Below are 69381 nucleotides of genomic sequence, written 5' to 3'. Positions count from 1 at the left end.
AAGAAGGTGGCCGGAGTAGTGGCTGGCTGTGGTCACACCCCGGGGAAAAGTGATAGTGATTTCAGTGTTCCCTTGCGCGGGGATTGGATGTGTAGATGTATGGAGGCTATGTATGTATAGATGTGAGCGGCAGTGTGCGGATGTATGAGAGCGGCAGTGTGCGGATGTATGAGAGCGGCAATGTACGGCTGTATAACTGCGTCGGTGTGCGGCTGTATGAGTGCGATGGTGTGCGGCTGTATGCGTGCGGCGGTGTGCGGCTGTAAGAGTGCGGTAGTGTGCGGCTGTAAGAGTACGGCTGTAAGAGTACGGCTGTAAGAGTACGGCTGTAAGAGTGCGGGGTTGTACGGATGTATGAGAGCGGGGTTGTACGGATGTATGAGAGCGGGGTTGTACGGATGTATGAGAGCGGCAGTGTATGGATGTATGAGAGCAACAGTGTACAGTTGTGTGAGAGCGGCAGTGTGCGGATGTATGAGAGTGGCGGTGTACGGATGTATGAGAGCGGCAGTGTATGGATGGCAGCGTCATAGGGAGGGATGTCGGAATGCTGTTATAGGGTTCCTAATACAAAATGCCACGTTGGGCTTGATGGGCAGGTAGTGCGGCAAGCACACCCAAATTGGCATCTGACGTCGCCTGCAGTCCACACTGTTGTGAGGAGTCAGAGTTAATTTTGACTGTGTAGTGTACTCACAGAGGACCTACCGCCCGTCCCCTCCTCGCATCTGAGCAGCAGGTCAGGCTCTTATTTTCTTTTTAATCAGGAGAGGCCGAGTGAACTGTGAGCAGGGGGGCAGAGCTACATGGGACCCAGAGGGGCTGCTGTGCTGTCAGAGAGGGAGAGGAAGAGAGAGATGAAGCTACTGCAGATCCCCAGCTGATTGTGAGGTGCCGGGTTGAAGGGTGATGTGATCACCCTTCTCCCTCGCTGCCGCTGGGGACCGCATCTAGGCTTCCTCCATCGAGGGCATGCGGCGCAGCAGTGGGCAGCGTGTAATGAGTTTGTCTGACTCATTATACTGCTGCCTGTTGTGGACACCTCCGTCCGTACGGACTGGTGTACATGCCCAGCACAGAGGTGACAGTGTTGGTGGAAGTGCTGCCCAGTTCTGACCCTGCAGGCCTCCCTGATCTGACTGCGGCCGCTGCTACTGCTGCGGCCCGAAACCCCTGCCGGTCCCCTCCATAGACTTCTGCCTGTCCAGCGCTGAGGTACTAGGGGTATCCCAGCTGCGGGAAGGGTATGTCTCTGGCTTTCTCTCCGGCAGGGGAAGGTGACAGCGGCGGAGGAAGTGTTGCCCACCTCAGACACTGCAGGCCTCCCCGATCCAGCTGCGGCCACAGCTGATGCTGCCAGAACCCCCTGCTGGTCTCCTTTGTTGACTGCCGCATGGCCAGTGCTGAAGTACTGGGGGTAGGCCAGCTACAGGAAGAGTGTCTCTGCCTCGGGCTCTCTCTCTCTGTCAGGGGAAGGAAGGGCTGATTCTCTGGCACAACAGGGAGGGCTAGGCTGCAGGAACACAGCACTGGAAGAAACAGGAGGCCGAACTCATGACCAAAAAGTGAGCAGTGCAGTGATCAGCCCCCTAGTCTTTCCCTCTCTCTGGGTGCAGAGCTGTATTCTACAGAGAGAGCTGGGATGGGAAGAAGGGGAACGGCACCTGACACACACATACACGCGCGGCACCTGACACACACATACACGCGCAACACCTGACACACACACATACACGTGCGGCACCTGACACACACACATGTAGCATCAGACACAATAAAATAAACATGCAGCACCTGACCCACACATACACGCGCAACACCTGACACACACACATACACGTGCGGCACCTGACACACACACACACACGTAGCATCAGACACAATAAAATAAACATGCAGCACCTGACCCACACATACACGCGCAACACCTGACACACACACATATACACGTGCGGCACCTGACACACACACGTACCATCAGACACAATAAAATAAACATGCAGCACCTGACACATGCATATACACGCAGCACCTGACACATGCATATACACGCAGCACCTGACACATGCATATACACGCAGCACCTGACACATGCATATACACGCAGCACCTGACACATGCATATACACGCAGCACCTGACACATGCATATACACGCAGCACCTGACACATACATATACACGCACACCATCAGACACACACATACACACGCAGTGCCTTACTCACACACACATAGACACGTGCAGCACCTGAGGCACACACATGTACACGCGCAGCACCTGACGCACACACATGTACACGCGCAGCACCTGACGCACACTCATGTACACACGCAGCACCTGACGCACACTCATGTACACGCGCAGCACTTAATGCACACTCATGTACACGCGCAGCACCTGACGCACACTCATGTACACGCGCATCACCTGACACAGACATACGTATTCATGCACAGCACCAGACATACACTTGTACACACGCGGAGCACCTGATACTCACACACATATACACCCGCCACACCTGACACACACACACACACGTGCGGCAGCTGACGCATACACACGCACCATCAGACACACTCATATATACACGCAGCACCTGACACACACATACACACAGGAGCTGACACACACATACACAGGCAGCACCTGACACACACACACATATACACGCGCAGCACCTGACACCACGCACTCACACGTACAAGCAATGCATTTCACGCCTACCTCCAGCCTCAGTTACAGGCTGCTGCCGCCTACCCCCCTCCCTGCATCAGCTGCAAAGGCAGCAAAATATTTTGACCAAAGTCTAAAGGCCCGTACACATTAAACGATGTCGCTCTGTGAGCTACATCGTCTAATGTTTCCCCTCCCGGGCCGGCCGGCGGCCGACTGTACACACTGAGCGATATGACCGCTCATATCGCTCAGTGACGTCACGCCCCCGCCAGCCCTGCATGAAGGTCGTGGACGACAGTCCACATCCTTCCTGCATGCCCTACCGACAGCGAAGATTGTTGCCGACCCGCGGGGCCGCGCATCGTTTGTCGCTGGCTGCATACACACTTAACGATAAAATGAGCGACGTCGCTCATTAAATCGTTAAGTGTGTACGGACCTTAAACAATTTGGTTTGGTTAATAAAATAATTTTGCACAGAACAGTGATGTTATACGAACATTTTCATTAAACATTTAAAAAATCAAATGTTTATTCTTACAGTGAAATTTTACATTTCTGAATAAAAAAAATAAATGTAAAAAAAGCGATGAAATTCCATAGACAAAAAACCTTACGGTTTCACATGTCCCATTAAGGCTTCTTAGACATGATCGAAATTTCAGAAGCCTGTTGTAACTCTTCCACTCAAACTCCAAAAAGCAATGAAATTCCGATCATTAAGGCTGACGCCTTAATGGACGTGTTCCTTGCGCAATACAGATATGGTATGCCATCACAGCCTGTGGGTAAGTGCAGATTCAGCACTCTCACAGAGTGAGATTGCTGTCACTCACACAATGGTGGAGCTGCTAATTCACAGATTTGTGTGCTCATTGGAATACACACATGCAGTCTATGCAACTGAAGGTCTGAGCGGAAGACAAAGCTGCTCAGATGAGGTAAGAGTGTTGTTGATTGGAGGGAGGAGAGCGGTGTGGATGGGGGAACAGAAGTGTGTGGATAGAGGGAACACTAAGCAGCACTAATGGGGGGGACAGAGAAACACGGGGTAATTCAGACCGCAGCAGCAGCAGCGATTGCAGTCTGAATTAGTTTGTGAGGTGCGCACGTGCAATGGCCGCACTGCGCGTGCGTACCCCAGGAGCCCAGTGAGATGCTATCACCCTGCCTGATTGATAGGCAGAGGTGGTTTGGGGAAGGAGGGGGGCGTGCAAACAGCGTTAGAATGCCATTGGCAGGGCATGGTCTGCACAACGGAGGCGTTTCCAGACCACTGGGGGGTGGGCTGTGGCGGTTATCCCCCTGCCAAGAGCGCAGGATCCACTAAATTTACCTTCAGGATGTCAGCTACATTAATAGGGTAAGAGTGGTGTGGATAAGGGGTAGATTAAGCAGCAAGTATGGGAAGGGAGACAGAGCGGTGCAGATGGGGGAAATGGTGCAGATGGGTTGAAAACACTGGCATGGATGGGTAGAAAACTGGTGCAGATGGGAGAGAAGACAGTGTGCCATGTACTGGAGGAGGCAGAGTGACGTTGAAGAAGGAAACACTGAGCAGCACAGAGAGAAGGAAACGGTGGTACAGACAATGCACAGGTGGGGAAAGACAGATGGTACAGATAAGTTAGTACAGACTAGCACAGATGGGAGAACACAGCAGTAGGGATTGGGGAAGACCGGGCAGCATGGGGGTGTATAGGGGAAGTAAGTGTAGATGCATAGACCGTAGATGGGGTATTATAGTTTAGCAATTAACCAAGATGTTTGAGGGAGCTAAATGTGTATACTAAGTGAGATGGATGTATGGAGTTAGAAGGATGTTGTAACAAGGTGGCTTTGTTGTGTTGACTGAATGGGATGGTTGTGGGCACTGTGTGGGATGGGAGCACCACAAAACTGCTCAGACCTTCAGTTGCATAGACTGCATGTGTGTATTCCAATGAGCACACAAATCTGTGAATTAGCAGCTCCACCATTGTGTGAGTGACAGCAATCTCACTCTGTGAGAGTGCTGAATCTGCACTTACCCACAGGCTGTGATGGCATACCATATCTGTATTGCGCAAGGAACACGTCCATTAAGGCGTCAGCCTTAATGATCGGAATTTCATTGCTTTTTGGAGTTTGAGTGGAAGAGTTACAACAGGTTTCTGAAATTTCGATCATGTCTAAGAAGCCTTAATGGGACATGTGAAACCGTAAGGTTTTTTGTCTATGGAATATATATATATATATATATCACAAACATATATGATTCATACATATATCACACACACATACATGATACATACATGAGAAAGACCTGGGATGGTGATGAGGCCAGGGCCCCCTGCTGATGTTGCGTTGAGGAAGGCAGTGTTCCAGGGCGGATGCCAGTCGGGGAGAGCGCCGCGCAGCCCGGGAAAAATACTGCTGAGGAGCTACATCTGGAAGAGCCCCTGGGAGGGAGAGTGCCACATGCCCCATCCTGCGCGGCAGACTCTGCAGGCCTGCACATGGGAAGGGAGGTCTCTGGCCACACATACTCACCCTTCTGCTGAAGCCCCGCTGCTGTCCCCATCAGCGATCTCCAGCAGGGAGCGGGGCCAGGATGAACCTCAACCTGTGAGAACTATCTTCATGATCAAGAGATCTCATATGCAAGATAAGTATGTGTTGGGATAGGGCTGGGGAGGGCGGCTGCTCGGGCACCCCCCCGTCAAGTTAAGAAGATTTAACTGAGGAAGCACAAGGGAACTCTCGTCTGGGGACAACAACTGCAGGGAGACCACATCTTTTCATATGAACATGGGAGGGCAGAAGGCTGCCTAATACTGAAGCACCCTCAGACATTAAACCATATGCAACAACTATTGCAAGCATTCCTGGGGGAAGTTCTGCAGCAGACAGATTTGCATACGGTGATGTCATCCAAGCAGTGGGCCAAAGTTGGCTGGAACCCTCATCTGGATATGAAAAGAGAAAAGGGGCATGCAGGGCATGGCGGCCTTTTGCGGCGCTTGGATAACCCCAAGTTTGCATTAAACACCCCCACCCTCCTTCGGTGTGGGGCTCATGTTGGCCATGCCCAAGCCCCTGAAGCATTCAAGCTGATTTCTTGCAGCAGCTGGGCACTGTAACAGCTTCAGAGCTGCTCTACAAGACAAGTAAAAGGGTGTGGGCCCTGCAGCACCACCTGTAGTTTGCATACACACATATATAGGACAGCATCTCTTATATGCCCCAGGGTCAATAAAATAGTATCCTTGTCTAGGCTATCCATCCCCTCAGATAAGGTATTTGTCCATGCCGCTACAGCACTACACACCCAGGCCGACGCAATTGCCAGTCTGAGTAAGGTACCTGAATGTGTATAAATGGACTTCAGGGTAATCTCCTGTTTGCGGTCAGCACACTCTTTGAGGGTAGCCGTATCCTGGGACGGGAGGGCTACCTTCTTGGATAAGCGTGTTAATGCTTTGTCCACCCTAGGGGAGGATTCCCATCGTAACCTATCCGTTGATGGGAAAGGATACGCCATAAGAATCCTTTTGGAAATCTGCAGTCTTTTATCTGGAGATTCCCAAGCTTTTTCACATAACTCGTTCAGCTCGTGTGAGGGGGGAAAGGTTACCTCAGGCTTCTTTCCCTTGTACATATGTACCCTCTTGTCAGCGACAGGGGGTTCCTCTGTGATGTGCAAAACATCTTTTATTGCCATAATCATAAATCGAATGGATTTTGCCAATTTTGGCTGTAACTTTGCATCATCGTAATCGACACTGGAGTCAGAATCCGTGTCGGTATCTGTGTCAACAATCTGGGATAGTGGGCGCTTATGAGACCCTGACAGTCCCTGCAACATAGGATCAGGCATGGGTTTAAATCCTGACTGTCCCAAAGCTTCTGCCTTGTCTAATCTTTTGTGCAATGAGTTTACACTAGCATTTAAAACATTCCACATATCCATCCAATCAGCTGTCGGCGGAGACACCACATTCATTTGCTCCCGCTCCTCTCTTTTATAGCCTTCTTCCTCAGACATGTCGACACACGTGTACCGACAGACTACACACACAGGGAATGCTTTTTCTGAAGACAGTTTCCCCACAAGGCCCTTTGGAGAGACAGAGAGAGAGTATGTCAGCACACCCCCCAGCGCTATATAACCCAGGAATAAAACAGTAACTTAATGTTTGCCCAGTAGTGCTGCTGTATGTAATTTGCGAATTATGTGCCCCCCCCCCCCTCTTTTCAACCCTCTTGTCTAACGTGGTATAAGCAGGGTAGAGTCCGGGGAGCTTCCTCTCAGCGGTGCTGTGGAGAAAAAATGGCGCTGGTGAGTGCTGAGGGAGAAGCCCCGCCCCCTCGGAGGCGGGCTTCTGTCCCGCTTAAACTGTAAAATTGGTGGGGGCTTATACATATATAAAGTGCCCAGCTGTATATATGTTATATTTTTGCGAAAGAGGTTTATATTGCTGCCCAGGGCGCCCCCCCTGCGCCCTGCACCCTTACAGTGACCGGAGTATGTGAGGTGTATGGGAGCAAAGGCGCACAGCTGCAGTGCTGTGCGTTACCTCAGTGAAGATCATGAAGTCTTCTGCCGCCTCTGAAGTCTTCTTTTCTTCTCATACTCACCCGGCTTCTATCTTCCGGCTCTGCGAGGGGGACGGCGGCGCGGCTCTGGGACGGACGGCGAGGGTGAGATCCTACGTACCAATCCCACTGGAGCTAATGGTGTCCAGTAGCCTAAGAAGCAGGACCTTGCAACTCAGATAGTAGGACTGCTTCTCTCCCCTCAGTCCCTCGATGAGGGAGTCTGTTGCCAGCAGTGCTCCCTGAAAATTAAAAACCTAACAAAATACTTTCTGTCAGAAAGCTCAGGAGAGCTCCTGAAAAGCACCCAGTCTCCACTGGGTACAGTATCAAACTGAGGTCTGGAGGAGGGGCATAGAGGGAGGAGCCAGTGCACACCCAGAACTAAAGTCTTTCTTAAAGTGCCCATGTCTCCTGCGGAGCCCGTCTATCCCCATGGTCCTTACGGAGTCCACAGCATCCTCTAGGACGTTAGAGAAAATAGGATTTTAATACCTACCGGTAAATCCTTTTCTCTTAGTCCGTAGAGGATGCTGGGCACCCGTCCCAGTGCGTACTGTGTCTGCAGTTATTAAATGGCCCTTAACTCCAGAACATTTATGTGGAGATGAAAACATCCAAGGAAGACTTGATCATCTTCCTTGGATGTTTTCCCCCTGTGTGACTGCTCTCCAGCCTCGGAGGGTTGCATCCGTGGTCCCTAGGATCCCGTCCTGGATCCCGAACCATCGCCCCTCTAGGTGGTGAGAACTGTGCAGCCACCAATGGAGTGAGATTCTTGTCTTGGAAGACAGGATTATCCTCCGGTGCATGTGTAGGTGGGATCCGGACCACTTGTCCAACAGGTCCCACTGGAACACTCTGGCATGGAACCTGCCAAACTGAATGGCCTCGTAGGCCGCAACCATCTTCCCCAGCAACTGAATGCATTGATGGATTAACACTCTTGCTGGTTTCAGAATTTGTTTGACCAGACTCTGGATCTCCAGAGCCTTTCCACTAGAAGAAAACCTCTTCTGTGTCCAGTATCACTCCCAAAAACAACAACCGCGTCATTGGGACCTACTGCGATTTTGGCAAGTTTAGGAGCCAACCATGTTGTTGAAGAACTGTCAGGGAGAGTAAATGTTTTGCACCAACTGGTCCCTGGATCTCGCCTTTATCAGGAGATCATCCAAGTACGGGATAATTGTGACTCCTTGCTTGCGAAGGAGGACCATCATTTCCGCCATCACCCTGGTGAAAATCCTCGGAGCCGTGGACAGACCAAACAGCAACGTCTGAAATTGGTAATGACAATCCTGAATTGCAAACCTCAGGTAGCTTGATGCAGTGGCTAAATGGGAACATATAAGTAGGCATCCTTTATGTCTACCAAAACCATGAAATCTCCTTTATCCCCCGGACTGGAGGTCACTACCCTGAGAGATTCCATCTTGAAATTGAATTTCTTTAGGTAGAAATTAAGGGATTTCAGATTTAAGATTGGTCTGACTGAGCCGTCCGGCTTCTGGACCACGAAGAGGCTTGAATAAAAACCTTCTCCCTGCTGACTAAGGCTGATTTGAACAATCGGTGAGGGGGAACGTCTTGAAACCCCAGTTTGTACCCTTGGGACACTATTTGTAAAACCCACGAGTCCAGGTCCGAATGAATCTAGAACTGACTGAAGAGTTTTAGACGTGCCCCCCACTGGTGCGGGCTCCTGCAAGAGAGCCCCAGCGTCATGCAGTGGATTTGGCAGAAGCAGAGGACGATCTCTGCTCCTGCGATCTTGAAGAGGCTACAGACCTCTTCCCTCTTTTCCTTCCTCTACCTGCAAAGAAAGGGGAATCTTAACTTCTTGCATATCTATTGGGCCGAAATGACTGCGTCAGATAATGATGCGTCTTCATCCGTTGAGAGGGAACATAGGGCAAGAAGGATGACTTACCTGCGGGAGCTGCCGAGATCAAATTAACTAGGCCGTCGCCAAACAAGGCTTCACCTTCATAGGGAAGAGACTCCCTTTCTTCGGGAGTCAGCATCAGCATTCCCTTGGTGAATCCACAATGCCCTCCTATCCGAGACTGCCATGAAATTGGCCCGTGAGCACTTGTGCCCGGTGTAGGATTTTTAAATATGTGTAGTTTACTGTATGCAAGGGTTTAAAACCTTTTAGGAACTGAGATCTAAGGTGTATTACATGTAGTTTAAAAAAAACAAAAAAGGTTTATTTTATGGCAGTAGTTTCCAAACTGGGGTTCTTGCACTGGTAGCATAGTTTGGTGGTCCAGGACCAATTAAAATTATTTATACTTTATTAAATTGGCAAAACCATTCCCTCACAACATAACTGAACCTGAGGATGACATGCTATAAACACAATTTACTTAATTTTATATTTTTTTCTGAATTTCTCAATAAAAAAAACTTTGGCCTAGGGGTGCCGTGAAACAAATTTTGATACTCTAGGGCAGGGGTGTCAAACCCATGGGCCGCATGCCGCACCCAATGCATCCTTTTGTGGCCCACAGGCCGGGGTCCGGCAGGGGTCCTTTTGTGGCCCGATCACCTTGCTTAGAGCGAGGGCAGGAGAGTGCAGCCAGAGTCTTTGCTTTCTATGTGCGGCACCATCTTCCCGAAGAGATTACCGGGAAGATAGTGCCTCTTCCACTGGCTACAGCACAGGTATACTGGGGTGGGGCAGCAAACTGGGGGCCCCAATGGGCCCCTCCAGCAGTCCCTCTACCAAAACACGTCTTTTGGTGGTTTTGCGGTGTTGTTATAACTACATGGTGACGATACTGTAGCACAGAGATTTTCAACCATTTACAACTCACGTCACACAGAACAAGATTTAAATATTGACAAGGCACACTGAAATATAATGGTGATGCATGGTGCAGTATCGTGTCCTAGGATGTCATGTCGCAGCTTCTCCATAGGTAACGCCTGAACAGGCCCGGTGACAGGGGGGACAAAGGGGACACTTGTTCAGGGCTCCAAGTATTAAGAACAGAAATAATGGGGCCACAGTGCCAATATTGCTTTTTAAAGTGTATCCACCAACTGCTCAATTTAAGCAGGAAAACAATTAACAGGCCAACTAAACCCTCCCCCCTCCTTTTACCCCATCACTTTGTCCAGTCCCTGTGGTCCATACTGTATTGCCATTATTATGCATGTTGCTGTGCTGGCCCTTTTCTGAATGTCCCTGCCACCGCCACCGAAGAGCTGGATAGCCCAGTATGAAAACCACCTGCCGGCCTCACTGACGGTCCGAGTCAAAGGCTCCATTTTTTTTAAAGATCCCTCTGCCAAGTTAAGGGGGGTTGAGGGGGCCCCAGAGATATCAGTGCACTGGGCCCCGAGATTTCTGTTGCTGGCCCTGACCCTCAGGGGCGTATCTACCCCTTGGCCAGGATGGCACTTGCCAGGGGCACCATCCAGCTGTGCCAACCGTGGCTAAGGGATAGAGTTCTGCAGTCTCGAAAGGGCGCTATGGCAATCAGCGTGGGACTGACCAATTAGACGGTGAGGGAAGGATACTGACATTGTCCCAACCCTGTTACAGTTTGAAACGCCCCTCAACTGCTGTCCACTGCTTCACTCCTAGCTCTGCCCCTTTGAAATTATTAATCCCTACCCCCCGGTAGGCGGAGTTCTCCAGGCCCATACTCAGGAGTCACCACTGCTGTACATTATGTGCCGGTTGTAGAGGCAGAGCGGGGAACATCAGAGAACGCCACAAATTACACAGTGGGCAAGGAGATGGCTGGAGACAGCTGCACAGCCATGCCTTGCAAGTTCGAGAGAGCTGTTGAATTTCAGCACTTCAAGTCAGAGCCTGCCCCCTGCTGCCCAAGCAGTCCGTGACAGTTAGTGTCGAGGAGGGGGGGATTTGTGCATGTGTGCTATCAGTGTGTGTGTGTGGGGGGGGGTGGAGGATGTGTGTGACTGTGAGGGAGCTGTCAGTGTCAGTGGGGAGAGGAGCAGGAGGGAGTTGTCAGTGTGTGGAAGTGATGAGAGTTGTCAGTACTGGGGAAATGTGTGTGTGTGTGTGTACTAGATTTAGGAGTGTGTGTTTGTGAGAGGTTTCAGTTGGGGAATTAGAGTTCATACAGTAATTAAATGTTTTCATATTGAGAACTACATCTCCCAGCATATACAGTGTGCTGGGGATGCTAACAAGCTTTATTTAAAAGTTTAAAAAACATTGCTTTTATGACTGCAATGGTTAAAAAGGGAGAGCTATAAATCAATTTATCAGTGAATGATCGCAGTTTGAGCTGTTACATTTTACTGAACCACCTATCCCTCCACACTCACTACCTGTCCTCAGGATACATTTACCATCCCGGCAGACGGTATACCGGCGGTCATTTGACCGATGTTGGAATCCTGACACCACTTGGGAGACTGGTGCCGGCACACAGACAGCCAACATCCCGAAGGCGAGTATTGGAGGGAGGGTTAGGACCGGGGGAGCGGGTGTTAGGGAAGGCACTAGGAGGGGGGGGGTTAGTCCTAGCTGCCACCCCCTGAGGGTTAGCCCTATCCGCCACCCCCCCAGAGGGTTAGGATTAGGTATCATGTGACTGCTGGAATCCCGAGCGCCGGATGCCATACCCAACCCCCTTTACTTTTTCAGGCATTTCTATCTCTCCTCTCTCTATGGTGTTCCGATTGCCCACTTTCCCTTGTGCTTTTCTCTCTCTCTCCTTTGTTTAGAGCATCAGTTTCTGTAATCCACTTTATCCTTATTTTTTCCAGTGTTTCACTATCTCTCTGATGTAATGAGGATGTATGGTCTAGAGGGATCAGTAATGCATTGTACTGTATAGAGGCGTCAGGGATGTAGCGTAGGGTATAGAGGCGTCAGGGATGTAGCGTAGGTTATAGAGGCATCAGGAATGTAGCGTAGGGAATAGAGGCATCAGGGATGTAGCGTAGGGTATAGAGGCGTCAGGGATGTAGCATAGGGAATAGAGGCGTCAGGGATGTAGCGTAGGGAATAGAGGCATCAGGGATTTAGCTTAGGGAATATAGGCATCAGGGATGTACTAGCAGGTATATAGAGGTCAGTGTACTGTATAGAGGGGTCAGTAATGCAGTGATGGTTATAGAAAGGTCAGTGATGTAGTGTAGGGTATAGAGGGGTCAGTTATGTAGTGTGGGGTAAAGAGGGGTCAGTAAAGATACTAAGCTGAAGTACTTAGAACACTTCTTGAATTAAGACACAACCTGCAAGAAAAAGTATGCAATATGGGTGAAAAGGCAAATGTCAGAGGTCTGATACAAGTAACCAGCTCCACACCTTGCACCACATAGCGTTATGTTAAACTGGGATATGTTCTTTTTTGGTGTGTGTGTATGTGTGTGGGGGGGGGGGGGGTGCCAAAGGAAATTTTTGCCATTGGCTCCTTTGGTCTAGAACCAGCCCTGATCACAAAATATTTTTGTCTAAGCAGACTGGACATTGATCAGCGTTGGCTCATTCTCAGCCCCCCGCCCAGCCTCTGCTGCCAACAGACTGCTATTAGCTAGTTAACCTTCTGCCTTCCCTATCTATGACACAGACTGCTGCTAATGCTACCAGACTGTTCCCAGTGGCTTCACACCAACAGTGAATCCCAGCCGATGATGTAGGGCAGCGTGTGGGGGAGGGGGTCAGTTGCTGTGGCTCCAACATGGTAACCGCCAATGGACTGCAATGCTTTATCGAAAGGGGGGGCGCCAGTCCCTTACTTTGCCAGGGGCGCTTGGACCCCTAGCTACACCTCTGTTGACCCTAACCGATACCCCTAAACTAACCATAATTCCTGCAGTAAAAATCCATGTTTCTATGTATATAGGGGGTCATTCCGAGTTGATCGCATGCTGCCGTTGTTCGCTGCGTAGCAATCAGTTGAAAAAAAATGGCTAATCTGTGCATGCGCATGCTCCGTAATGTGCATGCGCATCGTACGGGTACAAAGTCCATTGTGGTTTTGCACTAGTTCTAGCGATTATTCCAATCACAGAACAGGCCACAAGGAGATTGACAGAAAGAGGGCGTTTCTGGGTGGCAACTGACCGTTTTCAGGGAGTGCTTGGAAAAATGCAGGCGTGGCAGAAGAAATGCAGACGTGGCTGGGCATTCACTGGATGGGTGTGTGACATCAAAAGCCGTCCCTCGGTTGTTAGAATCAACGCACACGAAGTGTAACTACAGTGCTGGTCTTATTTTGAAACGATTTTGCAGGCGCTCTGCTGCTCAAGTGTTCGCACTTCTCCAAAGTGAATATACACTCTCCAGTGGGCAGCGACAATGCGTTTGCATGGCTGCTAAAAACTGCTAGCGAGCAATCAACTCAGAATGACCCCCATAGTGTATTGCAAGAAAATATCTGTAAATCCAATGGTACCGTAAGTGCGGTATATACTCGCACTTCTTTGCGGGGTGAGAACATCTCCCCTAAGTGAAGTCAGCCCTATGAATAGAGTTTGTGTGATCCCTGTGCAGCAGTCACAGAAAGGGTTCATCTCTGCAGTTTGTCACTCAAATTACATTGCTGCATTTTTTTCTAGAAGTGGATCTGAGAGCTGTTACCCGCAGACCAGCTACAATAATTATCCTGGGTACTCACTAGACCAGTGGTTCTCAAACTGCACCCTGGGGTGCCTCAGGACACTTGCAGGGGTGCCTTGGATTGGTGGTCCAGGACCAATTCAAAATATTTATAGTTAGTGTTATAGGCAAAACCAGTGCTGTTGGCTGGCAATCATAACATATGTGCACAAGCAGAAGCAAATCCTGTCCCCTACCAAAGGGCCAGTGCTAGGGTGTTTGGCGCCTCCCTGCAAACTATTAATTTGGGCCCTCTCTCCAATACTTAATAAAGGGACAGTGCGCTCCTTAAAAAAAGAAGGTGTGGTATCACAAGGAAGGGGCATGGCCACACAATAGCACCCCAAATCAAAATACGCCACACAGTAGCACTATCTTATTGTCATTACACCGCATGTAATAATAATAATAATAATACCCACAGTCGCAGTGCCCTTTATACACATAACCACCATATCAGTGCAGCTTACACACATAATGCCAACAGTAGCAGTGCCCCTTCTACACATGCCCACGGTGGCAATCCTTTACATGGCAAATATCAACCTGGTTTTGCCATGTAAAGGATTGCCACTTTAAAAACAAACAATCAAACAAAAACAAAAAAAAACAACAGGAAAAAACACAAAATCTCTCACTTTCTGATTCTCACACCCTATTACATTCCTCTCTATATATTTAAATGTTTCTATTACTGTATGTTCCCTCTTCCCTTCTCCAAACTATACACATCAACATTTTTTAGTATTTCCAGGTAAGTTTTGTGATGTAGGCCATGCACAATTTTAGTTGCCCTAATGTATTTACAGCCTTCTGGAGATATGGCTTCTGGAACTGAACACAGGATTCTAAATGTGGCTGTACCAAGGACCTATACAGTGGCATTACAGGTTGAGTATCCCTTATCCAAAATGCTTGGGACCAGAGGAATTTTGGATATCGGATTTTTCTGTATTTTGGAATAATTGCATACCATAACGAGATATTATGGTGATGGGACCTAAATCTAAGCACAGAAGGCATTTATGTTTCATATACACCTTATACACACAGCCTGAAGGTCATTTTAGCCAATATTTTTTATAACTTTGTGCATTAAACAAAGTGTGTGTACATTCACAGAATTCATTTATGTTTCATATACACCTTATACACACAGTCTGAAGTTCATTTAATACAATATTTTTAATAACTTTGAGTATTAAACAAAGTTTGTGTACACTGAGCCATCAAAACACAAAGGTTTCACTATCTCAGTCTCACTCAAAAAAGTCCGTATTTCGGAATATTCCGTATTTCGGAATATTTGGATATGGGATACTCAACCTGTATTACTTTTTTCTGCTACTGGTTCTTTAACCTATGCAAACAAGCATCTGACTTGCCTTTCCTATTGCTTTGTTACATTGCTTACCTGAAATAGTAATACTTAGATAGCTTTCCTCTTGCCATTATAATGCCCTTAATATTATAGTTAGCCTTTGCATTTTTGAGACGTGTATGATTTTGCATTTTTTGGCATTAAATGTTGCCATGTTCTTGACCATTCCTCTAGTCCAGGGGCGGAACTGCCAGAGACAACGGAGTCAGTTGCCGCCGGGCTCCAGCCCTAAAGGGGCTTCCTCCATTGCCCCCCGGCTGTTACGTGCCCTTCCTACTAAATAGACAAAGGCGCTACCAGCAGGGTCTCGCAGTTTGTACATTCCATGCCGTAACACCCTTCTTTCCACCTTCACAATGAAGCTATTGGTACTTTGCAAAAAAAAAAAATATTAGCATTGCAACTCAGCAGATCAATGCAGTGTGCAGCCACACACTCCATATATCTGCTCAGCCACAAAGCTGATTATTTCTTCACAAAGTAGAAGGTGAGCTCCAAATAGAATTCTCTAGCTTAGATTATACCTTTCTATGCAAGGGTAAATAGCTCAATTGTTTGACTGCAATGCCACAGGAAATGGTTTGGATCCAAGACAGTGTGACTGAATAATAAAGAAACCTTAAGATGAGTTCATGAATGTTGTATAAGTATTAGTGAGAGAAGGGGTCAGGAGCATGCTAGGCTGCAAAAAATAAGGTAGGCTGCAAGTGAAAGTAATGATCTCCTATATATTTTCCCAGATCTGTCACTCTGTGTGGCTAACTCTGGGGGAAGTCACAGCAATGGGCGGAGACGGCAACTGCAGGACGATACACCAGTGCCAGCAGCAGACCGTAACAAAGTGACAGATCAGGGAGAATATATAGGAGGTAGGGAGGTGGCCATGGTACATGGCTGGCCAAGGGACACTAGCTCATGTACCCCTTTACCACTGAGGCTAGCCACCAAGGATGGACCTGTCACCAGTGCACATGCAATAACCTCTTCTGCTGCCCTCTTTGCAACTCAGATTGCCCAGTGCTCCCCTTCGCTAACAGTCCACAAAGTTTCCCCATCTCACGATCTGCCTCCTCACCCCCACTTTCATCTCTACAGCACACGCGCATATCATACAAGATCCCATCATGCGTACGTAGGTCTGAAATGCAAGAGGGAGGTTGGGGGGAGATTGGCATGCGCCAGCAACACCACACAGCTCACTGTGACCACAGTGGAGAGGCGCTGCAACAGGACAATACACCAACATCGGAGCAAGGAACTGCGTCGGTCAGGAGGAGAACTATTTCAATAGCATAAAAAGGTTAATGCGTCCCACCCTATGGACACCAGACTCATCAAGTCACTGTTGCCAGAGTCTCATACAATGACTCTGAACCTCTAAGCACACTATTTGACTGTCCACACCCTGCTGTGCCTATTACCCATCTCCTCCACCACCCTCAACACTGACCCACACATCATTCACCCACAAAGATACAATAAAGGTAGTTTGGATAAATTAGCTAAATGAAATGGATTTAACCAATTTATCTAAATGACCATTTTTGGATGTTTTCCAGTGTTTGTGAACAAATGGTCAATTGTAATTTGCTGCCACATATTAGCATAATTTTGTTTCAACTAGAAAAAAAATTGGACAGATAATCTAAGTGTGGATCCAGTTTAAAGGTCCGTGTTCACGGCCCGATTTTGGGGAGAGATGTGTGCTGAGCGAACTGCTCAGCACACATCTCTCCCCCCGCTCAGCACAGCGTGATGTGTGCTGAGCGTACGGGGGGTGGGGGGGGCGCTCATTTCACCCCCTGTGTAGGGCATTCTGTGTGTATCCAGCTTAACAGGTGTGAGCATCATACAACTACTGACTTGCGAGTAACTATACAGCAGCTCCATACCTTGTGACTTGAAGAAACACCAGTTAACCCCAGGAATGCTGCAGTCAAAGCAACAATTCCTCTTCTTCAATTACCATTTTAATAATAGGGTAAAGAAAATGAAGTGGATTTTTGAAAGAAAATAATACTGTCAATATACTATTAAAACAAATTAAAATGGTAAAAGTTATTGTACTTTAAGTAAAAATAAAAGAGACAAAATATCAATCCCAGTTTTGGATTACTTTAATTAACAAAAAAAATGCATATAGCAGAGGATAGTTTCAATCTGCCTACCTCTGGGTTATGGGCCCAGCATGCTTCCATTGCAGTACTCTGCTGCACATGTAAGTGCAAGAGATCCTGAAGCACTCACTCATCATGGGAAAGTACCAATGTGTTTCTTCGTTGGTTGATGGAAGAAACATCTTACAAAAACTCTCCAGATTATTGACTTTTTAAAGTTTTTCTAGGAAACGTTTTAGATGAATGCTTATTAGCCTTTGTCAGTATGGACTTTTGCAAAGTGTCTCTGTGGCGCAATCGGTTAGTGTGTTTGGCTATTAACCAAAAGGTTGGTGGTTCAATCCCACCCAGGGACGTAATTAACCTTGTGATCAGATTTTGGTGATATTTAAGTAGACAAGTCAAAATTTCAAACCTCCTCTTATGGTGTAGGGTACATGGCCTTCTCTGATGTAATCAGAGTTCGATTTGATTCAGTGATTTTATAAAAAACAGCTAGGAAGCACAATTTAGCAGTGGGTTGCAGAGAAAAAAAATATGCTGGCAGAAAAATCCAATCGAGTGATTAAACAGCTCTTCATTTTCTGGCTTTATTTTTATGCTAACAAATTTGTTCTCTGAAAAGTGTCCACAAAGCCAAGTCTCTGATTAACACCTTTGTAAGGATGGTTTTTCACCTATTACTAAATTAAACTTGCTTCATTGGAAAGGCAGCAAGATGCATCCTCATTTCAATGTCTACTGAAATAATACAAGTTGACACCAGGAAACATTAACGCCACTGCATCCTTGCTGCTTTCTCATGTGGAAGTCTGTTTAATGTGAAAACAAATGTGTGTGTTTTTTTCAACCTGGAAGCCCAACATCGATTAAGATCGATCTTAAATAGACCCCTGGGTTTTAAGGATAACCATGGTTGAGTCCAATGGTTAATTCACATTGACCGAAGTTCTAATTAAGTCACCTGTGCTCAAGCATGATATCCTTCAGAGCTGCTCTGTAAGGCAAATAAAAGGTTGTGGGACCTGCAGCACTACCTGTAGTTCGCATTGTGCGTTGCAAGGCACAAAGTAAGCAGACGGGAGAAGTCAGGATAGTGCGCAAGGGCATAAAAGGGAACGGCTCAAGAAAAGAGAAGTGGAAACAGACAGCAAACTAGGCTGGAGAGAGACCTGATGCAAAGAGATCTGAATTATATGAGAGCCGACCAGAGGAAACACAAATTATGCAGTCAAGTGTCCCACATTTTGGGAAATCACAGGAGCAGCACACCCAGAGTGCAATGGGTGAGCATTGCCCTGGGAGAAGCACCTTCCTGATCATAGAATCTCACCTGGCAGGTAAGTAGGAGATGGGCTAGAGCTGGGGAGGGTCGCTGCTCGGGCACCCCCCTATCAAGTGAAGGAGATCCAACTGAGGCAGCACAAGGGAACTCTCGAAAGAAGAACAAGGCTAGAGGAAGATCTGAGACAAAGAAATCTGACTTTTACCAGAGCTGACCAGAGGAAAGCACAAACACAGTCCCCCACTACCACAAATAATGCAGTCGAGTTTCCCACAATTGGGGAAATCACAGGGGTCAGCATACCCAGAATGCAATGAATGAACCTCACCCTGGGAGAACAATCTTCATGACCATGGCTTCTCCTATGCAAAATAAGTATGATTTGGGATAGGGCTGGGGAGGGCCGCTGCTCAGGCACATCTCTGTCAAGTAAAGGAGATTCAACTGAGGCAGCACAAGGGAACTCTCATCTGGGGTCAACAACTGCAGGGAGAACACATATTTTCAGATGAACATGGGAGGGCAGAAGGCTGCCTAATATTGAAGCACCCCCAAACAACAAACCAAATGCAACAACTAGTACAAGCATTCCTGGGGGAAGGTCTGCAGAAGACGGATTTGCATACGGTGATGTCATCCAAGCAGTGGGCCAAAGTTGTCTAGAACCCTCATCTGCATATGAAAAGAGAAAATGGGTATGCAGGGCATGGCGGCCTTTTGAGGCGCTTGGATGACCCCTAGTTCGCATTAAACACCCCCACCCTCCTTCGGTGTGGGGCTCATGTTGGCTATGCCCCAGCCCCTGAAGCATTCAAGCTGATTTCTTGCAGCAGCTGGGCACTGTAACAGCTCCAGAGCTGCTCTGTAAGGCAAGTAAAAGGGTGTGGGCCCTGCAGCACTACCTGTAGTTCGCAATGTGCATTGTAAGGCACAAAGTAAGCAGACGGGAGGAGAAGTCAGGATAGTGCACAAGGGTAAAGAAGGGAGGGGCTCAAGAAAAAAGAAGTGGAAACAGACAGCAAACTAGGCTGGAGAGAGACCTGAGACAAAGAGATCTGAATTATACGAGAGCCGACCAGAGGAAACACAAATTATGCAGTCAAGTGTCCCACTGTTAGGCGCCGAGGGTCCGCTCGTCAGTGCGGCCGGCGCCTAGCAACGGGGACGCCACTGTCGGATCGTGTTCCCCGTTGCTGGGTCTAAGTTTATATCATCACTGGTTTCCTGGCTGTGTAGCATGCAGCTGCACGGCATGTTGTAATTATCACTCATCTGTTTCCCTGGCCTTGCAGCTTGTCAGCTGCATTGCATTTAATCCAATCAGCCTCCAAACAGCTGATTGGAAGACTCTCTGTTAAAAGCACTCCCAGGACTCCTCACAGACGCCGGTGATAGCTTCCTGTTTGCCTGATTCTGCTGCAGAGAGAGTTCCCAGTCCCGGTCTGTTCGTTTGTTCCTGTTCTCAGTGATCCAGTACTCGGAAGTTACCATCTGTTCCTGGAGTCTGACCGAGCACCTTTAACATCTGGTGGTGTTCGTGAGTCGCGGCGCAGCCGTGTGTTGCGGCTTGTCCGCTACTATTTATTATTGTGTTTATTTTGAGTTCTGGAGCTTTGCGGAGGATTCCGCTTCCACAAGATCCACTCTGGTGTCCAGCGGTGCCGGACAGGAGTGTCGGATCCGTGGATCCTTGGTTGTCCTTTTCCCTGGCGGCTAGTCCGCACATACCTTTTGATTTAGTTAAGTTAGCTTGTAACCCCTGGCTTGGTTGCTTAGTCAGAGGGCCCCTTGTTATCACCCTGTCTCGGACTTCCCCTTGTCTCCCATTAAGACCTGCGGGGGCATCGGGGTTGGGCAGACATAATCCGCCCTTCGAACGCGGCTGCCATGGGCTCAAGCAACCATAGTCTCGCAGGGGATTTCTGATAACACGGGCGAGACAACGGAGTTAGGGCGCCAGGGGTTACTAGGCTCTCCAGCTCCCACAACCTGTATTTCATTCCTGTACTCAGATCTCTGCCATAAGATCTTCTCCAGTCTGGAGTACAGGAATCGTAACATTATCACCGGCCAGACAAAAGAAAAAATTTCAACAGGAGTTAATTTTTTCACTTATCCAGTAGGGAGAATTTTGTCGGCCTCATGAATCCCACCGGTGTTGGGCCAAATCCTGGCCAGTTTTTGGTTAGTCAGATTCAGGAACTTACCCAGATGGTTCAGGATCTGTCCCTCCGGGTGAGCTCACAGGAAGATCTGTTACGGACTTCCCCGAGGGTCATCCCTGAACCAAAAATGCATCTGCCTGACCGTTTTTCTGGGGATAGAAAACAGTTTTTTAATTTTAAAGAGTCTTGTAAACTGTATTTTCGTTTAAGACCAGTTTCCTCAGGTACGGAGGCTCAGCGGGTTGGAATTATAATTTCTCTGCTTCAGGGGGATCCTCAGACCTGGGCTTTTGGTTTAAAGACAGACGATCCGGCCTTATCGTCTGTAGACGCTTTTTTGAAATCTTTAGGGCTATTGTATGACGACCCTGATAGAGAGGCATCCGCAGAAAGTCAGTTGCGTGCTCTAAGACAGGGTAGGAATCCTGCAGAGAATTATTGTACGGAGTTTCGCCGTTGGTCGAACGACTGTGGCTGGAATGATCCTGCCCTGCGCAGTCAGTTTCGCCTCGGCTTATCTGAATCTATAAAAGACAGCCTCCTTCAGTATCCCGCTCCTGAGAACCTTGATAAACTCATGGAGCTCTCTATTAAAATAGATCGTCGGCTCAGAGAGCGGAGGACTGAGAAAGGGGCATCTGTAGTTTCTTTTCCCTGTGTTTCTTCCATTCCGATAGACATGGAGGAGCCTATGCAGATTGGTCTCTCCAAATTGTCTCCGGAAGAAAGAACCAGGAGGCAAAATTCTGGTCTGTGTTTGTACTGCGGAGGTAAGGGACATTTTGCCCGTAGTTGCCCAAACAAGTCGGGAAACTTCCTGACCAAGTGAATAGTGAGGGGGTTCACTTTGGTCTACAGCTCATCTCCTCAAATAATTCACTATTGGTTCCTGCTAAAGTTTCTTATGACAGCCTCTGTTCCTCGGTCTCTGCTTTTGTGGACAGTGGAGCTGCAGGAAACTTTATGGACTTAACATGGGCCAAGGCCTTAGGTATTCCTCAGTTAACCTTAAGTAGGTGTATCACCATGCATGGTTTAGATGGGAGTCCCTTATCCAATGGGGTTATTTCTCTATGTACACCTCCTGTTTTGCTCTCGGTGGGAGCTCTACATTCTGAAAAGATTGAGTTTTTTCTTACCCATTGTCCAGCAGTTCCTGTGGTTCTGGGTCACCCTTGGCTGGCCTTTCATAATCCTATCATAGATTGGCAGTCTGGGGAGATTCTACAATGGAGTACCATCTGTGATAAAGAATGTATTACACTTCCTATCCGAGTAGCTGCTGCCAGGTCCGCACATATTCCTGGAGAGTACCAAGATTTTTTGGATGTGTTTTCCAAGGGCAATGCGGATATTTTGCCTCCCCATAGGCCTTATGATTGTACCATTGAGTTAATTCCTGGTGCCACGTTGCCTAAAGGAAGGTTATATGCATTGTCTGGTCCTGAAACTGTGGCCATGAATGAGTATGTGAAAGAAAGTCTTGAGAAAGGGTTTATCAGGCCATCTAAATCCCCTTTAAGTGCAGGTTTTTTCTTCGTAGAGAAGAAGGATGGTTCCCTCAGACCCTGCATTGACTTTCAAGCCCTGAATAAAATCTCAGTAAAGAATACTTACCCTCTGCCTCTGATCTCTGTCCTCTTTGATCAGCTACGTTCGGCTGTTATTTTTTCTAAGATTGACCTGAGAGGAGCATATAATCTCATTAGAATCAGATCGGGGGATGAGTGGAAAACGGCATTCAGTACTCAATCAGGTCACTATGAGTATCTGGTCATGCCTTTCGGCCTATCTAACGCTCCGGCAGTCTTTCAGGATCTCATTAATGATGTGCTCCGTGAGTTTCTGGGAAGATTTGTTGTGGTCTATTTAGACGACATTTTGATTTATTCTGACTCTATAGAACAACATGTTACCCAGGTGCGTCAGGTACTTAAGAAATTACGTGAAAATCACTTGTATGCCAAACCGGAGAAGTGTGAATTTCACGTCACGGAGGTATCCTTTTTAGGGTACATTATTTCCCCTCAGGGATTCCGAATGGAACCTAAGAAGCTCCAAGCCATCCTGAGTTGGGCGCAACCCACCAACTTAAAAGCAATTCAGCGCTTTTTAGGGTTTGCGAACTACTACAGAAGGTTTATTCACTCTTTCTCTGACATAGTTGCTCCCATTGTGGCACTCACTAAGAAGGGAGCAGATCCTACCAATTGGTCATGTGAAGCTAAAGTATCTTTTCAGGCCTTGAAACAAGCCTTTGTCTCAGCCCCTGTCCTTAGACATCCCAACCCAGAATTGCCTTTCATCGTTGAGGTAGATGCCTCGGAGGTTGGTGTAGGGGCTATCCTTTCTCAGAAGGATCCAGATTCCCTTGAGTTACATCCTTGTGCCTTTATGTCCAGGAAATTCTCATCTGCTGAATCCAACTACGATGTTGGTAATCGGGAGTTGCTGGCTATTAAATGGGCTTTTGAGGAGTGGAGACATTGGCTTGAAGGAGCGACCCATACCATTTCTGTTTTGACAGATCACAAAAATCTTCAATACATTGAATCAGCTAAGCGACTGAATGCCCGACAGGCTCGTTGGGCTTTATTTTTCACTCGTTTCAAATTCATTATCACCTTCAGACCTGGTTCCAAGAATACCAAGGCAGATGCCCTCTCACGCAGTTTTCTTCCCGCTCAAGACAACAGTCCTGTTACTCTCATACTTCCGCCTTCAGTCATTCAGGCAGGTCTCACACAGGATGTTTTTTCTCAATTGAAGCTGCTTCAACATCTAGCTCCGGGAAATACTCCTGCTGGTCGTCTTTTTGTTCCTGAGTTTTTGAGAGCAACTGTTTTGGAGGAATTTCATGATAGCAAAGTTGCAGGGCATCTGGGAGTCGCTAAAACTTTTGAATTGGTATCCCGCTCAGTGTGGTGGCCTGGTCTTTCTAAAGACATTAAAGAGTTTGTTTTTTCGTGTCAGGTCTGTGCACAGCATAAAGTTCCCCGTTCTTTGCCTATTGGTCAACTTATGCCATTGAATGTTCCTCTTAGACCATGGTCGCATATCTCCATGGATTTTGTGGTGGATCTCCCTCTGTCAGCTGGATGCACAGTCATATGGGTGGTAGTGGACCGTTTTAGTAAGATGGCTCATTTTATTGGTCTTCCCCGATTGCCATCTGCCCAGGGATTGGCAGTCTTGTTCCTCCGTCATGTTTTCAGACTCCATGGGTTACCCACTGATATTGTTTCTGACAGGGGTCCACAATTCATTGCACAGTTTTGGAAGTCTTTTTGTGCTTCGTTAAAAATGAAATTATCATTAACCTCCGGTTATCATCCACAATCAAATGGACAGACTGAGCGAGTGAACCAATCCTTAAAACAATATTTGCGTTTGTACTCGGCCAAACTCCAAAATGACTGGTCTGAGTTTCTTCCATTGGCAGAGTTTGCTTATAATAATGCCTGTCATTCCTCCACCAATGTGTCTCCATTTTTTGCAGTTTTTGGTTTCCACCCCAGAGCTAATTCATTTTTCCAACATTCCTCTGTCTCCTCTCTGGCCCTGACCTCTCATCTTAAACTTATTTGGAAAAAAGTGCACATAGCTCTCAGAAAAGCAGCTTTCAAGGAAAAAGATTTTTCGGACAGGTTCCGGCGGCCGTGCACTTTTAGAGTAGGAGACAGGGTGTGGCTGTCGACTCGCAATATCAAGCTTCGACAAACCTCAGCCAGATTGGGTCCTAGATTTATTGGACCATTTCTCATTATCAAAAAAGTCAATCCAGTTGCTTTCCGGTTACAGCTACCAAAAACGTTACGAATCGGAAATACCTTCCATTGCTCTTTGCTCAAACCATATGTTTCATCTAGTAGATTTCCTCGTAAAAAACCTCAGGGGAGATCACCAGTTAATGTACAGGGTCAGCAGGAGTTTGTGGTTGAGAAGGTTCTCGATTCCAAGCTGTCCCGGGGTCGGCTTTATTTTTTGGTGCATTGGAAAGGTTATGGTCCTGAGGAAAGGTCGTGGGTCCTAGATGAGGACCTTCATGCCCCAAGGCTCAAAAGGGCATTTTTTCAAGAATTTCCTCAGAAACCCGGATTTAGGGGTTCCTTGACCCCTCCTCAAGGGGGGGGTACTGTTAGGCGCCGAGGGTCCGCTCGTCAGTGCGGCCGGCGCCTAGCAACGGGGACGCCACTGTCGGATCGTGTTCCCCGTTGCTGGGTCTAAGTTTATATCATCACTGGTTTCCTGGCTGTGTAGCATGCAGCTGCACGGCATGTTGTAATTATCACTCATCTGTTTCCCTGGCCTTGCAGCTTGTCAGCTGCATTGCATTTAATCCAATCAGCCTCCAAACAGCTGATTGGAAGACTCTCTGTTAAAAGCACTCCCAGGACTCCTCACAGACGCCGGTGATAGCTTCCTGTTTGCCTGATTCTGCTGCAGAGAGAGTTCCCAGTCCCGGTCTGTTCGTTTGTTCCTGTTCTCAGTGATCCAGTACTCGGAAGTTACCATCTGTTCCTGGAGTCTGACCGAGCACCTTTAACATCTGGTGGTGTTCGTGAGTCGCGGCGCAGCCGTGTGTTGCGGCTTGTCCGCTACTATTTATTATTGTGTTTATTTTGAGTTCTGGAGCTTTGCGGAGGATTCCGCTTCCACAAGATCCACTCTGGTGTCCAGCGGTGCCGGACAGGAGTGTCGGATCCGTGGATCCTTGGTTGTCCTTTTCCCTGGCGGCTAGTCCGCACATACCTTTTGATTTAGTTAAGTTAGCTTGTAACCCCTGGCTTGGTTGCTTAGTCAGAGGGCCCCTTGTTATCACCCTGTCTCGGACTTCCCCTTGTCTCCCATTAAGACCTGCGGGGGCATCGGGGTTGGGCAGACATAATCCGCCCTTCGAACGCGGCTGCCATGGGCTCAAGCAACCATAGTCTCGCAGGGGATTTCTGATAACACGGGCGAGACAACGGAGTTAGGGCGCCAGGGGTTACTAGGCTCTCCAGCTCCCACAACCTGTATTTCATTCCTGTACTCAGATCTCTGCCATAAGATCTTCTCCAGTCTGGAGTACAGGAATCGTAACACCCACATTTGGGGAAATCACAGGAGCAGCACACCCAGAGTGCAATGGGTGAGCCTTGCCCTGGGAGAAGCACCTTCCTGATCATAGTATCTCACGTGGCAGGTAAGTATGAGATGGGCTAGAGCTGGGGAGGGTCGCTGCTCGGGCACCCCCCTGTCAAGTGAAGGAGATCCAACTGAGGCAGCACAAGGGAACTCTCGAAAGAAGAACAAGGCTAGAGGAAGATCTGAGACAAAGAAATCTGACTTTTACCAGAGCTGATCAGAGGAAAGCACAAACACAGTCCTCCACTACCACAAATAATGCAGTCGAGTTTCCCACATTTGGGGAAATCATAGGGGTCAGCATACCCAGAATGCAATGAATGAACCTCACCCTTGGAGATCAATCTTCATGACCATGGTATCTCCTATGCAAAATAAGTATGATTTCAGATAGGGCTGGGGAGGGCCGCTGCTCAGGCACATCTCGGTCAAGTAAAGGAGATTCAACTGAGGCAGCACAAGGGAACTCTCATCTGAGGACAACAACTGCAGGGAGAACACATATTTTCAGATGAACATGGGAGGGCAGAAGGCTGCCTAATACTGAAGCACCCCCAAACAACAAACCAAATGCAACAACTAGTACAAGCATTCCTGGGGGAAGGTCTGCAGAAGACGGATTTGCATACGGTGATGTCATCCAAGCAGTGGGCCAAAGTTGGGTGGAACCCTCATCTACATATGAAAAGAGAAAAGGGGTATGCAGGGCATGGCGGCCTTTTGCGGCGCTTGGATGACCCCTAGTTCGCATTAAACACCCCCACCCTCCTTCGGTGTGGGGCTCATGTTGGCCATGCCCCTGCCCCTGAAGCATTCAAGCTGATTTCTTGCAGCAGCTAGGCACTGTAACAGCTCCAGAGCTGCTCTGTAAGGCAAGTAAAAAGGTGTGGGCCCTGCAGCACTACCTGTAGTTTGCATTGTGCATTGGAAGGCACAAAGTAAGCAGACGGGAGGAGAAGTCAGGATAGTGCACAAGGGTATAGAAGGGAGGGGCTCAAGAAAAAAGAAGTGGAAACAGACAGAAAACTAGGCTGGAGAGAGACCTGAGACAAAGAGATCTGAATTATATGAGATCCGACCAGGGGAAACACAAATTATGCAGTCAAGTTTCCCACATTTGCGGAAATCGCAGGAGCAGCACACCAAGAGTGCAATGGGTGAGCCTTGCCCTGGGAGAAGCAACTTCATGATCATAGTATCTCACCTGGCAGGTAAGTAGGAGTTGGGCTAGAGCTGGGGAGGGTCGCTGCTCGGGCACCCCCCTGTCAAGTGAAGGAAATCCAACTGAGGAAGCACAAGGGAACTCTCGAAAGAAGAACAAGGCTAGAGGAAGATCTGAGACAAAGAAATCTGACTTTTACCAGAGCTGACCAGAGGAAAGCACAAACACAGTCCTCCACTACCACAAATAATGCAGTCGAGTTTCCCACATTTGGGGAAATCATAGGGGTCAGCATACCCAGAATGCAATGAATGAACCTCACCCTGGGAGATCAATCTTCATGACCATGGTATCTCCTATGCAAAATAAGTATGATTTGGGATAGGGCTGGGGAGGGCCGCTGCTCAGGCACAACTCTGTCAAGTAAAGGAGATTCAACTGAGGCAGCACAAGGGAACTCTCATCTGGGGACAACAACTGCAGGGAGAACACATATTTTCAGATGAACATGGGAGGGCAGAAGGCTGCCTAATACTGAAGCACCCCCAAACAACAAACCAAATGCAACAACTAGTGCAAGCATTCCAGGGGGAAGGCCTGCAGCAGATGGATTTGCATATGGTGATGTCATCCAAGCTGTGAGTCAAAGTTGGCTTCAACCCTCGTCTGCATATGAAAAGAGAAAAGGGGCATGCAGGGCATGGCGGCCTTTTGCGGCGCTTGGATGACCCCTAGTTCGCATTAAACACCTCCACCCTCCTTCGGTGTGGGGCTCATGTTGGCTATGCCCCAGCCCCTGAAGCATTCAAGCTGATTTCTTGCAGCAGCTGGGCACTGTAACAGCTCCAGAGCTGCTCTGTAAGGCAAATGAAAGGGTGTGGGCCCTGCAGCACTACCTGTAGTTTGCATTGTGCGTTGGAAGGCACAAATTAAGCAGACGGGAGAAGTCAGGATAGTGCGCAAGGGCATAGAAGGGAGCGGCTCAAGAAAAGAGAAGTGGAAATAGACAGCAAACTAGGCTGGAGAGAGACCTGAGACAAAGAGATCTGAATTATACGAGAGCCGACCAGGGGAAACACAAATTATGCAGTCAAGTTTCCCACATTTGGGGAAATCGCAGGAGCAGCACACCCAGAGTGAAATGGGTGAGCCTTGCCCTGGGAGAAGCACCTTCATGATCATAGTATCTCACCTAGCAGGTAAGTAGGAGTTGGGCTAGAGCTGGGGAGGGTCGCTGCTCGGGCACCCCCCTGTCAAGTGAAGGAGATACAACTGAGGCAGCACAAGGAAACTCTCGAAAGAAGAACAAGGCTAGAGGAAGATCTGAGACAAATAAATCTGACTTTTACCAGAGCTGACCAGAGGAAAGAACAAACACAGTCCCCCACTACCACAAATAATGCAGTCGAGTTTACCACATTTGGGGAAATCATAGGGGTCAGCATACCCAGAATGCAATGAATGAACCTCACCCTGGGAGAACAATCTTCATGACCATGGTATCTCCTATGCAAAATAAGTTTGATTTGGGATAGGGCTGGGGAGGGCCGCTGCTCAGGCACATCTCTGTCAAGTAAAGGAGATTCAACTGAGGCAGCACAAGGGAACTCTCATCTGGGGACAACAACTGCAGGGAGAACACATATTTTCAGATGAACATGGGAGGGCAGAAGGCTGCCTAATACTGAAGCACCCCCAAACAACAAACCAAATGCAACAACTAGTGCAAGCATTCCTGGGGGAAGGCCTGCAGCAGATGGATTTGCATATGGTGATGTCATCCAAGCAGTGGGTCAAAGTTGGCTTAAACCCTCGTCTGCATATGAAAAGAGAAAAGGGGCGTGCAGGGCATGGCGGCCTTTTGCGGCGCTTGGATGACCCCTAGTTCACATTAAACACCTCTACCCTCCTTCGGTGTGGGGCTCATGTTGGCTATGCCCCAGCCCCTGAAGCATTCAAGCTGATTTCTTGCAGAAGCTGGGCGCTGTAACAGCTCCAGAGCTGCTCTGTAAGGCAAATAAAAGGTTGTGGGACCTGCAGCACTACCTGTAGTTCGCATTGTGCGTTGGAAGGCACAAAGTAAGCAGACGGGAGAAGTCAGGATAGTGCGCAAGGGCATAAAAGGGAACGGCTCAAGAAAAGAGAAGTGGAAACAGACAGCAAACTAGGCTGGAGAGAGACCTGATGCAAAGAGATCTGAATTATACGAGAGCCGACCAGAGGAAACACAAATTATGCAGTCAAGTGTCCCACATTTTGGGAAATCACAGGAGCTGCACACCCAGAGTGCAATGGGTGAGCCTTGCCCTGGGAGAAGCACCTTCCTGATCATAGTATCTCACCTGGCAGGTAAGTAGGAGTTGGGCTAGAGCTGGGGAGGGTCGCTGCTCGGGCACCCCCCTGTCAAGTGAAGGAGATCCAACTGAGGCAGCACAAGGGAACTCTCGAAAGAAGAACAAGGCTAGAGGAAGATCTGAGACAAAGAAATCTGACTTTTACCAGAGCTGACCAGAGGAAAGCACAAACACAGTCCCCCACTACCACAAATAATGCAGTCGAGTTTCCCACAATTGGGGAAATCACAGGGGTCAGCATACCCAGAATGCAATGAATGAAACTCACCCTGGGAGAACAATCTTCATGACCATGGCATCTCCTATGCAAAATAAGTATGATTTGGGATAGGGCTGGGGAGGGCCGCTGCTCAGGCACATCTCTGTCAAGTAAAGGAGATTCAACTGAGGCAGCACAAGGGAACTCTCATCTGGGGACAACAACTGCAGGGAGAACACATATTTTCAGATGAACATGGGAGGGCAGAAGGCTGTCTAATATTGAAGCACCCCCAAACAACAAACCAAATGCAACAACTAGTACAAGCATTCCTGGGGGAAGGTCTGCAGAAGACGGATTTGCATACGGTGATGTCATCCAAGCAGTGGGCCAAAGTTGTCTGGAACCCTCATCTGCATATGAAAAGAGAAAAGGGGTATGCAGGGCATGGCGGCCTTTTGCGGCGCTTGGATGACCCCTAGTTCGCATTAAACACCCCCACCCTCCTTCGGTGTGGGGCTCATGTTGGCTATGCCCCAGCCCCTGAAGCATTCAAGCTGATTTCTTGCAGCAGCTGGGCACTGTAACAGCTCCAGAGCTGCTCTGTAAGGCAAGTAAAAGGGTGTGGGCCCTGCAGCACTACCTGTAGTTCGCATTGTGCATTGTAAGGCACAAAGTAAGCAGACGGGAGGAGAAGTCAGGATAGTGCACAAGGGTAAAGAAGGGAGGGGCTCAAGAAAAAAGAAGTGGAAACAGACAGCAAACTAGGCTGGAGATAGACCTGAGACAAAGAGATCTGAATTATACGAGAGCCGACCAGAGGAAACACAAATTATGCAGTCAAGTGTCCCACATTTGGGGAAATCACAGGAGCTGCACACCCAGAGTGCAATGGGTGAGCCTTGCCCTGGGAGAAGCACCTTCCTGATCATAGTATCTCACCTGGCAGGTAAGTATGAGATGGGCTAGAGCTGGGGAGGGTCGCTGCTCGGGCACCCCCCTGTCAAGTGAAGGAGATCCAACTGAGGCAGCACAAGGGAACTCTCGAAAGAAGAACAAGGCTAGAGGAAGATCTGAGACAAAGAAATCTGACTTTTACCAGAGCTGACCAGAGGAAAGCACAAACACAGTCCCCCACTACCACAAATAATGCAGTCGAGTTTCCCACAATTGGGGAAATCACAGGGGTCAGCATACCCAGAATGCAATGAATGAAACTCACCCTGGGAGAACAATCTTCATGACCATGGCATCTCCTATGCAAAATAAGTATGATTTGGGATAGGGCTGGGGAGGGCCGCTGCTCAGGCACATCTCTGTCAAGTAAAGGAGATTCAACTGAGGCAGCACAAGGGAACTCTCACCTGGGGACAACAACTGCAGGGAGAACACATATTTTCAGATGAACATGGGAGGGCAGAAGGCTGTCTAATATTGAAGCACCCCCAAACAACAAACCAAATGCAACAACTAGTACAAGCATTCCTTGGGGAAGGTCTGCAGAAGACGGATTTGCATACGGTGATGTCATCCAAGCAGTGGGCCAAAGTTGTCTGGAACCCTCATCTGCATATGAAAAGAGAAAAGGGGTATGCAGGGCATGGCGGCCTTTTGAGGCGCTTGGATGACCCCTAGTTCGCATTAAACACCCCCACCCTCCTTCGGTGTGGGGCTCATGTTGGCTATGCCCCAGCCCCTGAAGCATTCAAGCTGATTTCTTGCAGCAGCTGGGCACTGTAACAGCTCCAGAGCTGCTCTGTAAGGCAAGTAAAAGGGTGTGGGCCCTGCAGCACTACCTGTAGTTCGCATTGTGCATTGTAAGGCACAAAGTAAGCAGACGGGAGGAGAAGTCAGGATAGTGCACAAGGGTAAAGAAGGGAGGGGCTCAAGAAAAAAGAAGTGGAAACAGACAGCAAACTAGGCTGGAGATAGACCTGAGACAAAGAGATCTGAATTATACGAGAGCCGACCAGAGGAAACACAAATTATGCAGTCAAGTGTCCCACATTTGGGGAAATCACAGAAGCAGCACACCCAGAGTGCAATGGGTGAGCCTTGCCCTGGGAGAAGCACCTTCCTGATCATAGTATCTCACCTGGCAGGTAAGTATGAGATGGGCTAGAGCTGGGGAGGGTCGCTGCTCGGGCACCCCCCTGTCAAGTGAAGGAGATCCAACTGAGGCAGCACAAGGGAACTCTTGAAAGAAGAACAAGGCTAGAGGAAGATCTGAGACAAAGAAATCTGACTTTTACCAGAGCTGATCAGAGGAAAGCACAAACACAGTCCTCCACTACCACAAATAATGCAGTCGAGTTTCCCACATTTGGGGAAATCATAGGGGTCAGCATACCCAGAATGCAATGAATGAACCTCACCCTGGGAGATCAATCTTCATGACCATGGTATCTCCTATGCAAAATAAGTATGATTTGGGATAGGGCTGGGGAGGGCCGCTGCTCAGGCACAACTCTGTCAAGTAAAGGAGATTCAACTGAGGCAGCACAAGGGAACTCTCATCTGGGGACAACAACTGCAGGGAGAACACATATTTTCAGATGAACATGGGAGGGCAGAAGGCTGCCTAATACTGAAGCACCCCCAAACAACAAACCAAATGCAACAACTAGTGCAAGCATTCCTGGGGGAAGGCCTGCAGCAGATGGATTTGCATATGGTGATGTCATCCAAGCTGTGAGTCAAAGTTGGCTTTAACCCTCGTCTGCATATGAAAAGAGAAAAGGGGCATGCAGGGCATGGCGGCCTTTTGCGGCGCTTGGATGACCCCTAGTTCGCATTAAACACCTCCACCCTCCTTCGGTGTGGGGCTCATGTTGGCTATGCCCCAGCCCCTGAAGCATTCAAGCTGATTTCTTGCAGCAGCTGGGCACTGTAACAGCTCCAGAGCTGCTCTGTAAGGCAAATAAAAGGGTGTGGGCCCTGCAGCACTACCTGTAGTTTGCATTGTGCGTTGGAAGGCACAAATTAAGCAGACGGGAGAAGTCAGGATAGTGCGCAAGGGCATAGAAGGGAGCGGCTCAAGAAAAGAGAAGTGGAAACAGACAGCAAACTAGGCTGGAGAGAGACCTGAGACAAAGAGATCTGAATTATACGAGAGCCGACCAGGGGAAACACAAATTATGCAGTCAAGTTTCCCACATTTGGGGAAATCGCAGGAGCAGCACACCCAGAGTGAAATGGGTGAGCCTTGCCCTGGGAGAAGCACCTTCATGATCATAGTATCTCACCTAGCAGGTAAGTAGGAGTTGGGCTAGAGCTGGGGAGGGTCGCTGCTCGGGCACCCCCCTGTCAAGTGAAGGAGATACAACTGAGGCAGCACAAGGAAACTCTCGAAAGAAGAACAAGGCTAGAGGAAGATCTGAGACAAATAAATCTGACTTTTACCAGAGCTGACCAGAGGAAAGAACAAACACAGTCCCCCACTACCACAAATAATGCAGTCGAGTTTCCCACATTTGGGGAAATCATAGGGGTCAGCATACCCAGAATGCAATGAATGAACCTCACCCTGGGAGAACAATCTTCATGACCATGGTATCTCCTATGCAAAATAAGTATGATTTGGGATAGGGCTGGGGAGGGCCGCTGCTCAGGCACATCTCTGTCAAGTAAAGGAGATTCAACTGAGGCAGCACAAGGGAACTCTCATCTGGGGACAACAACTGCAGGGAGAACACATATTTTCAGATGAACATGGGAGGGCAGAAGGCTGCCTAATACTGAAGCACCCCCAAACAACAAACCAAATGCAACAACTAGTGCAAGCATTCCTGGGGGAAGGCCTGCAGCAGATGGATTTGCATATGGTGATGTCATCCAAGCAGTGGGTCAAAGTTGGCTTAAACCCTCGTCTGCATATGAAAAGAGAAAAGGGGCGTGCAGGGCATGGCGGCCTTTTGCGGCGCTTGGATGACCCCTAGTTCACATTAAACACCTCTACCCTCCTTCGGTGTGGGGCTCATGTTGGCTATGCCCCAGCCCCTGAAGCATTCAAGCTGATTTCTTGCAGAAGCTGGGCTCTGTAACAGCTCCAGAGCTGCTCTGTAAGGCAAATAAAAGGTTGTGGGACCTGCAGCACTACCTGTAGTTCGCATTGTGCGTTGGAAGGCACAAAGTAAGCAGACGGGAGAAGTCAGGATAGTGCGCAAGGGCATAAAAGGGAACGGCTCAAGAAAAGAGAAGTGGAAACAGACAGCAAACTAGGCTGGAGAGAGACCTGATGCAAAGAGATCTGAATTATACGAGAGCCGACCAGAGGAAACACAAATTATGCAGTCAAGTGTCCCACATTTTGGGAAATCACAGGAGCTGCACACCCAGAGTGCAATGGGTGAGCCTTGCCCTGGGAGAAGCACCTTCCTGATCATAGTATCTCACCTGGCAGGTAAGTAGGAGTTGGGCTAGAGCTGGGGAGGGTCGCTGCTCGGGCACCCCCCTGTCAAGTGAAGGAGATCCAACTGAGGCAGCACAAGGGAACTCTCGAAAGAAGAACAAGGCTAGAGGAAGATCTGAGACAAAGAAATCTGACTTTTACCAGAGCTGACCAGAGGAAAGCACAAACACAGTCCCCCACTACCACAAATAATGCAGTCGAGTTTCCCACAATTGGGGAAATCACAGGGGTCAGCATACCCAGAATGCAATGAATGAAACTCACCCTGGGAGAACAATCTTCATGACCATGGCATCTCCTATGCAAAATAAGTATGATTTGGGATAGGGCTGGGGAGGGCCGCTGCTCAGGCACATCTCTGTCAAGTAAAGGAGATTCAACTGAGGCAGCACAAGGGAACTCTCATCTGGGGACAACAACTGCAGGGAGAACACATATTTTCAGATGAACATGGGAGGGCAGAAGGCTGTCTAATATTGAAGCACCCCCAAACAACAAACCAAATGCAACAACTAGTACAAGCATTCCTTGGGGAAGGTCTGCAGAAGACGGATTTGCATACGGTGATGTCATCCAAGCAGTGGGCCAAAGTTGTCTGGAACCCTCATCTGCATATGAAAAGAGAAAAGGGGTATGCAGGGCATGGCGGCCTTTTGCGGCGCTTGGATGACCCCTAGTTCGCATTAAACACCCCCACCCTCCTTCGGTGTGGGGCTCATGTTGGCTATGCCCCAGCCCCTGAAGCATTCAAGCTGATTTCTTGCAGCAGCTGGGCACTGTAACAGCTCCAGAGCTGCTCTGTAAGGCAAGTAAAAGGGTGTGGGCCCTGCAGCACTACCTGTAGTTCGTATTGTGCATTGTAAGGCACAAAGTAAGCAGACGGGAGGAGAAGTCAGGATAGTGCACAAGGGTATAGAAGGGAGGGGCTCAAGAAAAAAGAAGTGGCTATGGGGCTATGTCGTGTAGATGATGGCCTAACAGGAGGCTTTAAAATTTTCTTTCTAGTGTCCTTCGTTTGGGAGAAAAATGCAAAGGTACAAGACAGCTTTTCATTGCCAATATCTCTCTTTTGTAAAGAGCTACGCATTGGAAAATTCAGGACTATGTCGTGTAGATGATGGCCTAACAGGAGGCTTTAAAATTTTCTTTCTAGTGACCTTCGTTTGGGAGAAAAATGCAAAGGTACCTGACAGCTTTTCCTTGCCAATATCTCTCTTTTGCAAAGAGCTGCGCATTGGAAAATTCAGGGCTATGTCGTGTAGATGATGGCATAACAGGAGGCTTTAAAATTTTAATTCTAGTGTCCTTCGTTTGGGAGAAAAATGCAAAGGTACAAGACAGCTTTTCCTTGCCAATATCTCTCTTTTGCAAAGAGCTGCGCATTGGAAAATTCAGGGCTATGTCGTGTAGATGATGGCCTAACAGGAGGCTTTAAAATTTTCTTTTTAGTGTCCTTCGTTTGGGAGAAAAATGCAATGGTACAAGACAGCTTTTCCTTGCCAATATCTCTCTTTTGCAAAGAGCTGCGCATTGGAAAATTCAGGGCTATTTCGTGTAGATGATGGCCTAACAGGAGGCTTTAAAATTTTCTTTCTAGTGTCCTTCGTTTGGGAGAAAAATGCAAAGGTACAAGACAGCTTTTCCTTGCCAATATCTCTCTTTTGCAAAGAGCTACGCATTGGAAAATTCAGGGCTATGTCGTGTAGATGATGGCCTAACAGGAGGCTTTAAAATTTTATTTCTAGTGACCTTCGTTTGGGAGAAAAATGCAAAGGTACAAGACAGCTTTTCCTTGCCAATATCTCTCTTTTGCAAAGAGCTGCGCATTGGAAAATTCAGGGCTATGTCGTGTAGATGATGGCCTAACAGGAGGCTTTAAAAAATTTTTTCTAGTGACCTTCGTTTGGGAGAAAAATGCAAAGGTACAAGACAGCTTTTCCTTGCCAATATCTCTCTTTTGCAAAGAGCTGCGCATTGGAAAATTCAGGGCTATGTCGTGTAGATGATGGCCTAACAGGAGGCTTTAAAATTTTCTTTCTAGTGTCCTTCGTTTGGGAGAAAAATGCAAAGGTACAAGACAGCTTTTCCTTGCCAATATCTCTCTTTTGCAAAGAGCTACGCATTGGAAAATTCAGGGCTATGTCGTGTAGATGATGGCATAACAGGAGGCTTTAAAATTTTAATTCTAGTGTCCTTCGTTTGGGAGAAAAATGCAAAGGTACAAGACAGCTTTTCCTTGCCAATATCTCTCTTTTGCAAAGAGCTGCGCATTGGAAAATTCAGGGCTATGTCGTGTAGATGATGGCCTAACAGGAGGCTTTAAAATTTTCTTTTTAGTGTCCTTCGTTTGGGAGAAAAATGCAATGGTACAAGACAGCTTTTCCTTGCCAATATCTCTCTTTTGCAAAGAGCTGCGCATTGGAAAATTCAGGGCTATTTCGTGTAGATGATGGCCTAACAGGAGGCTTTAAAATTTTCTTTCTAGTGTCCTTCGTTTGGGAGAAAAATGCAAAGGTACAAGACAGCTTTTCCTTGCCAATATCTCTCTTTTGCAAAGAGCTACGCATTGGAAAATTCAGGGCTATGTCGTGTAGATGATGGCCTAACAGGAGGCTTTAAAATTTTATTTCTAGTGACCTTCGTTTGGGAGAAAAATGCAAAGGTACAAGACAGCTTTTCCTTGCCAATATCTCTCTTTTGCAAAGAGCTGCGCATTGGAAAATTCAGGGCTATGTCGTGTAGATGATGGCCTAACAGGAGGCTTTAAAAAAATTTTTCTAGTGACCTTCGTTTGGGAGAAAAATGCAAAGGTACAAGACAGCTTTTCCTTGCCAATATCTCTCTTTTGCAAAGAGCTGCGCATTGGAAAATTCAGGGCTATGTCGTGTAGATGATGGCCTAACAGGAGGCTTTAAAATTTTCTTTCTAGTGTCCTTCGTTTGGGAGAAAAATGCAAAGGTACAAGACAGCTTTTCCTTGCCAATATCTCTCTTTTGCAAAGAGCTACGCATTGGAAAATTCAGGGCTATGTCGTGTAGATGATGGCCTAACAGGAGGCTTTAAAATTTTCTTTCTAGTGACCTTCGTTTGGGAGAAAAATGCAAAGGTACAAGACAGCTTTTCCTTGCCAATATCTCTCTTTTGCAAAGAGCTGCGCATTGGAAAATTCAGGGCTATGTCGTGTAGATGATGGCCTAACAGGAGGCTTTAAAATTTTCTTTCTAGTGACCTTCGTTTGGGAGAAAAATGCAAAGGTACAAGACAGCTTTTCCTTGCCAATATCTCTCTTTTGCAAAGAGCTGCGCATTGGAAAATTCAGGGCTATGTCGTGTAGATGATGGCCTAACAGGAGGCTTTAAAATTTTCTTTCTAGTGTCCTTCGTTTGGGAGAAAAATGCAATGGTACAAGACAGCTTTTCCTTGCCAATATCTCTCTTTTGCAAAGAGCTACGCATTGGAAAATTCAGGGCTTTGTCGTGTAGATGATGGCCTAACAGGAGGCTTTAAAATTTTCTTTCTAGTGACCTTCGTTTGGGAGAAAAATGCAAAGGTACAAGACAGCTTTTCCTTGCCAATATCTCTCTTTTGCAAAGAGCTACGCATTGGAAAATTCAGGGCTATGTCGTGTAGATGATGGCCTAACAGGAGGCTTTAAAATTTTAATTCTAGTGTCCTTCGTTTGGGAGAAAAATGCAAAGGTACAAGATAGCTTTTCCTTGCCAATATCTCTCTTTTACAAAGAGCTACGCATTGGAAAATTCAGGGCTATGTCGTGTAGATGATGGCCTAACAGGAGGCTTTAAAATTTTCTTTCTAATGTCCTTCGTTTGGGAGAAAAATGCAATGGTACAAGACAGCTTTTCCTTGCCAATATATCTCTTTTGCAAAGAGCTACGCATTGGAAAATTCAGGGCTATGTCGTGTAGATGATGGCCTAACAGGAGGCTTTAAAATTTTCTTTCTAGTGACCTTCGTTTGGGAGAAAAATGCAAAGGTACAAGACAGCTTTTCCTTGCCAATATCTCTCTTTTGCAAAGAGCTGCGCATTGGAAAATTCAGGGCTATGTCGTGTAGATGATGGCCTAACAGGAGGCTTTAAAATTTTCTTTCTAGTGTCCTTCGTTTGGGAGAAAAATGCAATGGTACAAGACAGCTTTTCCTTGCCAATATCTCTCTTTTGCAAAGAGCTGCGCATTGGAAAATTCAGGGCTATTTCGTGTAGATGATGGCCTAACAGGAGGCTTTAAAATTTTCTTTCTAGTGTCCTTCGTTTGGGAGAAAAATGCAAAGGTACAAGACAGCTTTTCCTTGCCAATATCTCTCTTTTGCAAAGAGCTACGCATTGGAAAATTCAGGGCTATGTCGTGAAGATGATGGCCTAACAGGAGGCTTTAAAATTTTCTTTCTAGTGACCTTCGTTTGGGAGAAAAATGCAAAGGTACAAGACAGCTTTTCCTTGCCAATATCTCTCTTTTGCAAAGAGCTGCGCATTGGAAAATTCAGGGCTATGTCGTGTAGATGATGGCCTAACAGGAGGCTTTAAAATTTTCTTTCTAGTGACCTTCGTTTGGGAGAAAAATGCAATGGTACAAGACAGCTTTTCCTTGCCAATATCTCTCTTTTGCAAAGAGCTGCGCATTGGAAAATTCAGGGCTATGTCGTGTAGATGATGGCCTAACAGGAGGCTTTTTAAATTTTAATTCTAGTGTCCTTCGTTTGGGAGAAAAATGCAAAGGTATAAGACAGCTTTTCCTTGCCAATATCTCTCTTTTGCAAAGAGCTACGCATTGGAAAATTCAGGGCTATGTCGTGTAGATGATGGCCTAACAGGAGGCTTTAAAATTTTAATTCTAGTGTCCTTCGTTTGGGAGAAAAATGCAAAGGTACAAGACAGCTTTTCCTTGCCAATATCTCTCTTTTGCAAAGAGCTGCGCATTGGAAAATTCAGGGCTATGTCGTGTAGATGATGGCCTAACAGGAGGCTTTAAAATTTTCTTTCTAGTGTCCTTCGTTTGGGAGAAAAATGCAATGGTACAAGACAGCTTTTCCTTGCCAATATCTCTCTTTTGCAAAGAGCTACGCATTGGAAAATTCAGGGCTATGTCGTGTAGATGATGGCCTAACAGGAGGCTTTAAAATTTTCTTTCTAGTGACCTTCGTTTGGGAGAAAAATGCAAAGGTACAAGACAGCTTTTCCTTGCCAATATCTCTCTTTTGCAAAGAGCTGCGCATTGGAAAATTCAGGGCTATGTCGTGTAGATGATGGCCTAACAGGAGGCTTTAAAATTTTCTTTCTAGTGTCCTTCGTTTGGGAGAAAAATGCAATGGTACAAGACAGCTTTTCCTTGCCAATATCTCTCTTTTGCAAAGAGCTGCGCATTGGAAAATTCAGGGCTATGTCGTGTAGATGATGGCCTAACAGGAGGCTTTAAAATTTTCTTTCTAGTGACCTTCGTTTGGGAGAAAAATGCAAAGGTACAAGACAGCTTTTCCTTGCCAATATCTCTCTTTTGCAAAGAGCTGCGCATTGGAAAATTCAGGGCTATGTCGTGTAGATGATGGCCTAACAGGAGGCTTTAAAATTTTCTTTCTAGTGACCTTCGTTTGGGAGAAAAATGCAATGGTACAAGACAGCTTTTCCTTGCCAATATCTCTCTTTTGCAAAGAGCTGCGCATTGGAAAATTCAGGGCTATGTCGTGTAGATGATGGCCTAACAGGAGGCTTTAAAATTTTAATTCTAGTGTCCTTCGTTTGGGAGAAAAATGCAAAGGTACAAGACAGCTTTTCCTTGCCAATATCTCTCTTTTGCAAAGAGCTACGCATTGGAAAATTCAGGGCTATGTCGTGTAGATGATGGCCTAACAGGAGGCTTTAAAATTTTAATTCTAGTGTCCTTCGTTTGGGAGAAAAATGCAAAGGTACAAGACAGCTTTTCCTTGCCAATATCTCTCTTTTGCAAAGAGCTGCGCATTGGAAAATTCAGGGCTATGTCGTGTAGATGATGACCTAACAGGAGGCTTTAAAATTTTCTTTCTAGTGTCCTTCGTTTGGGAGAAAAATGCAAAGGTACAAGACAGCTTTTCCTTGCCAATATCTCTCTTTTGCAAAGAGCTGCGCATTGGAAAATTCAGGGCAATTTCGTGTAGATGATGGCCTAACAGGAGGCTTTAAAATTTTCTTTCTAGTGTCCTTCGTTTGGGAGAAAAATGCAATGGTACAAGACAGCTTTTCCTTGCCAATATCTCTCTTTTGCAAAGAGCTACGCATTGGAAAATTCAGGGCTATGTCGTGTAGATGATGGCCTAACAGGAGGCTTTAAAATTTTCTTTCTAGTGACCTTCGTTTGGGAGAAAAATGCAAAGGTACAAGACAGCTTTTCCTTGCCAATATCTCTCTTTTGCAAAGAGCTGCGCATTGGAAAATTCAGGGCTATGTCGTGTAGATGATGGCCTAACAGGAGGCTTTAAAATTTTCTTTCTAGTGTCCTTCGTTTGGGAGAAAAATGCAATGGTACAAGACAGCTTTTCCTTGCCAATATCTCTCTTTTGCAAAGAGCTGCGCATTGGAAAATTCAGGGCAATTTCGTGTAGATGATGGCCTAACAGGAGGCTTTAAAATTTTCTTTCTAGTGTCCTTCGTTTGGGAGAAAAATGCAAAGGTACAAGACAGCTTTTCCTTGCCAATATCTCTCTTTTGCAAAGAGCTGCGCATTGGAAAATTCAGGGCTATGTCGTGTAGATGATGGCCTAACAGGAGGCTTTAAAATTTTCTTTCTAGTGTCCTTCGTTTGGGAGAAAAATGCAATGGTACAAGACAGCTTTTCCTTGCCAATATCTCTCTTTTGCAAAGAGCTACGCATTGGAAAATTCAGGGCTATGTCGTGTAGATGATGGCCTAACAGGAGGCTTTAAAATTTTAATTCTAGTGTCCTTCGTTTGGGAGAAAAATGCAAAGGTACAAGACAGCTTTTCCTTGCCAATATCTCTCTTTTGCAAAGAGCTGCACATTGGAAAATTCAGGGCTATATCGTGTAGATGATGGCCTAACAGGAGGCTTTAAAATTTTCTTTCTAGTGTCCTTCGTTTGGGAGAAAAATGCAATGGTACAAGACAGCTTTTCCTTGCCAATATCTCTCTTTTGCAAAGAGCTACGCATTGGAAAATTCAGGGCTATGTCGTGTAGATGATGGCCTAACAGGAGGCTTTAAAATTTTCTTTCTAGTGTCCTTCGTTTGGGAGAAAAATGCAAAGGTACAAGACAGCTTTTCCTTGCCAATATCTCTCTTTTGCAAAGAGCTGCGCATTGGAAAATTCAGGGCTATGTCGTGTAGATGATAGCCTAACAGGAGGCTTTAAAATTTTCTTTCTAGTGTCCTTCGTTTGGGAGAAAAATGCAATGGTACAAGACAGCTTTTCCTTGCCAATATCTCTCTTTTGCAAAGAGCTACGCATTGGAAAATTCAGGGCTATGTCGTGTAGATGATGGCCTAATAGGAGGCTTTAAAATTTTCTTTCTAGTGACCTTCGTTTGGGAGAAAAATGCAAAGGTACAAGACAGCTTTTCCTTGCCAATATCTCTCTTTTGCAAAGAGCTGCGCATTGGAAAATTCAGGGCTATGTCGTGTAGATGATGGCCTAACAGGAGGCTTTAAAATTTTCTTTCTAGTGTCCTTCGTTTGGGAGAAAAATGCAATGGTACAAGACAGCTTTTCCTTGCCAATATCTCTCTTTTGCAAAGAGCTGCGCATTGGAAAATTCAGGGCTATTTCGTGTAGATGATGGCCTAACAGGAGGCTTTAAAATTTTCTTTCTAGTGTCCTTCGTTTGGGAGAAAAATGCAAAGGTACAAGACAGCTTTTCCTTGCCAATATTTCTCTTTTGCAAAGAGCTACGCATTGGAAAATTCAGGGCTATGTCGTGTAGATGATGGCCTAACAGGAGGCTTTAAAATTTTCTTTCTAGTGACCTTCGTTTGGGAGAAAAATGCAAAGGTACAAGACAGCTTTTCCTTGCCAATATCTCTCTTTTGCAAAGAGCTGCGCATTGGAAAATTCAGGGCTATGTCGTGTAGATGATGGCCTAACAGGAGGCTTTAAAATTTTCTTTCTAGTGACCTTCGTTTGGGAGAAAAATGCAAAGGTACAAGACAGCTTTTCCTTGCCAATATCTCTCTTTTGCAAAGAGCTGCGCATTGGAAAATTCAGGGCTATGTCGTGTAGATGATGGCCTAACAGGAGGCTTTAAAATTTTCTTTCTAGTGACCTTCGTTTGGGAGAAAAATGCAAAGGTACAAGACAGCTTTTCCTTGCCAATATCTCTCTTTTGCAAAGAGCTGCGCATTGGAAAATTCAGGGCTATGTCGTGTAGATGATGGCCTAACAGGAGGCTTTAAAATTTTCTTTCTAGTGACCTTCGTTTGGGAGAAAAATGCAATGGTACAAGACAGCTTTTCCTTGCCAATATCTCTCTTTTGCAAAGAGCTGCGCATTGGAAAATTCAGGGCTATGTCGTGTAGATGATGGCCTAACAGGAGGCTTTAAAATTTTAATTCTAGTGTCCTTCGTTTGGGAGAAAAATGCAAAGGTACAAGACAGCTTTTCCTTGCCAATATCTCTCTTTTGCAAAGAGCTACGCATTGGAAAATTCAGGGCTATGTCGTGTAGATGATGGCCTAACAGGAGGCTTTAAAATTTTAATTCTAGTGTCCTTCGTTTGGGAGAAAAATGCAAAGGTACAAGACAGCTTTTCCTTGCCAATATCTCTCTTTTGCAAAGAGCTGCGCATTGGAAAATTCAGGGCTATGTCGTGTAGATGATGACCTAACAGGAGGCTTTAAAATTTTCTTTCTAGTGTCCTTCGTTTGGGAGAAAAATGCAAAGGTACAAGACAGCTTTTCCTTGCCAATATCTCTCTTTTGCAAAGAGCTGCGCATTGGAAAATTCAGGGCAATTTCGTGTAGATGATGGCCTAACAGGAGGCTTTAAAATTTTCTTTCTAGTGTCCTTCGTTTGGGAGAAAAATGCAATGGTACAAGACAGCTTTTCCTTGCCAATATCTCTCTTTTGCAAAGAGCTACGCATTGGAAAATTCAGGGCTATGTCGTGTAGATGATGGCCTAACAGGAGGCTTTAAAATTTTCTTTCTAGTGACCTTCGTTTGGGAGAAAAATGCAAAGGTACAAGAAAGCTTTTCCTTGCCAATATCTCTCTTTTGCAAAGAGCTGCGCATTGGAAAATTCAGGGCTATGTCGTGTAGATGATGGCCTAACAGGAGGCTTTAAAATTTTCTTTCTAGTGTCCTTCGTTTGGGAGAAAAATGCAATGGTACAAGACAGCTTTTCCTTGCCAATATCTCTCTTTTGCAAAGAGCTGCGCATTGGAAAATTCAGGGCAATTTCGTGTAGATGATGGCCTAACAGGAGGCTTTAAAATTTTCTTTCTAGTGTCCTTCGTTTGGGAGAAAAATGCAAAGGTACAAGACAGCTTTTCCTTGCCAATATCTCTCTTTTGCAAAGAGCTGCGCATTGGAAAATTCAGGGCTATGTCGTGTAGATGATGGCCTAACAGGAGGCTTTAAAATTTTCTTTCTAGTGTCCTTCGTTTGGGAGAAAAATGCAATGGTACAAGACAGCTTTTCCTTGCCAATATCTCTCTTTTGCAAAGAGCTACGCATTGGAAAATTCAGGGCTATGTCGTGTAGATGATGGCCTAACAGGAGGCTTTAAAATTTTAATTCTAGTGTCCTTCGTTTGGGAGAAAAATGCAAAGGTACAAGACAGCTTTTCCTTGCCAATATCTCTCTTTTGCAAAGAGCTGCACATTGGAAAATTCAGGGCTATATCGTGTAGATGATGGCCTAACAGGAGGCTTTAAAATTTTCTTTCTAGTGTCCTTCGTTTGGGAGAAAAATGCAATGGTACAAGACAGCTTTTCCTTGCCAATATCTCTCTTTTGCAAAGAGCTACGCATTGGAAAATTCAGGGCTATGTCGTGTAGATGATGGCCTAACAGGAGGCTTTAAAATTTTCTTTCTAGTGTCCTTCGTTTGGGAGAAAAATGCAAAGGTACAAGACAGCTTTTCCTTGCCAATATCTCTCTTTTGCAAAGAGCTGCGCATTGGAAAATTCAGGGCTATGTCGTGTAGATGATAGCCTAACAGGAGGCTTTAAAATTTTCTTTCTAGTGTCCTTCGTTTGGGAGAAAAATGCAATGGTACAAGACAGCTTTTCCTTGCCAATATCTCTCTTTTGCAAAGAGCTACGCATTGGAAAATTCAGGGCTATGTCGTGTAGATGATGGCCTAATAGGAGGCTTTAAAATTTTCTTTCTAGTGACCTTCGTTTGGGAGAAAAATGCAAAGGTACAAGACAGCTTTTCCTTGCCAATATCTCTCTTTTGCAAAGAGCTGCGCATTGGAAAATTCAGGGCTATGTCGTGTAGATGATGGCCTAACAGGAGGCTTTAAAATTTTCTTTCTAGTGTCCTTCGTTTGGGAGAAAAATGCAATGGTACAAGACAGCTTTTCCTTGCCAATATCTCTCTTTTGCAAAGAGCTGCGCATTGGAAAATTCAGGGCTATTTCGTGTAGATGATGGCCTAACAGGAGGCTTTAAAATTTTCTTTCTAGTGTCCTTCGTTTGGGAGAAAAATGCAAAGGTACAAGACAGCTTTTCCTTGCCAATATTTCTCTTTTGCAAAGAGCTACGCATTGGAAAATTCAGGGCTATGTCGTGTAGATGATGGCCTAACAGGAGGCTTTAAAATTTTCTTTCTAGTGACCTTCGTTTGGGAGAAAAATGCAAAGGTACAAGACAGCTTTTCCTTGCCAATATCTCTCTTTTGCAAAGAGCTGCGCATTGGAAAATTCAGGGCTATGTCGTGTAGATGATGGCCTAACAGGAGGCTTTAAAATTTTCTTTCTAGTGACCTTCGTTTGGGAGAAAAATGCAAAGGTACAAGACAGCTTTTCCTTGCCAATATCTCTCTTTTGCAAAGAGCTGCGCATTGGAAAATTCAGGGCTATGTCGTGTAGATGATGGCCTAACAGGAGGCTTTAAAATTTTCTTTCTAGTGACCTTCGTTTGGGAGAAAAATGCAATGGTACAAGACAGCTTTTCCTTGCCAATATCTCTCTTTTGCAAAGAGCTGCGCATTGGAAAATCCAGAGCTATGTCGTGTAGATGATGGCCTAACAGGAGGCTTTAAAATTTTAATTCTAGTGTCCTTCGTTTGGGAGAAAAATGCAAAGGTACAAGACAGCTTTTCCTTGCCAATATCTCTCTTTTGCAAAGAGCTACGCATTGGAAAATTCAGGGCTATGTCGTGTAGATGATGGCCTAACAGGAGGCTTTAAAATTTTCTTTCTAGTGTCCTTCGTTTGGGAGAAAAATGCAAAGGTACAAGACAGCTTTTCCTTGCCAATATCTCTCTTTTGCAAAGAGCTGCGCATTGGAAAATTCAGGGCTATGTCGTGTAGATGATGGCCTAACAGGAGGCTTTAAAATTTTCTTTCTAGTGTCCTTCGTTTGGGAGAAAAATGCAATGGTACAAGACAGCTTTTCCTTGCCAATATCTCTCTTTTGCAAAGAGCTACGCATTGGAAAATTCAGGGCTATGTCGTGTAGATGATGGCCTAACAGGAGGCTTTAAAATTTTCTTTCTAGTGACCTTCGTTTGGGAGAAAAATGCAAAGGTACAAGACAGCTTTTCCTTGCCAATATCTCTCTTTTGCAAAGAGCTGCGCATTGGAAAATTCAGGGCTATATCGTGTAGATGATGGCCTAACAGGAGGCTTTAAAATTTTCTTTCTAGTGTCCTTCGTTTGGGAGAAAAATGCAATGGTACAAGACAGCTTTTCCTTGCCAATATCTCTCTTTTGCAAAGAGCTGCGCATTGGAAAATTCAGGGCTATGTCGTGTAGATGATGGCCTAACAGGAGGCTTTAAAATTTTCTTTCTAGTGTCCTTCCTTTGGGAGAAAAATGCAATGGTACAAGACAGCTTTTCCTTGCCAATATCTCTCTTTTGCAAAGAGCTGCGCATTGGAAAATTCAGGGCTATGTCGTGTAGATGATAGCCTAACAGGAGGCTTTAAAATTTTCTTTCTAGTGTCCTTCGTTTGGGAGAAAAATGCAATGGTACAAGACAGCTTTTCCTTGCCAATATCTCTCTTTTGCAAAGAGCTACGCATTGGAAAATTCAGGGCTATGTCGTGTAGATGATGGCCTAACAGGAGGCTTTAAAATTTTCTTTCTAGTGACCTTCGTTTGGGAGAAAAATGCAAAGGTACAAGACAGCTTTTCCTTGCCAATATCTCTCTTTTGCAAAGAGCTGCGCATTGGAAAATTCAGGGCTATGTCGTGTAGATGATGGCCTAACAGGAGGCTTTAAAATTTTCTTTCTAGTGACCTTCGTTTGGGAGAAAAATGCAATGGTACAAGACAGCTTTTCCTTGCCAATATCTCTCTTTTGCAAAGAGCTGCGCATTGGAAAATTCAGGGCTATGTCGTGTAGATGATGGCCTAACAGGAGGCTTTAAAATTTTAATTCTAGTGTCCTTCGTTTGGGAGAAAAATGCAAAGGTACAAGACAGCTTTTCCTTGCCAATATCTCTCTTTTGCAAAGAGCTACGCATTGGAAAATTCAGGGCTATGTCGTGTAGATGATGGCCTAACAGGAGGCTTTAAAATTTTAATTCTAGTGTCCTTCGTTTGGGAGAAAAATGCAAAGGTACAAGACAGCTTTTCCTTGCCAATATCTCTCTTTTGCAAAGAGCTGCGCATTGGAAAATTCAGGGCTATGTCGTGTAGATGATGACCTAACAGGAGGCTTTAAAATTTTCTTTCTAGTGTCCTTCGTTTGGGAGAAAAATGCAAAGGTACAAGACAGCTTTTCCTTGCCAATATCTCTCTTTTGCAAAGAGCTGCGCATTGGAAAATTCAGGGCAATTTCGTGTAGATGATGGCCTAACAGGAGGCTTTAAAATTTTCTTTCTAGTGTCCTTCGTTTGGGAGAAAAATGCAATGGTACAAGACAGCTTTTCCTTGCCAATATCTCTCTTTTGCAAAGAGCTACGCATTGGAAAATTCAGGGCTATGTCGTGTAGATGATGGCCTAACAGGAGGCTTTAAAATTTTCTTTCTAGTGACCTTCGTTTGGGAGAAAAATGCAAAGGTACAAGACAGCTTTTCCTTGCCAATATCTCTCTTTTGCAAAGAGCTGCGCATTGGAAAATTCAGGGCTATGTCGTGTAGATGATGGCCTAACAGGAGGCTTTAAAATTTTCTTTCTAGTGTCCTTCGTTTGGGAGAAAAATGCAATGGTACAAGACAGCTTTTCCTTGCCAATATCTCTCTTTTGCAAAGAGCTGCGCATTGGAAAATTCAGGGCAATTTCGTGTAGATGATGGCCTAACAGGAGGCTTTAAAATTTTCTTTCTAGTGTCCTTCGTTTGGGAGAAAAATGCAAAGGTACAAGACAGCTTTTCCTTGCCAATATCTCTCTTTTGCAAAGAGCTGCGCATTGGAAAATTCAGGGCTATGTCGTGTAGATGATGGCCTAACAGGAGGCTTTAAAATTTTCTTTCTAGTGTCCTTCGTTTGGGAGAAAAATGCAATGGTACAAGACAGCTTTTCCTTGCCAATATCTCTCTTTTGCAAAGAGCTACGCATTGGAAAATTCAGGGCTATGTCGTGTAGATGATGGCCTAACAGGAGGCTTTAAAATTTTAATTCTAGTGTCCTTCGTTTGGGAGAAAAATGCAAAGGTACAAGACAGCTTTTCCTTGCCAATATCTCTCTTTTGCAAAGAGCTGCACATTGGAAAATTCAGGGCTATATCGTGTAGATGATGGCCTAACAGGAGGCTTTAAAATTTTCTTTCTAGTGTCCTTCGTTTGGGAGAAAAATGCAATGGTACAAGACAGCTTTTCCTTGCCAATATCTCTCTTTTGCAAAGAGCTACGCATTGGAAAATTCAGGGCTATGTCGTGTAGATGATGGCCTAACAGGAGGCTTTAAAATTTTCTTTCTAGTGTCCTTCGTTTGGGAGAAAAATGCAAAGGTACAAGACAGCTTTTCCTTGCCAATATCTCTCTTTTGCAAAGAGCTGCGCATTGGAAAATTCAGGGCTATGTCGTGTAGATGATAGCCTAACAGGAGGCTTTAAAATTTTCTTTCTAGTGTCCTTCGTTTGGGAGAAAAATGCAATGGTACAAGACAGCTTTTCCTTGCCAATATCTCTCTTTTGCAAAGAGCTACGCATTGGAAAATTCAGGGCTATGTCGTGTAGATGATGGCCTAACAGGAGGCTTTAAAATTTTCTTTCTAGTGACCTTCGTTTGGGAGAAAAATGCAAAGGTACAAGACAGCTTTTCCTTGCCAATATCTCTCTTTTGCAAAGAGCTGCGCATTGGAAAATTCAGGGCTATGTCGTGTAGATGATGGCCTAACAGGAGGCTTTAAAATTTTCTTTCTAGTGTCCTTCGTTTGGTAGAAAAATGCAATGGTACAAGACAGCTTTTCCTTGCCAATATCTCTCTTTTGCAAAGAGCTGCGCATTGGAAAATTCAGGGCTATGTCGTGTAGATGATGGCCTAACAGGAGGCTTTAAAATTTTCTTTCTAGTGACCTTCGTTTGGGAGAAAAATGCAAAGGTACAAGACAGCTTTTCCTTGCCAATATCTCTCTTTTGCAAAGAGCTGCGCATTGGAAAATTCAGGGCTATGTCGTGTAGATGATGGCCTAACAGGAGGCTTTAAAATTTTCTTTCTAGTGACCTTCGTTTGGGAGAAAAATGCAATGGTACAAGACAGCTTTTCCTTGCCAATATCTCTCTTTTGCAAAGAGCTGCGCATTGGAAAATTCAGAGCTATGTCGTGTAGATGATGGCCTAACAGGAGGCTTTAAAATTTTCTTTCTAGTGACCTTCGTTTGGGAGAAAAATGCAATGGTACAAGACAGCTTTTCCTTGCCAATATCTCTCTTTTGCAAAGAGCTGCGCATTGGAAAATTCAGAGCTATGTCGTGTAGATGATGGCCTAACAGGAGGCTTTAAAATTTTCTTTCTAGTGACCTTCGTTTGGGAGAAAAATGCAATGGTACAAGACAGCTTTTCCTTGCCAATATCTCTCTTTTGCAAAGAGCTGCGCATTGGAAAATTCAGAGCTATGTCGTGTAGATGATGGCCTAACAGGAGGCTTTAAAATTTTAATTCTAGTGTCCTTCGTTTGGGAGAAAAATGCAAAGGTACAAGACAGCTTTTCCTTGCCAATATCTCTCTTTTGCAAAGAGCTACGCATTGGAAAATTCAGGGCTATGTCGTGTAGATGATGGCCTAACAGGAGGCTTTAAAATTTTAATTCTAGTGTCCTTCGTTTGGGAGAAAAATGCAAAGGTACAAGACAGCTTTTCCTTGCCAATATCTCTCTTTTGCAAAGAGCTGCGCATTGGAAAATTCAGGGCTATGTCGTGTAGATGATGGCCTAACAGGAGGCTTTAAAATTTTCTTTCTAGTGTCCTTCGTTTGGGAGAAAAATGCAATGGTACAAGACAGCTTTTCCTTGCCAATATCTCTCTTTTGCAAAGAGCTACGCATTGGAAAATTCAGGGCTATGTCGTGTAGATGATGGCCTAACAGGAGGCTTTAAAATTTTCTTTCTAGTGACCTTCGTTTGGGAGAAAAATGCAATGGTACAAGACAGCTTTTCCTTGCCAATATCTCTCTTTTGCAAAGAGCTGCGCATTGGAAAATTCAGGGCTATTTCGTGTAGATGATGGCCTAACAGGAGGCTTTAAAATTTTCTTTCTAGTGTCCTTCGTTCGGGAGAAAAATGCAAAGGTACAAGACAGCTTTTCCTTGCCAATATCTCTCTTTTGCAAAGAGCTACGCATTGGAAAATTCAGGGCTATGTCGTGTAGATGATGGCCTAACAGGAGGCTTTAAAATTTTCTTTCTAGTGACCTTCGTTTGGGAGAAAAATGCAATGGTACAAGACAGCTTTTCCTTGCCAATATCTCTCTTTTGCAAAGAGCTGCGCATTGGAAAATTCAGGGCTATGTCGTGTAGATGATGGCCTAACAGGAGGCTTTAAAAATGTATTTCTAGTGTCCTTCGTTTGGGAGAAAAATGCAATGGTACAAGACAGCTTTTCCTTGCCAATATCTCTCTTTTGCAAAGAGCTGCGCATTGGAAAATTCAGGGCTATGTCGTGTAGATGATAGCCTAACAGGAGGCTTTAAAATTTTCTTTCTAGTGTCCTTCGTTTGGGAGAAAAATGCAATGGTACAAGACAGCTTTTCCTTGCCAATATCTCTCTTTTGCAAAGAGCTACGCATTGGAAAATTCAGGGCTATGTCGTGTAGATGATGGCCTAACAGGAGGCTTTAAAATTTTCTTTCTAGTGACCTTCGTTTGGGAGAAAAATGCAAAGGTACAAGACAGCTTTTCCTTGCCAATATCTCTCTTTTGCAAAGAGCTGCGCATTGGAAAATTCAGGGCTATGTCGTGTAGATGATGGCCTAACAGGAGGCTTTAAAATTTTCTTTCTAGTGTCCTTCGTTTGGGAGAAAAATGCAATGGTACAAGACAGCTTTTCCTTGCCAATATCTCTCTTTTGCAAAGAGCTGCGCATTGGAAAATTCAGGGCTATTTCGTGTAGATGATGGCCTAACAGGAGGCTTTAAAATTTTCTTTCTAGTGTCCTTCGTTTGGGAGAAAAATGCAAAGGTACAAGACAGCTTTTCCTTGCCAATATTTCTCTTTTGCAAAGAGCTACGCATTGGAAAATTCAGGGCTATGTCGTGTAGATGATGGCCTAACAGGAGGCTTTAAAATTTTCTTTCTAGTGACCTTCGTTTGGGAGAAAAATGCAAAGGTACAAGACAGCTTTTCCTTGCCAATATCTCTCTTTTGCAAAGAGCTGCGCATTGGAAAATTCAGGGCTATGTCGTGCAGATGATGGCCTAAAAGGAGGCTTTAAAATTTTCTTTCTAGTGACCTTCGTTTGGGAGAAAAATGCAAAGGTACAAGACAGCTTTTCCTTGCCAATATCTCTCTTTTGCAAAGAGCTGCGCATTGGAAAATTCAGGGCTATGTCGTGTAGATGATGGCCTAACAGGAGGCTTTAAAATTTTCTTTCTAGTGACCTTCGTTTGGGAGAAAAATGCAAAGGTACAAGACAGCTTTTCCTTGCCAATATCTCTCTTTTGCAAAGAGCTGCGCATTGGAAAATTCAGGGCTATGTCGTGTAGATGATGGCCTAACAGGAGGCTTTAAAATTTTCTTTCTAGTGACCTTCGTTTGGGAGAAAAATGCAATGGTACAAGACAGCTTTTCCTTGCCAATATCTCTCTTTTGCAAAGAGCTGCGCATTGGAAAATTCAGAGCTATGTCGTGTAGATGATGGCCTAACAGGAGGCTTTAAAATTTTAATTCTAGTGTCCTTCGTTTGGGAGAAAAATGCAAAGGTACAAGACAGCTTTTCCTTGCCAATATCTCTCTTTTGCAAAGAGCTACGCATTGGAAAATTCAGGGCTATGTCGTGTAGATGATGGCCTAACAGGAGGCTTTAAAATTTTAATTCTAGTGTCCTTCGTTTGGGAGAAAAATGCAAAGGTACAAGACAGCTTTTCCTTGCCAATATCTCTCTTTTGCAAAGAGCTGCGCATTGGAAAATTCAGGGCTATGTCGTGTAGATGATGGCCTAACAGGAGGCTTTAAAATTTTCTTTCTAGTGTCCTTCGTTTGGGAGAAAAATGCAATGGTACAAGACAGCTTTTCCTTGCCAATATCTCTCTTTTGCAAAGAGCTACGCATTGGAAAATTCAGGGCTATGTCGTGTAGATGATGGCCTAACAGGAGGCTTTAAAATTTTCTTTCTAGTGACCTTCGTTTGGGAGAAAAATGCAAAGGTACAAGACAGCTTTTCCTTGCCAATATCTCTCTTTTGCAAAGAGCTGCGCATTGGAAAATTCAGGGCTATGTCGTGTAGATGATGGCCTAACAGGAGGCTTTAAAATTTTCTTTCTAGTGTCCTTCGTTTGGGAGAAAAATGCAATGGTACAAGACAGCTTTTCCTTGCCAATATCTCTCTTTTGCAAAGAGCTGCGCATTGGAAAATTCAGGGCTATTTCGTGTAGATGATGGCCTAACAGGAGGCTTTAAAATTTTCTTTCTAGTGTCCTTCGTTTGGGAGAAAAATGCAAAGGTACAAGACAGCTTTTCCTTGCCAATATCTCTCTTTTGCAAAGAGCTACGCATTGGAAAATTCAGGGCTATGTCGTGTAGATGATGGCCTAACAGGAGGCTTTAAAATTTTCTTTCTAGTGACCTTCGTTTGGGAGAAAAATGCAAAGGTACAAGACAGCTTTTCCTTGCCAATATCTCTCTTTTGCAAAGAGCTGCGCATTGGAAAATTCAGGGCTATGTCGTGTAGATGATGGCCTAACAGGAGGCTTTAAAATTTTCTTTCTAGTGACCTTCGTTTGGGAGAAAAATGCAATGGTACAAGACAGCTTTTCCTTGCCAATATCTCTCTTTTGCAAAGAGCTGCGCATTGGAAAATTCAGGGCTATGTCGTGTAGATGATGGCCTAACAGGAGGCTTTAAAATTTTAATTCTAGTGTCCTTCGTTTGGGAGAAAAATGCAAAGGTACAAGACAGCTTTTCCTTGCCAATATCTCTCTTTTGCAAAGAGCTACGCATTGGAAAATTCAGGGCTATGTCGTGTAGATGATGGCCTAACAGGAGGCTTTAAAATTTTCTTTCTAGTGACCTTCGTTTGGGAGAAAAATGCAAAGGTACAAGACAGCTTTTCCTTGCCAATATCTCTCTTTTGCAAAGAGCTGCGCATTGGAAAATTCAGGGCTATGTCGTGTAGATGATGGCCTAACAGGAGGCTTTAAAATTTTCTTTCTAGTGACCTTCGTTTGGGAGAAAAATGCAATGGTACAAGACAGCTTTTCCTTGCCAATATCTCTCTTTTGCAAAGAGCTACGCATTGGAAAATTCAGGGCTATGTCGTGTAGATGATGGCCTAACAGGAGGCTTTAAAATTTTCTTTCTAGTGACCTTCGTTTGGGAGAAAAATGCAAAGGTACAAGACAGCTTTTCCTTGCCAATATCTCTCTTTTGCAAAGAGCTGCGCATTGGAAAATTCAGGGCTATGTCGTGTAGATGATGGCCTAACAGGAGGCTTTAAAATTTTCTTTCTAGTGTCCTTCGTTTGGTAGAAAAATGCAATGGTACAAGACAGCTTTTCCTTGCCAATATCTCTCTTTTGCAAAGAGCTGCGCATTGGAAAATTCAGGGCTATGTCGTGTAGATGATGGCCTAACAGGAGGCTTTAAAATTTTCTTTCTAGTGACCTTCGTTTGGGAGAAAAATGCAAAGGTACAAGACAGCTTTTCCTTGCCAATATCTCTCTTTTGCAAAGAGCTGCGCATTGGAAAATTCAGGGCTATGTCGTGTAGATGATGGCCTAACAGGAGGCTTTAAAATTTTCTTTCTAGTGACCTTCGTTTGGGAGAAAAATGCAATGGTACAAGACAGCTTTTCCTTGCCAATATCTCTCTTTTGCAAAGAGCTGCGCATTGGAAAATTCAGAGCTATGTCGTGTAGATGATGGCCTAACAGGAGGCTTTAAAATTTTCTTTCTAGTGACCTTCGTTTGGGAGAAAAATGCAATGGTACAAGACAGCTTTTCCTTGCCAATATCTCTCTTTTGCAAAGAGCTGCGCATTGGAAAATTCAGAGCTATGTCGTGTAGATGATGGCCTAACAGGAGGCTTTAAAATTTTCTTTCTAGTGACCTTCGTTTGGGAGAAAAATGCAATGGTACAAGACAGCTTTTCCTTGCCAATATCTCTCTTTTGCAAAGAGCTGCGCATTGGAAAATTCAGAGCTATGTCGTGTAGATGATGGCCTAACAGGAGGCTTTAAAATTTTAATTCTAGTGTCCTTCGTTTGGGAGAAAAATGCAAAGGTACAAGACAGCTTTTCCTTGCCAATATCTCTCTTTTGCAAAGAGCTACGCATTGGAAAATTCAGGGCTATGTCGTGTAGATGATGGCCTAACAGGAGGCTTTAAAATTTTAATTCTAGTGTCCTTCGTTTGGGAGAAAAATGCAAAGGTACAAGACAGCTTTTCCTTGCCAATATCTCTCTTTTGCAAAGAGCTGCGCATTGGAAAATTCAGGGCTATGTCGTGTAGATGATGGCCTAACAGGAGGCTTTAAAATTTTCTTTCTAGTGTCCTTCGTTTGGGAGAAAAATGCAATGGTACAAGACAGCTTTTCCTTGCCAATATCTCTCTTTTGCAAAGAGCTACGCATTGGAAAATTCAGGGCTATGTCGTGTAGATGATGGCCTAACAGGAGGCTTTAAAATTTTCTTTCTAGTGACCTTCGTTTGGGAGAAAAATGCAATGGTACAAGACAGCTTTTCCTTGCCAATATCTCTCTTTTGCAAAGAGCTGCGCATTGGAAAATTCAGGGCTATTTCGTGTAGATGATGGCCTAACAGGAGGCTTTAAAATTTTCTTTCTAGTGTCCTTCGTTTGGGAGAAAAATGCAAAGGTACAAGACAGCTTTTCCTTGCCAATATCTCTCTTTTGCAAAGAGCTACGCATTGGAAAATTCAGGGCTATGTCGTGTAGATGATGGCCTAACAGGAGGCTTTAAAATTTTCTTTCTAGTGACCTTCGTTTGGGAGAAAAATGCAATGGTACAAGACAGCTTTTCCTTGCCAATATCTCTCTTTTGCAAAGAGCTGCGCATTGGAAAATTCAGGGCTATGTCGTGTAGATGATGGCCTAACAGGAGGCTTTAAAAATGTATTTCTAGTGTCCTTCGTTTGGGAGAAAAATGCAATGGTACAAGACAGCTTTTCCTTGCCAATATCTCTCTTTTGCAAAGAGCTGCGCATTGGAAAATTCAGGGCTATGTCGTGTAGATGATAGCCTAACAGGAGGCTTTAAAATTTTCTTTCTAGTGTCCTTCGTTTGGGAGAAAAATGCAATGGTACAAGACAGCTTTTCCTTGCCAATATCTCTCTTTTGCAAAGAGCTACGCATTGGAAAATTCAGGGCTATGTCGTGTAGATGATGGCCTAACAGGAGGCTTTAAAATTTTCTTTCTAGTGACCTTCGTTTGGGAGAAAAATGCAAAGGTACAAGACAGCTTTTCCTTGCCAATATCTCTCTTTTGCAAAGAGCTGCGCATTGGAAAATTCAGGGCTATGTCGTGTAGATGATGGCCTAACAGGAGGCTTTAAAATTTTCTTTCTAGTGTCCTTCGTTTGGGAGAAAAATGCAATGGTACAAGACAGCTTTTCCTTGCCAATATCTCTCTTTTGCAAAGAGCTGCGCATTGGAAAATTCAGGGCTATTTCGTGTAGATGATGGCCTAACAGGAGGCTTTAAAATTTTCTTTCTAGTGTCCTTCGTTTGGGAGAAAAATGCAAAGGTACAAGACAGCTTTTCCTTGCCAATATTTCTCTTTTGCAAAGAGCTACGCATTGGAAAATTCAGGGCTATGTCGTGTAGATGATGGCCTAACAGGAGGCTTTAAAATTTTCTTTCTAGTGACCTTCGTTTGGGAGAAAAATGCAAAGGTACAAGACAGCTTTTCCTTGCCAATATCTCTCTTTTGCAAAGAGCTGCGCATTGGAAAATTCAGGGCTATGTCGTGCAGATGATGGCCTAAAAGGAGGCTTTAAAATTTTCTTTCTAGTGACCTTCGTTTGGGAGAAAAATGCAAAGGTACAAGACAGCTTTTCCTTGCCAATATCTCTCTTTTGCAAAGAGCTGCGCATTGGAAAATTCAAGGCTATGTCGTGTAGATGATGGCCTAACAGGAGGCTTTAAAATTTTCTTTCTAGTGACCTTCGTTTGGGAGAAAAATGCAAAGGTACAAGACAGCTTTTCCTTGCCAATATCTCTCTTTTGCAAAGAGCTGCGCATTGGAAAATTCAGGGCTATGTCGTGTAGATGATGGCCTAACAGGAGGCTTTAAAATTTTCTTTCTAGTGACCTTCGTTTGGGAGAAAAATGCAATGGTACAAGACAGCTTTTCCTTGCCAATATCTCTCTTTTGCAAAGAGCTGCGCATTGGAAAATTCAGAGCTATGTCGTGTAGATGATGGCCTAACAGGAGGCTTTAAAATTTTAATTCTAGTGTCCTTCGTTTGGGAGAAAAATGCAAAGGTACAAGACAGCTTTTCCTTGCCAATATCTCTCTTTTGCAAAGAGCTACGCATTGGAAAATTCAGGGCTATGTCGTGTAGATGATGGCCTAACAGGAGGCTTTAAAATTTTAATTCTAGTGTCCTTCGTTTGGGAGAAAAATGCAAAGGTACAAGACAGCTTTTCCTTGCCAATATCTCTCTTTTGCAAAGAGCTGCGAATTGGAAAATTCAGGGCTATGTCGTGTAGATGATGGCCTAACAGGAGGCTTTAAAATTTTCTTTCTAGTGTCCTTCGTTTGGGAGAAAAATGCAATGGTACAAGACAGCTTTTCCTTGCCAATATCTCTCTTTTGCAAAGAGCTACGCATTGGAAAATTCAGGGCTATGTCGTGTAGATGATGGCCTAACAGGAGGCTTTAAAATTTTCTTTCTAGTGACCTTCGTTTGGGAGAAAAATGCAAAGGTACAAGACAGCTTTTCCTTGCCAATATCTCTCTTTTGCAAAGAGCTGCGCATTGGAAAATTCAGGGCTATGTCGTGTAGATGATGGCCTAACAGGAGGCTTTAAAATTTTCTTTCTAGTGTCCTTCGTTTGGGAGAAAAATGCAATGGTACAAGACAGCTTTTCCTTGCCAATATCTCTCTTTTGCAAAGAGCTGCGCATTGGAAAATTCAGGGCTATTTCGTGTAGATGATGGCCTAACAGGAGGCTTTAAAATTTTCTTTCTAGTGTCCTTCGTTTGGGAGAAAAATGCAAAGGTACAAGACAGCTTTTCCTTGCCAATATCTCTCTTTTGCAAAGAGCTACGCATTGGAAAATTCAGGGCTATGTCGTGTAGATGATGGCCTAACAGGAGGCTTTAAAATTTTCTTTCTAGTGACCTTCGTTTGGGAGAAAAATGCAAAGGTACAAGACAGCTTTTCCTTGCCAATATCTCTCTTTTGCAAAGAGCTGCGCATTGGAAAATTCAGGGCTATGTCGTGTAGATGATGGCCTAACAGGAGGCTTTAAAATTTTCTTTCTAGTGACCTTCGTTTGGGAGAAAAATGCAATGGTACAAGACAGCTTTTCCTTGCCAATATCTCTCTTTTGCAAAGAGCTGCGCATTGGAAAATTCAGGGCTATGTCGTGTAGATGATGGCCTAACAGGAGGCTTTAAAATTTTAATTCTAGTGTCCTTCGTTTGGGAGAAAAATGCAAAGGTACAAGACAGCTTTTCCTTGCCAATATCTCTCTTTTGCAAAGAGCTACGCATTGGAAAATTCAGGGCTATGTCGTGTAGATGATGGCCTAACAGGAGGCTTTAAAATTTTCTTTCTAGTGACCTTCGTTTGGGAGAAAAATGCAAAGGTACAAGACAGCTTTTCCTTGCCAATATCTCTCTTTTGCAAAGAGCTGCGCATTGGAAAATTCAGGGCTATGTCGTGTAGATGATGGCCTAACAGGAGGCTTTAAAATTTTCTTTCTAGTGACCTTCGTTTGGGAGAAAAATGCAATGGTACAAGACAGCTTTTCCTTGCCAATATCTCTCTTTTGCAAAGAGCTGCGCATTGGAAAATTCAGGGCTATGTCGTGTAGATGATGGCCTAACAGGAGGCTTTAAAATTTTAATTCTAGTGTCCTTCGTTTGGGAGAAAAATGCAAAGGTACAAGACAGCTTTTCCTTGCCAATATCTCTCTTTTGCAAAGAGCTACGCATTGGAAAATTCAGGGCTATGTCGTGTAGATGATGGCCTAACAGGAGGCTTTAAAATTTTAATTCTAGTGTCCTTCGTTTGGGAGAAAAATGCAAAGGTACAAGACAGCTTTTCCTTGCCAATATCTCTCTTTTGCAAAGAGCTGCGCATTGGAAAATTCAGGGCTATGTCGTGTAGATGATGGCCTAACAGGAGGCTTTAAAATTTTCTTTCTAGTGTCCTTCGTTTGGGAGAAAAATGCAATGGTACAAGACAGCTTTTCCTTGCCAATATCTCTCTTTTGCAAAGAGCTACGCATTGGAAAATTCAGGGCTATGTCGTGTAGATGATGGCCTAACAGGAGGCTTTAAAATTTTCTTTCTAGTGACCTTCGTTTGGGAGAAAAATGCAATGGTACAAGACAGCTTTTCCTTGCCAATATCTCTCTTTTGCAAAGAGCTGCGCATTGGAAAATTCAGGGCTATTTCGTGTAGATGATGGCCTAACAGGAGGCTTTAAAATTTTCTTTCTAGTGTCCTTCGTTTGGGAGAAAAATGCAAAGGTACAAGACAGCTTTTCCTTGCCAATATCTCTCTTTTGCAAAGAGCTACGCATTGGAAAATTCAGGGCTATGTCGTGTAGATGATGGCCTAACAGGAGGCTTTAAAATTTTCTTTCTAGTGACCTTCGTTTGGGAGAAAAATGCAATGGTACAAGACAGCTTTTCCTTGCCAATATCTCTCTTTTGCAAAGAGCTGCGCATTGGAAAATTCAGGGCTATGTCGTGTAGATGATGGCCTAACAGGAGGCTTTAAAAATTTCTTTCTAGTGTCCTTCGTTTGGGAGAAAAATGCAATGGTACAAGACAGCTTTTCCTTGCCAATATCTCTCTTTTGCAAAGAGCTGCGCATTGGAAAATTCAGGGCTATGTCGTGTAGATGATAGCCTAACAGGAGGCTTTAAAATTTTCTTTCTAGTGTCCTTCGTTTGGGAGAAAAATGCAATGGTACAAGACAGCTTTTCCTTGCCAATATCTCTCTTTTGCAAAGAGCTACGCATTGGAAAATTCAGGGCTATGTCGTGTAGATGATGGCCTAACAGGAGGCTTTAAAATTTTCTTTCTAGTGACCTTCGTTTGGGAGAAAAATGCAAAGGTACAAGACAGCTTTTCCTTGCCAATATCTCTCTTTTGCAAAGAGCTGCGCATTGGAAAATTCAGGGCTATGTCGTGTAGATGATGGCCTAACAGGAGGCTTTAAAATTTTCTTTCTAGTGTCCTTCGTTTGGGAGAAAAATGCAATGGTACAAGACAGCTTTTCCTTGCCAATATCTCTCTTTTGCAAAGAGCTGCGCATTGGAAAATTCAGGGCTATTTCGTGTAGATGATGGCCTAACAGGAGGCTTTAAAATTTTCTTTCTAGTGTCCTTCGTTTGGGAGAAAAATGCAAAGGTACAAGACAGCTTTTCCTTGCCAATATTTCTCTTTTGCAAAGAGCTACGCATTGGAAAATTCAGGGCTATGTCGTGTAGATGATGGCCTAACAGGAGGCTTTAAAATTTTCTTTCTAGTGACCTTCGTTTGGGAGAAAAATGCAAAGGTACAAGACAGCTTTTCCTTGCCAATATCTCTCTTTTGCAAAGAGCTGCGCATTGGAAAATTCAGGGCTATGTCGTGCAGATGATGGCCTAAAAGGAGGCTTTAAAATTTTCTTTCTAGTGACCTTCGTTTGGGAGAAAAATGCAAAGGTACAAGACAGCTTTTCCTTGCCAATATCTCTCTTTTGCAAAGAGCTGCGCATTGGAAAATTCTGGGCTATGTCGTGTAGATGATGGCCTAACAGGAGGCTTTAAAATTTTCTTTCTAGTGACCTTCGTTTGGGAGAAAAATGCAAAGGTACAAGACAGCTTTTCCTTGCCAATATCTCTCTTTTGCAAAGAGCTGCGCATTGGAAAATTCAGGGCTATGTCGTGTAGATGATGGCCTAACAGGAGGCTTTAAAATTTTCTTTCTAGTGACCTTCGTTTGGGAGAAAAATGCAATGGTACAAGACAGCTTTTCCTTGCCAATATCTCTCTTTTGCAAAGAGCTGCGCATTGGAAAATTCAGAGCTATGTCGTGTAGATGATGGCCTAACAGGAGGCTTTAAAATTTTAATTCTAGTGTCCTTCGTTTGGGAGAAAAATGCAAAGGTACAAGACAGCTTTTCCTTGCCAATATCTCTCTTTTGCAAAGAGCTACGCATTGGAAAATTCAGGGCTATGTCGTGTAGATGATGACCTAACAGGAGGCTTTAAAATTTTAATTCTAGTGTCCTTCGTTTGGGAGAAAAATGCAAAGGTACAAGACAGCTTTTCCTTGCCAATATCTCTCTTTTGCAAAGAGCTGCGCATTGGAAAATTCAGGGCTATGTCGTGTAGATGATGGCCTAACAGGAGGCTTTAAAATTTTCTTTCTAGTGTCCTTCGTTTGGGAGAAAAATGCAATGGTACAAGACAGCTTTTCCTTGCCAATATCTCTCTTTTGCAAAGAGCTACGCATTGGAAAATTCAGGGCTATGTCGTGTAGATGATGGCCTAACAGGAGGCTTTAAAATTTTCTTTCTAGTGACCTTCGTTTGGGAGAAAAATGCAAAGGTACAAGACAGCTTTTCCTTGCCAATATCTCTCTTTTGCAAAGAGCTGCGCATTGGAAAATTCAGGGCTATGTCGTGTAGATGATGGCCTAACAGGAGGCTTTAAAATTTTCTTTCTAGTGTCCTTCGTTTGGGAGAAAAATGCAATGGTACAAGACAGCTTTTCCTTGCCAATATCTCTCTTTTGCAAAGAGCTGCGCATTGGAAAATTCAGGGCTATTTCGTGTAGATGATGGCCTAACAGGAGGCATTAAAATTTTCTTTCTAGTGTCCTTCGTTTGGGAGAAAAATGCAAAGGTACAAGACAGCTTTTCCTTGCCAATATCTCTCTTTTGCAAAGAGCTACGCATTGGAAAATTCAGGGCTATGTCGTGTAGATGATGGCCTAACAGGAGGCTTTAAAATTTTCTTTCTAGTGACCTTCGTTTGGGAGAAAAATGCAAAGGTACAAGACAGCTTTTCCTTGCCAATATCTCTCTTTTGCAAAGAGCTGCGCATTGGAAAATTCAGGGCTATGTCGTGTAGATGATGGCCTAACAGGAGGCTTTAAAATTTTCTTTCTAGTGACCTTCGTTTGGGAGAAAAATGCAATGGTACAAGACAGCTTTTCCTTGCCAATATCTCTCTTTTGCAAAGAGCTGCGCATTGGAAAATTCAGGGCTATGTCGTGTAGATGATGGCCTAACAGGAGGCTTTAAAATTTTAATTCTAGTGTCCTTCGTTTGGGAGAAAAATGCAAAGGTACAAGACAGCTTTTCCTTGCCAATATCTCTCTTTTGCAAAGAGCTACGCATTGGAAAATTCAGGGCTATGTCGTGTAGATGATGGCCTAACAGGAGGCTTTAAAATTTTCTTTCTAGTGACCTTCCTTTGGGAGAAAAATGCAAAGGTACAAGACAGCTTTTCCTTGCCAATATCTCTCTTTTGCAAAGAGCTGCGCATTGGAAAATTCAGGGCTATGTCGTGTAGATGATGGCCTAACAGGAGGCTTTAAAATTTTCTTTCTAGTGACCTTCGTTTGGGAGAAAAATGCAATGGTACAAGACAGCTTTTCCTTGCCAATATCTCTCTTTTGCAAAGAGCTGCGCATTGGAAAATTCAGGGCTATGTCGTGTAGATGATGGCCTAACAGGAGGCTTTAAAATTTTAATTCTAGTGTCCTTCGTTTGGGAGAAAAATGCAAAGGTACAAGACAGCTTTTCCTTGCCAATATCTCTCTTTTGCAAAGAGCTACGCATTGGAAAATTCAGGGCTATGTCGTGTAGATGATGGCCTAACAGGAGGCTTTAAAATTTTCTTTCTAGTGTCCTTCGTTTGGGAGAAAAATGCAATGGTACAAGACAGCTTTTCCTTGCCAATATCTCTCTTTTGCAAAGAGCTGCGCATTGGAAAATTCAGGGCTATGTCGTGTAGATGATGGCCTAACAGGAGGCTTTAAAATTTTCTTTCTAGTGTCCTTCGTTTGGGAGAAAAATGCAATGGTACAAGACAGCTTTTCCTTGCCAATATCTCTCTTTTGCAAAGAGCTGCGCATTGGAAAATTCAGGGCTATGTCGTGTAGATGATGGCCTAACAGGAGGCTTTAAAATTTTCTTTCTAGTGTCCTTCGTTTGGGAGAAAAATGCAATGGTACAAGACAGCTTTTCCTTGCCAATATCTCTCTTTTGCAAAGAGCTGCGCATTGGAAAATTCAGGGCTATGTCGTGTAGATGATGGCCTAACAGGAGGCTTTAAAATTTTCTTTCTAGTGTCCTTCGTTTGGGAGAAAAATGCAATGGTACAAGACAGCTTTTCCTTGCCAATATCTCTCTTTTGCAAAGAGCTACGCATTGGAAAATTCAGGGCTATGTCGTGTAGATGATGGCCTAACAGGAGGCTTTAAAATTTTCTTTCTAGTGACCTTCGTTTGGGAGAAAAATGCAAAGGTACAAGACAGCTTTTCCTTGCCAATATCTCTCTTTTGCAAAGAGCTGCGCATTGGAAAATTCAGGGCTATGTCGTGTAGATGATGGCCTAACAGGAGGCTTTAAAATTTTCTTTCTAGTGTCCTTCGTTTGGGAGAAAAATGCAATGGTACAAGACAGCTTTTCCTTGCCAATATCTCTCTTTTGCAAAGAGCTGCGCATTGGAAAATTCAGGGCAATTTCGTGTAGATGATGGCCTAACAGGAGGCTTTAAAATTTTCTTTCTAGTGTCCTTCGTTTGGGAGAAAAATGCAATGGTACAAGACAGCTTTTCCTTGCCAATATCTCTCTTTTGCAAAGAGCTACGCATTGGAAAATTCAGGGCTATGTCGTGTAGATGATGGCCTAACAGGAGGCTTTAAAATTTTCTTTCTAGTGACCTTCGTTTGGGAGAAAAATGCAAAGGTACAAGACAGCTTTTCCTTGCCAATATCTCTCTTTTGCAAAGAGCTGCGCATTGGAAAATTCAGGGCTATGTCGTGTAGATGATGGCCTAACAGGAGGCTTTAAAATTTTCTTTCTAGTGTCCTTCGTTTGGGAGAAAAATGCAATGGTACAAGACAGCTTTTCCTTGCCAATATCTCTCTTTTGCAAAGAGCTGCGCATTGGAAAATTCAGGGCAATTTCGTGTAGATGATGGCCTAACAGGAGGCTTTAAAATTTTCTTTCTAGTGTCCTTCGTTTGGGAGAAAAATGCAAAGGTACAAGACAGCTTTTCCTTGCCAATATCTCTCTTTTGCAAAGAGCTGCGCATTGGAAAATTCAGGGCTATGTCGTGTAGATGATGGCCTAACAGGAGGCTTTAAAATTTTCTTTCTAGTGTCCTTCGTTTGGGAGAAAAATGCAATGGTACAAGACAGCTTTTCCTTGCCAATATCTCTCTTTTGCAAAGAGCTGCGCATTGGAAAATTCAGGGCTATTTCGTGTAGATGATGGCCTAACAGGAGGCATTAAAATTTTCTTTCTAGTGTCCTTCGTTTGGGAGAAAAATGCAAAGGTACAAGACAGCTTTTCCTTGCCAATATCTCTCTTTTGCAAAGAGCTACGCATTGGAAAATTCAGGGCTATGTCGTGTAGATGATGGCCTAACAGGAGGCTTTAAAATTTTCTTTCTAGTGACCTTCGTTTGGGAGAAAAATGCAAAGGTACAAGACAGCTTTTCCTTGCCAATATCTCTCTTTTGCAAAGAGCTGCGCATTGGAAAATTCAGGGCTATGTCGTGTAGATGATGGCCTAACAGGAGGCTTTAAAATTTTCTTTCTAGTGACCTTCGTTTGGGAGAAAAATGCAATGGTACAAGACAGCTTTTCCTTGCCAATATCTCTCTTTTGCAAAGAGCTGCGCATTGGAAAATTCAGGGCTATGTCGTGTAGATGATGGCCTAACAGGAGGCTTTAAAATTTTAATTCTAGTGTCCTTCGTTTGGGAGAAAAATGCAAAGGTACAAGACAGCTTTTCCTTGCCAATATCTCTCTTTTGCAAAGAGCTACGCATTGGAAAATTCAGGGCTATGTCGTGTAGATGATGGCCTAACAGGAGGCTTTAAAATTTTCTTTCTAGTGACCTTCCTTTGGGAGAAAAATGCAAAGGTACAAGACAGCTTTTCCTTGCCAATATCTCTCTTTTGCAAAGAGCTGCGCATTGGAAAATTCAGGGCTATGTCGTGTAGATGATGGCCTAACAGGAGGCTTTAAAATTTTCTTTCTAGTGACCTTCGTTTGGGAGAAAAATGCAATGGTACAAGACAGCTTTTCCTTGCCAATATCTCTCTTTTGCAAAGAGCTGCGCATTGGAAAATTCAGGGCTATGTCGTGTAGATGATGGCCTAACAGGAGGCTTTAAAATTTTAATTCTAGTGTCCTTCGTTTGGGAGAAAAATGCAAAGGTACAAGACAGCTTTTCCTTGCCAATATCTCTCTTTTGCAAAGAGCTACGCATTGGAAAATTCAGGGCTATGTCGTGTAGATGATGGCCTAACAGGAGGCTTTAAAATTTTCTTTCTAGTGTCCTTCGTTTGGGAGAAAAATGCAATGGTACAAGACAGCTTTTCCTTGCCAATATCTCTCTTTTGCAAAGAGCTGCGCATTGGAAAATTCAGGGCTATGTCGTGTAGATGATGGCCTAACAGGAGGCTTTAAAATTTTCTTTCTAGTGTCCTTCGTTTGGGAGAAAAATGCAATGGTACAAGACAGCTTTTCCTTGCCAATATCTCTCTTTTGCAAAGAGCTGCGCATTGGAAAATTCAGGGCTATGTCGTGTAGATGATGGCCTAACAGGAGGCTTTAAAATTTTCTTTCTAGTGACCTTCGTTTGGGAGAAAAATGCAAAGGTACAAGACAGCTTTTCCTTGCCAATATCTCTCTTTTGCAAAGAGCTGCGCATTGGAAAATTCAGGGCTATGTCGTGTAGATGATGGCCTAACAGGAGGCTTTAAAATTTTCTTTCTAGTGACCTTCGTTTGGGAGAAAAATGCAAAGGTACAAGACAGCTTTTCCTTGCCAATATCTCTCTTTTGCAAAGAGCTGCGCATTGGAAAATTCAGGGCTATGTCGTGTAGATGATGGCCTAACAGGAGGCTTTAAAATTTTAATTCTAGTGTCCTTCGTTTGGGAGAAAAATGCAAAGGTACAAGACAGCTTTTCCTTGCCAATATCTCTCTTTTGCAAAGAGCTACGCATTGGAAAATTCAGGGCTATGTCGTGTAGATGATGGCCTAACAGGAGGCTTTAAAATTTTAATTCTAGTGTCCTTCGTTTGGGAGAAAAATGCAAAGGTACAAGACAGCTTTTCCTTGCCAATATCTCTCTTTTGCAAAGAGCTGCGCATTGGAAAATTCAGGGCTATGTCGTGTAGATGATGGCCTAACAGGAGGCTTTAAAATTTTCTTTCTAGTGTCCTTCGTTTGGGAGAAAAATGCAATGGTACAAGACAGCTTTTCCTTGCCAATATCTCTCTTTTGCAAAGAGCTACGCATTGGAAAATTCAGGGCTATGTCGTGTAGATGATGGCCTAACAGGAGGCTTTAAAATTTTCTTTCTAGTGACCTTCGTTTGGGAGAAAAATGCAAAGGTACAAGACAGCTTTTCCTTGCCAATATCTCTCTTTTGCAAAGAGCTGCGCATTGGAAAATTCAGGGCTATGTCGTGTAGATGATGGCCTAACAGGAGGCTTTAAAATTTTCTTTCTAGTGTCCTTCGTTTGGGAGAAAAATGCAATGGTACAAGACAGCTTTTCCTTGCCAATATCTCTCTTTTGCAAAGAGCTGCGCATTGGAAAATTCAGGGCAATTTCGTGTAGATGATGGCCTAACAGGAGGCTTTAAAATTTTCTTTCTAGTGTCCTTCGTTTGGGAGAAAAATGCAATGGTACAAGACAGCTTTTCCTTGCCAATATCTCTCTTTTGCAAAGAGCTACGCATTGGAAAATTCAGGGCTATGTCGTGTAGATGATGGCCTAACAGGAGGCTTTAAAATTTTCTTTCTAGTGACCTTCGTTTGGGAGAAAAATGCAAAGGTACAAGACAGCTTTTCCTTGCCAATATCTCTCTTTTGCAAAGAGCTGCGCATTGGAAAATTCAGGGCTATGTCGTGTAGATGATGGCCTAACAGGAGGCTTTAAAATTTTCTTTCTAGTGTCCTTCGTTTGGGAGAAAAATGCAATGGTACAAGACAGCTTTTCCTTGCCAATATCTCTCTTTTGCAAAGAGCTGCGCATTGGAAAATTCAGGGCAATTTCGTGTAGATGATGGCCTAACAGGAGGCTTTAAAATTTTCTTTCTAGTGTCCTTCGTTTGGGAGAAAAATGCAAAGGTACAAGACAGCTTTTCCTTGCCAATATCTCTCTTTTGCAAAGAGCTGCGCATTGGAAAATTCAGGGCTATGTCGTGTAGATGATGGCCTAACAGGAGGCTTTAAAATTTTCTTTCTAGTGTCCTTCGTTTGGGAGAAAAATGCAATGGTACAAGACAGCTTTTCCTTGCCAATATCTCTCTTTTGCAAAGAGCTACGCATTGGAAAATTCAGGGCTATGTCGTGTAGATGATGGCCTAACAGGAGGCTTTAAAATTTTAATTCTAGTGTCCTTCGTTTGGGAGAAAAATGCAAAGGTACAAGACAGCTTTTCCTTGCCAATATCTCTCTTTTGCAAAGAGCTACGCATTGGAAAATTCAGGGCTATGTCGTGTAGATGATGGCCTAACAGGAGGCTTTAAAATTTTCTTTCTAGTGACCTTCGTTTGGGAGAAAAATGCAAAGGTACAAGACAGCTTTTCCTTGCCAATATTTCTCTTTTGCAAAGAGCTACGCATTGGAAAATTCAGGGCTATGTCGTGTAGATGATGGCCTAAAAGGAGGCTTTAAAATTTTCTTTCTAGTGTCCTTCGTTTGGGAGAAAAATGCAATGGTACAAGACAGCTTTTCCTTGCCAATATCTCTCTTTTGCAAAGAGCTGCGCATTGGAAAATTCAGGGCTATGTCGTGTAGATGATGGCCTAACAGGAGGCTTTAAAATTTTCTTTCTAGTGACCTTCGTTTGGGAGAAAAATGCAAAGGTACAAGACAGCTTTTCCTTGCCAATATCTCTCTTTTGCAAAGAGCTGCGCATTGGAAAATTCAGGGCTATGTCGTGTAGATGATGGCCTAACAGGAGGCTTTAAAATTTTAATTCTAGTGTCCTTCGTTTGGGAGAAAAATGCAAAGGTACAAGACAGCTTTTCCTTGCCAATATCTCTCTTTTGCAAAGAGCTACGCATTGGAAAATTCAGGGCTATGTCGTGTAGATGATGGCCTAACAGGAGGCTTTAAAATTTTAATTCTAGTGTCCTTCGTTTGGGAGAAAAATGCAAAGGTACAAGACAGCTTTTCCTTGCCAATATCTCTCTTTTGCAAAGAGCTGCGCATTGGAAAATTCAGGGCTATGTCGTGTAGATGATGGCCTAACAGGAGGCTTTAAAATTTTCTTTCTAGTGTCCTTCGTTTGGGAGAAAAATGCAATGGTACAAGACAGCTTTTCCTTGCCAATATCTCTCTTTTGCAAAGAGCTACGCATTGGAAAATTCAGGGCTATGTCGTGTAGATGATGGCCTAACAGGAGGCTTTAAAATTTTCTTTCTAGTGACCTTCGTTTGGGAGAAAAATGCAAAGGTACAAGACAGCTTTTCCTTGCCAATATCTCTCTTTTGCAAAGAGCTGCGCATTGGAAAATTCAGGGCTATGTCGTGTAGATGATGGCCTAACAGGAGGCTTTAAAATTTTCTTTCTAGTGTCCTTCGTTTGGGAGAAAAATGCAATGGTACAAGACAGCTTTTCCTTGCCAATATCTCTCTTTTGCAAAGAGCTGCGCATTGGAAAATTCAGGGCAATTTCGTGTAGATGATGGCCTAACAGGAGGCTTTAAAATTTTCTTTCTAGTGTCCTTCGTTTGGGAGAAAAATGCAATGGTACAAGACAGCTTTTCCTTGCCAATATCTCTCTTTTGCAAAGAGCTACGCATTGGAAAATTCAGGGCTATGTCGTGTAGATGATGGCCTAACAGGAGGCTTTAAAATTTTCTTTCTAGTGTCCTTCGTTTGGGAGAAAAATGCAATGGTACAAGACAGCTTTTCCTTGCCAATATCTCTCTTTTGCAAAGAGCTACGCATTGGAAAATTCAGGGCTATGTCGTGTAGATGATGGCCTAACAGGAGGCTTTAAAATTTTAATTCTAGTGTCCTTCGTTTGGGAGAAAAATGCAAAGGTACAAGACAGCTTTTCCTTGCCAATATCTCTCTTTTGCAAAGAGCTACGCATTGGAAAATTCAGGGCTATGTCGTGTAGATGATGGCCTAACAGGAGGCTTTAAAATTTTCTTTCTAGTGACCTTCGTTTGGGAGAAAAATGCAAAGGTACAAGACAGCTTTTCCTTGCCAATATTTCTCTTTTGCAAAGAGCTACGCATTGGAAAATTCAGGGCTATGTCGTGTAGATGATGGCCTAAAAGGAGGCTTTAAAATTTTCTTTCTAGTGTCCTTCGTTTGGGAGAAAAATGCAATGGTACAAGACAGCTTTTCCTTGCCAATATCTCTCTTTTGCAAAGAGCTGCGCATTGGAAAATTCAGGGCTATGTCGTGTAGATGATGGCCTAACAGGAGGCTTTAAAATTTTCTTTCTAGTGACCTTCGTTTGGGAGAAAAATGCAAAGGTACAAGACAGCTTTTCCTTGCCAATATCTCTCTTTTGCAAAGAGCTGCGCATTGGAAAATTCAGGGCTATGTCGTGTAGATGATGGCCTAACAGGAGGCTTTAAAATTTTAATTCTAGTGTCCTTCGTTTGGGAGAAAAATGCAAAGGTACAAGACAGCTTTTCCTTGCCAATATCTCTCTTTTGCAAAGAGCTACGCATTGGAAAATTCAGGGCTATGTCGTGTAGATGATGGCCTAACAGGAGGCTTTAAAATTTTAATTCTAGTGTCCTTCGTTTGGGAGAAAAATGCAAAGGTACAAGACAGCTTTTCCTTGCCAATATCTCTCTTTTGCAAAGAGCTGCGCATTGGAAAATTCAGGGCTATGTCGTGTAGATGATGGCCTAACAGGAGGCTTTAAAATTTTCTTTCTAGTGTCCTTCGTTTGGGAGAAAAATGCAATGGTACAAGACAGCTTTTCCTTGCCAATATCTCTCTTTTGCAAAGAGCTACGCATTGGAAAATTCAGGGCTATGTCGTGTAGATGATGGCCTAACAGGAGGCTTTAAAATTTTCTTTCTAGTGACCTTCGTTTGGGAGAAAAATGCAAAGGTACAAGACAGCTTTTCCTTGCCAATATCTCTCTTTTGCAAAGAGCTGCGCATTGGAAAATTCAGGGCTATGTCGTGTAGATGATGGCCTAACAGGAGGCTTTAAAA

The 69381-nt window shown here is 44.6% G+C and overlaps 17 non-coding genes and 1 pseudogene across 17 annotated transcripts; 1 reads left to right on the top strand and 17 right to left on the bottom strand.

Annotated features, from left to right (window-relative positions):
* Positions 1 to 17630: 17630 nt before the first annotated feature.
* TRNAN-AUU (transfer RNA asparagine (anticodon AUU)) lies at positions 17631 to 17704 on the top strand. Its single transcript has one exon. It is a non-coding gene; the product is annotated as a tRNA-Asn (tRNA).
* An 829-nt stretch (positions 17705 to 18533) lies between these two features.
* On the bottom strand, positions 18534 to 18696 carry LOC135040988 (U1 spliceosomal RNA). The gene has a single exon (XR_010234725.1). It is a non-coding gene; the product is annotated as a U1 spliceosomal RNA (small nuclear RNA).
* A 152-nt stretch (positions 18697 to 18848) lies between these two features.
* LOC135040991 (U1 spliceosomal RNA) lies at positions 18849 to 19012 on the bottom strand. Its single transcript, XR_010234727.1, has one exon. It is a non-coding gene; the product is annotated as a U1 spliceosomal RNA (small nuclear RNA).
* A 7131-nt stretch (positions 19013 to 26143) lies between these two features.
* Positions 26144 to 26307, bottom strand: LOC135040978 (U1 spliceosomal RNA). Its single transcript, XR_010234715.1, has one exon. It is a non-coding gene; the product is annotated as a U1 spliceosomal RNA (small nuclear RNA).
* A 695-nt stretch (positions 26308 to 27002) lies between these two features.
* On the bottom strand, positions 27003 to 27144 carry LOC135040989 (U1 spliceosomal RNA; annotated as a pseudogene).
* Positions 27145 to 27296: 152 nt separating this feature from the next.
* LOC135040976 (U1 spliceosomal RNA) lies at positions 27297 to 27460 on the bottom strand. Its single transcript, XR_010234713.1, has one exon. It is a non-coding gene; the product is annotated as a U1 spliceosomal RNA (small nuclear RNA).
* A 671-nt stretch (positions 27461 to 28131) lies between these two features.
* Positions 28132 to 28294, bottom strand: LOC135040987 (U1 spliceosomal RNA). Its single transcript, XR_010234724.1, has one exon. It is a non-coding gene; the product is annotated as a U1 spliceosomal RNA (small nuclear RNA).
* Positions 28295 to 28446: 152 nt separating this feature from the next.
* Positions 28447 to 28610, bottom strand: LOC135040977 (U1 spliceosomal RNA). The gene has a single exon (XR_010234714.1). It is a non-coding gene; the product is annotated as a U1 spliceosomal RNA (small nuclear RNA).
* A 671-nt stretch (positions 28611 to 29281) lies between these two features.
* Positions 29282 to 29444, bottom strand: LOC135040985 (U1 spliceosomal RNA). Its single transcript, XR_010234722.1, has one exon. It is a non-coding gene; the product is annotated as a U1 spliceosomal RNA (small nuclear RNA).
* A 152-nt stretch (positions 29445 to 29596) lies between these two features.
* LOC135040981 (U1 spliceosomal RNA) lies at positions 29597 to 29760 on the bottom strand. Its single transcript, XR_010234718.1, has one exon. It is a non-coding gene; the product is annotated as a U1 spliceosomal RNA (small nuclear RNA).
* A 674-nt stretch (positions 29761 to 30434) lies between these two features.
* LOC135040982 (U1 spliceosomal RNA) lies at positions 30435 to 30597 on the bottom strand. The gene has a single exon (XR_010234719.1). It is a non-coding gene; the product is annotated as a U1 spliceosomal RNA (small nuclear RNA).
* Positions 30598 to 30749: 152 nt separating this feature from the next.
* LOC135040980 (U1 spliceosomal RNA) lies at positions 30750 to 30913 on the bottom strand. Its single transcript, XR_010234717.1, has one exon. It is a non-coding gene; the product is annotated as a U1 spliceosomal RNA (small nuclear RNA).
* A 674-nt stretch (positions 30914 to 31587) lies between these two features.
* On the bottom strand, positions 31588 to 31750 carry LOC135040983 (U1 spliceosomal RNA). Its single transcript, XR_010234720.1, has one exon. It is a non-coding gene; the product is annotated as a U1 spliceosomal RNA (small nuclear RNA).
* A 152-nt stretch (positions 31751 to 31902) lies between these two features.
* Positions 31903 to 32066, bottom strand: LOC135040992 (U1 spliceosomal RNA). Its single transcript, XR_010234728.1, has one exon. It is a non-coding gene; the product is annotated as a U1 spliceosomal RNA (small nuclear RNA).
* A 671-nt stretch (positions 32067 to 32737) lies between these two features.
* Positions 32738 to 32900, bottom strand: LOC135040986 (U1 spliceosomal RNA). The gene has a single exon (XR_010234723.1). It is a non-coding gene; the product is annotated as a U1 spliceosomal RNA (small nuclear RNA).
* A 152-nt stretch (positions 32901 to 33052) lies between these two features.
* On the bottom strand, positions 33053 to 33216 carry LOC135040990 (U1 spliceosomal RNA). The gene has a single exon (XR_010234726.1). It is a non-coding gene; the product is annotated as a U1 spliceosomal RNA (small nuclear RNA).
* A 671-nt stretch (positions 33217 to 33887) lies between these two features.
* Positions 33888 to 34050, bottom strand: LOC135040984 (U1 spliceosomal RNA). The gene has a single exon (XR_010234721.1). It is a non-coding gene; the product is annotated as a U1 spliceosomal RNA (small nuclear RNA).
* A 152-nt stretch (positions 34051 to 34202) lies between these two features.
* Positions 34203 to 34366, bottom strand: LOC135040979 (U1 spliceosomal RNA). Its single transcript, XR_010234716.1, has one exon. It is a non-coding gene; the product is annotated as a U1 spliceosomal RNA (small nuclear RNA).
* Positions 34367 to 69381: the final 35015 nt, after the last annotated feature.

The sequence above is a fragment of the Pseudophryne corroboree genome, unplaced genomic scaffold (assembly GCF_028390025.1).
Source record: "Pseudophryne corroboree isolate aPseCor3 unplaced genomic scaffold, aPseCor3.hap2 scaffold_788, whole genome shotgun sequence".
Lineage (NCBI taxonomy): Eukaryota > Metazoa > Chordata > Amphibia > Anura > Myobatrachidae > Pseudophryne > Pseudophryne corroboree.
The sequence above is the reverse complement of the archived record's forward strand: the minus strand, read 5'-3'. Positions and strand labels throughout refer to the sequence as shown.